Below are 72,089 nucleotides of genomic sequence, written 5' to 3'. Positions count from 1 at the left end.
GCACAACTTCTTTAATTTTATCATTTTTTAAACTGAAGTACAATTGATTTACAGTGTTGTGTCAGTTTCAGACATGGCATAAATTCTTTTGATTTTAGTACTACTTCAAGTGACCATCTAAACTGGAACATGTTTATATTTTGTTTAAATTAACAGTCAGAAGATACTGAATATAGTATTCAAAATTTTTTTTCATAGTTCTTTCAAATTCTTTCACTTCTCCTAACTTATTGAGGTAGAAATAGTTTGCAAAAATGTTACCAATTTCCAAAACTTTTCTCAGTAATGTGATATCAACTAAAAAAATAAATAAAAGCACAACCTAAAACTTAAAATTATGTTTTATTTGGCAGGCAAAACTGAGGATTCAATCCCAGGACCCAACCTCTCAGATAGCTCTAAGCAACAGTTCAGAATACGTAAGAGAGGATCCAGGATATATAGGAGTTCTTGCAATAATGACCAGATAGTTAGAACATCAAAAGACCACTGTCAATTAAATAAAACTAAATATCTTAAATTAGTGAATTTAGAGCTTTTCTGTGTGGGGGAAGATGAAAAAGTCAGAACTCACTGAAATAATTACTTTCATATGAATTTCAGCCATCTGGAGCGTGCATTCTGTGCTACAGTCCATGGGGTCACAAGTAGTCAGACACAACTGAGCATCTGAGCATGTATGTATATATAGAAAACTATCCCATTTAGATCAGTTCAGTTCAGTTCAGTTGCTCAGTCATGTCTGACTCTTTGTGAAGCCATGGACTGCAGCATGCCAGACCTCCCTGTCCATCACCCACTCCAGGAGTCTATTCAAACTCATGTCCATGGCATTGATTATGCCATCCAACCATCTCATCCTCTGTCATCCCCTTCTACACCCACCCTCAATCTTTCCCAGTATCAGGGTCTTTTCCAATGAGTCAGTACCATGCATCAGGTGGCCAAAATACTGGAGTTTCAGCTTCAGCATCAGTCCTTCCAATGAACACCCAGGACTGATTTCCTTTAAGATTGACTGGTTGGATCTTGTTGCAGTCCAAGGGACTCTCAAGAGTATTCTCCAATACCATAGCTCAAAAGCAGCAATTCTTCTGCACTCAGCTTTCTTTACAGTCCAACTCTCATGTCCATACATGACTACTGGAAAAACCATAGATTTGACTAGATGGACCTTTGTTGACAAAGTAATGTCTCTGCTTTTCAATATGCTGTTTAGGTTGGATATAACTTTCCTTCCAACGAGTAAGCATCTTTTAACTTCATGGCTGCAGTCACCATCAGCAGTGATTTTGGAGTCCAAAAGATAAAGTCCAACACTGTTTCCACTGTTTCTCCATATTTGCCATGAAGTGATGGGGTCAGGTGCCATGATCTTAGTTTTTGGAATGTTGAGCTTTAAGCCAGCTTTTTCACTCTCATCTTTCACATTCATCAAGAGGCTCTTTAGTTCTTCTTCAATTTCTTCCATAAGGGTGGTGTCATCTGCATATCTGAGGTTATTAACATTTCTCCTGAAAATCTTGATTCCAACTTGTGTTTCATCCAGCCCAGCACTTCACATAATGTACTCTGCATAGAAGTTAAAAAAGTAGGGTGAGTATATACAGCTTTGGCATACTCCTTTCCCTATTTGGAACCAGTCTGATGTTCCATGTCCAGTTTTAACTGTTGCTTCTTGACCTGTATATAGATTCCTCAAGAGGCAGGTCAGGGGTCTGGCATTCCCATCTCTTGAAGAATTTTTCACAGTTTGTTGTGATTCACACAGTCAAAGGCTTTGGTGTAATCAGCAAGCAAAAGTATATGTTTAGATATTTTTCTGGCATTCTCTTGTTTTTTAGATGATCCAGCAGATGTTGGCAATTTGATCTCTGGTTCCTCTGCCTTTTCTAAATCCAGCATGAACATCTGGAAGGCCATGGTTCACGTTTTGTTGAAGCCTGGCTTGGAGAATTTTGAGCATTACTTTGCTAGCGTGTGAAGTGAGTACAACTGTGTGGTGGTTTGAACATTCTTTGGCATTGCCTTTCTTTGGGATTAGAATGAAAACAGACCTTTTCCAGTCCTGTGGCCACTGCTGAGTTTTCCAAATTTGCTGGTATATTGAGTGCAGCACTTTCACATCATTGTCTTTTCGGATTTGAAATAGCTTCCCTGGCATTCCATCACCTCCATTAGCTTTGTTCATAGTGATGCTTCCTAAGGCCCACTTGACTTCACATCCAGGGTGTCTGGCTCTAAGTGAGTGATCACACCATCGTGGTTATCTGGGTCATGGAGATCTTTTTTGTTTAGTTCTTTTGTGTATCCTTGCCACCTCTTCTTAATATCTTTGCTTCTGTTAGGTACATACCATTTCTGTCCTCTATTGTGCTCATCTTTGCATGAAATATTCCCTCAATATCTCTAATTTTCTTAAAGAGATATTTAGTCCCTCATCTTATCAATTTTGCTAAATATACCTTTGGACAGTCTCAAGTCAATTTGCTTAATTTTATTTTTCTTAGCATATTTACTCAGGCTATCATCAGTTTTTACTTGAATATGCCCAGAAATATTATCAAAGACTTGAATATGTGTAAAAAAGAATACTGAGCCCCTTTCTGAGTGTTTTTCCAGAACCTCTGGGGCTAATTGATTCTACACGGTTTGATCTTCAGTTTTTGACTGACTTTGTTTTCACTAGTCTATTTTATAAATTCAATAAGGATGAAATTAACTTGCTGAAATAAATAACAATGAAAAAAATTCTTGACCGTCAAGTGAAGTTTTAGTCATGTCCAACTCTTAATCTTACATGTCTGCTTTTTGCCAAAGAACTAATTATCAGTTTTTATCTATTAGCAAATGAATTTTGGTGTGCATTATCCTAATGTAGGAAGAGAAATAGTACTCTCTGACGTGGGCCAAGGGCAGGACTAAGGTGATCATCCAACTAAATGGTTAAGAATGCCAAAATAGATTTGCTAGAATCAGTTATGGTATCTTATTGTTACCCTCGTGATTAATAAGTTAAAATTTGTTTGATATAGATTTATTTTATATTTTGTCAATGTATCTTGTTTTTACTATTTGAAAAAGTTTACTTCATTACTTACCATGTCAAAGTTATAATATTGCAAGTCATTTCTCTTTTAAAAATATAGATAGCTCATGTTTCCCTCAGAATAAACTCTAAACTTCTTCTCCTTTTATTTTTTTTCTATTTGGTCACACAACTTGTGGGATCTCAATTGTGTGACCAAGGATTAAACTCAGGCTATGGCATTGAAGCCTGAATTCCTAACCACTAGGCCACCAGGGAACTCTCTAAATCCTAAACTTCTTAAGCTAAATTTAAAAGCCCATTATAGATAGATACTTGGACATGCATGTTGATGATTGGCAGAAACCAAAAAAGTTCTGTAAAGCAATTATCCTTCATTTAGAAAAATTAGATTTAAAAAAAAGAAAAGGTATCTGGAAAGTCTTCTTTCAATTACCTTTTGAGTGAGTCATAGATTCCTATCATTTGGTACTGTTTCTGACCTGTATCATGCTCTGCTTCATCTTTTAATTTTACCTTCAACATACTAATATGCTCTTACCTCCCTTTCTGTTCTCCAGGCTAGCTCCTGATTGACGTTCAGGCTTCGTTTTAAATGTTCCTTCTTGAAATTCTTTCTTGGACATGCAACTCTGGAATGCCATTTCTCTGTATCCAGTAACATCCTGTACTAACATAGCATTAGCTAACTCCTCGTTTAACTGTAGATTCAAGTTACTTTTAACATACTGATTATTGTTTCTTCACCAACATACATATCCTTAATATGTAGCACAGTCTATTGTGTGTGTATGTTAAAAGATTTTTGATTGCTTAAATTGAAAGGTCCTCTGTTAACCCCTGCTAGCCTCTGCTATCTCTTATGCTGATTCTCTATTGCTTAAACTAAATTTACCTTAGAACTTCTTTACTTCCTATACTCAAGCCATTCACATTCAGCCTGCTTTCATGACCCAGTTGAAATTCACTATAAACTTATTCATTATTTTTATGAGTCGTATTTTGCTTTTCATAGGAAAAAAAAGGGTATATAAAGCAGGGTGAGTTTGGAGGTTAAGTACACACGTATGGATGTGACAGTTGGACTGTGAAGAAAACTGAGCACCGAAGAATTGATGCTTTTGAACTGTGGTGTTGGAGAAGACTCTTGAGAGTCCCTTGGACTGCAAGGAGATCCAACCAGTCCATTCTAAAGGAAATCAGTCCTGGGTGTTCTTTGGAAGGAACAATTCTAAAGCTGAAACTCCAGTATTTTGGCCACCTCATGCGAAGTGTTGACTCATTGGAAAAGACTCTGATGCTGGAAGGGAATGGGGACAGGAGGAGAAGGGGACGACAGACGATGAGATGGCTGGATGGCATCACTGACTCGATGGATGTGAGTCTGAGTGAACTCCGAGAGTTGGTGATGGACAGGGAGGCCTGGCATGCTGCAGTTCACTGGGTCACAAACAGTTGAAAACGACTGAGTGACTGAACTGAACTGAAATTCAGTAAATATTTAATATAGGTAGAAGAATATAGGTAGAAAAATTAATATAGGTAGAAGAATCATGAGACAAAGTATGTTAATAAGTAAATTCTAGAGTTTACTGAATTATGATTCCAAATTTCTGAAACAATACTTAAGTCAATTTTTTACCTAACTTTCAGTTCGGTTCACTTCAGGCTCTCCATTGTGTCCAACTCTTTGCGACCCCATGAACTGCAGCACGCCAGGCCTCCCTGTCCATCACCAGCTCCTGGAGTCTACCCAAACTCATGTCCATTGAGTCGGTGATGCCATCCAACAATCTCATCCTCTGTCGTCTCTTTCTCCTCCTGCCCTCAATATTTCCCAGCATCAGGGTCTTTTCAAATGAGTAAGCTCTTGGCATCAGGTGGCCAAAATATTGGGGTTTCAGCTTCAACATTAGTTCTTCCAATGAACAACCAGGACTAATCTCCTTCGGTATGGACTGGTTGGATCTCCTTGTAGTCCAAGGGACTCTCAACAGTCTTCTCCAACACTACAGTTTAAAAGCATCAGTTCTTTGGTACTCAGCTTTCTTTATCATCCAGCTCTCACATCCATACCTGATTACTGGAAAAACCATAGCCTTCACTAGACAGGCCTTTGTTGCCAAAGTAATGTCTCTGCTTTTTAATATGCTGTCTAAGTTGGTCATAACTTTCCTTCCAAGGAGCAAGCGTCTGTTAATTTCATGGCTACAGTCACCATCTGCAGTGATTTTGGAGCCCCCTAAAATAAAGTAGGCCACTGTTTCCACTGTTTTCCCATCTATTTGCCATGAAATGATGGGACTTTTTGCTATGATCTTAGTTTTCTGAATATTGAACTTCAAGCCAACTTTTTCACTCTCCTCTTTTACTTTCATCAAGAGGCTTTTTAGTTCCTCTTCACTTTCTGCCATAAGGGTGGTGTCATCTGCATATCTGAGGTTATTGCTGTTTCTCCTGGGAATCTTGATTCTAGCTTGTGCTTCCTCCAGCCCAGCATTTCTCATGATGTACTCTGCATAGAAGTTAAATAAGCATGGTGACAATATACAGCCTTGACATACTCCTTTTCCTATTTGGAACCAGTCTGTTGTTCCATGTCCAATTCTAACTGTTGCTTCCTGACCTACATAGAGATTTCTCTGGAGACAGGCCAGGTGATCTGGTATTCCCATCTCTTTCAAAATTTTCCACAGTTTACTGTGATTCACATAGTCAAAGTCTTTATCTTAGTCAATAAATTCGAGATAGATGTTTTTCTGGAACTCTTTTGCTTTTTCAAAGATCCAGCCGATGTTGGCAATTTATAAAACTTATATGTTTAAAATAAGTATTAAAGTATGATTTGAGAAATAAATTTTATTTTTTTAATATTTTTAAATATTCATATTATTAATACTTGCCTTTAATTATAAAATTTTAAAATTTTAAACTTCTATAAATGTACTATCACAAAAATTTCTTCTGTTCAAGTTGGAAGAAATACCTTGACTTAGAGACAAAATATTATACATATAATCTTTTTTCTCTCAATATTCATCATGATGCAGAAACAAATGAGTAGATATGCAAAAGTTTCCTTTTTCATTTGTCTGCTCCACTTATATTTAACTGGTTTAGAAAATCTAAACATTTTTCTGATTTTGTGCAGTTCTATTCTTCTGGTATCTAAAGAACTAATGAGAATAGAAGAACTACTTGAAGGGGGAAAAATTGCCATTTCCACTGATTTTATTTTTTGGTTTGTTTGTTTAGGGAATTAAACAGAATCTTTGACTTTAGTATAATCAAAAGAGAGATCTCTGTTGACAGCTTACAGTATTCTGACCAATGCTTCAGAAATTTACAGTCTGTAATTTTCAAAATTCTTTCAAATTTACTGTCCAGCTTTTCAGCCTCTGAAATTTTAAAGTATGATTCTTCTGATATAACATCTCATTATTTCTCCAACTTCACTCCCTTTAAAATAAATTCATATTAAAAATATTGATATAAGAAAGGATTATCCAAATTTCAAAGCAGTGAAATTTGCTCTTTATGTCAAAGAGGGGAAGAAAAAGGTAACTCAAGTGAAGAACTGGGCAGGATGAAATTTGATAAAATAGGTCTGGATAATCATTAAGCACAACCATACATTAAACCTCCTTTTTATAACCTATGGGGTAGAGGGGGTATAACTCCATAGAACAACAGCTCCTAGCAATGCACACAGTGTTCCTATAGATAGAGCCTCTCACCAAGGAAAAACATGTCCTGTTAAGAACTTCCCTTCCTATCAAAGGATGGATTACAAATATGTTCCACCCACCTCTGCCATAGCTCAAACTCTCACTTTGACTAAGTGACTGTCTATTGCAACAAAGGTGCACCATGTCCACTTGCATATCTCCAGAAATGCAGCTGTTACTAGATTCTGAAGAATATGTAGCTCCTATAAAGGCCCCCACCCCTATTCTTATGATGGTCTCTGCAGTGTCTGGACAGGGAGGGGGTAAAATTTTTGCTGATACCTAGTATACAGGTGGGTCTATTTCTGCTTTATTGACTATGCCAAAGCCTTTGACTGCGTGGATCACAATAAACTGGAAAATTCTGAAAGAGATGGGAATACCAGACCACCTAACCTACCTCTTGAGAAATCTGTATGCAGGTCACGAAGCAACAGTTAGAACTGGACATGGAACAACAGACTGGTTCCAAATAGGAAAAGGAGCACATCAAGGCTGTATATTGTCACCATGCTTATTTAACTTATATGCAGAGTACATCATGAGAAACGCTGGACTGGAAGAAACACAAGCTGGAATCAAGATTGCTGGGAGAAATATCCATAACCTCAGATATGCAGATGACACCATCCTTATGGCAGAAAGTGAAGAGGAGCTAAAAAGCCTCTTGATGAAAGTGAAAGAGGAGAGTGAAAAAGTTGGCTTAAAGCTCAACATTCAGAAAACGAAGATCATGGCATACGGTCCCATCACTTCATGGGAAATAGATGGAGAAACAGTGGAAACAGTGTCAACTTTATTTTTTGGGGCTCCAAAATCACTGCAAATGGTGACTGCAGCCATGAAATGAAAAGACGCTTACTCCTTGGAAGAAAAGTTATGACCAACCTAGATAGAATATTGAAAAGCAGAGACATTACTTTACCGATTAAGGTTCGTCTAGTCAAGGCTATGTATGGTTTTTCCTGTGGTCATGTATGGATGTGAGAGTTGGACTGTGAAGAAGGCTGAGCACCGAAGAATTGATGTTTTTGAAGTGTCGTGTTGGAGAAGACTCTTGAGAGTCCCTTGGACTGCAAGGAGATCCAACCAGTCCATTCTGAAGGAGATCAGCCCTGGGATTTCTTTGGAAGGAATGATGATAAAGCTGAAACTCCAGTACTTTGGCCACCTCATGCGAAGTGTTGACTCATTGGAAAAGACTCTGATGCTGGGAGGGATTGAGGGCAGGAGGAGAAGGGGACGACAGAGGATGAGATGGCTGGATGGCATCACGGACTTGATGGACGTGAGTCTGAGTGAACTCCGGGAGATGGTGATGAACATGGTGGCCTGGCATGTTGCGATTCATGGGGTCGCAAAGAGTCAGACACAACTGAGCGACTGAACTGAACTGAACTGAACTGAACCCACTTGAACTTGAGTTATTACTCAGCCCAACAGTGGCACCATCTGGATGGAAATAGGAATGACTCACAGCAGCCAGTGTCTGAACTCAGTGGTTTGATCCATCTTGAACCCAGACCATTAATCTTTTGCATTGACAGTTGGGCTATTCTATAATAGGGGTGGATGATCATGAATAAGCCTTTATCTGATCAAGATATATGGAAAGTTATTTGGGTTCATTTATAAGAACTTCAGGCAATTCTATCTTCCATTTCTTGGCTCACAAGGCTCTGACACTTCCAAGCAATCAGAAAGTTAATACTCTAGTCTGATACCAGGTACAAGTTCTAGCAACTGACTTTTTAGTAGACACAGCAGATTGGATGCATTAGAAGAGCAGCTACTGCAACAATTGAGTTGGATGGCATATAGCCAAGGATGCCAGATTGCCCTTGAAATAGAGTGATTTAGTTAATACAGTTACTGCATATCCCATATGTTTTAAATAATACCCAAGGCAACTTTCAGAAGAGTCTGGGTCCATCCACTTCCAAATTGATTGTATTGGCTCCCTTCTTGTGAATGTGGGCTCTAAAAATGCCTTCCTTGGTTTGTGTGGACATTCCAAACACTAGGCAAAGCTCATATTTCCTCTCTGCTAATATATTTCTTATAAGGATGGGTTGACTTAAAGCACAACATTATTTTTCTGCAAGAGATATGGGCATGGTCTCCTCCTTGGAATTTGCTTCTTTCTTTTTTATATTTTCCAGGAATAAGGTATTAGGACCAAAATTTTATCTTTTGTGATAAGAATCTGGATTATATTACATCTATATGAATTTTAGATTTTTTTTAATTTTTATTTTTACTTTATTTTACTTTACAGTACTGTATTTGTTTCGATATTAACACAAACCATACTATACTCCTTACCCCACCTAGTCCCCATTGACTTCTATCATCATTACTTTCTCAAAGTACAATTTGTGAACAGTTCAGTTCAGTTGCTTAGTCGTGTCTGACTCTTTGCCACCCCATGAACCACAGCATGCCAGGCCTCCCCGTCCATCACCAACTCCTGGAGTCCACCCAAACCCATTTCCATTGAGTCGGTGATGCCATCCAACCATCTCATCCTCTGTTATCCCCTTCTCTTCCTGCCCTCAATCTTTCCCAGCATCAGGGTCTTTTCCAATGAATCAGCTCTCTGCATCAAGTGGCCAAAGTATTGGGGTTTCAGCTTCAACATCAGTCCCTCCAATAAACAGGACTGATCTCCTTTAGAATGGACTGGCTATTCTCCTTGCAGTCCAAGGGATTCTCAAGAGTCTTCTCCAACACCACAGTTCAATTCTTTGCCACTCAGCTTTCTTTATAGTTCAACTCTCACATCCATAAATGACAACTGGAAAAATCATAGCCTTGACTAGATGGACTTTTGTTGGCAAAGTAATGTCTCTGTTTTTTAATATATATATATATATATATATATATATATATATATATATATGGTATATGTTTACCTATAAAGGTATATATTTAATATATATATTAAGTGTGTATAGACATTTAATATATATATTAAAGGTAGTGTACAAATAATATTTATTACTAAAATTAAATTTCCCTTTTACTTTGTACTGTTTTTAAATTAAAATATATGACGCACATTTTACTTCTGTTTAGTCACTTAGAAGTGGCTTTTAAAAAATTTAAAAAAAATTTAATGGCTTAAAACTATGAACATTTATTATCTCAAAATTTCCATGGGTCAGGATTCTGGACACATATTAGCTGTGTCCTCTGCTCAAGGTCTCATAGTAGAAGTGTCAGTCAAGCTACAGTATCATTTGGAGGCTGAGGGGGGAAAAATGTCCCCTTCCCAGTTCTATCTGGTTACTATCTGAATTCATTTCCTTATGGCTGTACAACTTGAATCTTCAGCTCCTATAGACAGCCCATGGTGCTTTGCCATGGAAACCTCACCATAGGCAATTCACAATGTGTCTGCTTGCTTCTTTAAGGCCAACAGAGAGAAAGAACAGCTTTACTGAGGTGGAGAATCATGTAGCATGATGACAGGAGTAACATTCTTTCACGTTTTCACCTTTGCTATAAAATGGAACCTAAATATGGCAGAGCCATCCCCTCACCATTGCCCCCTCACCTTTGCCCTCTCACCATCCCCTCATATTGTATGAGTCAGAAATAGGTCATAGAAGCCAATCACACTCACAAAGAGAGGATCAGACAAAATCATGAACACCAGGAAGCAGACATCTTTGCTGGTTAGTGTAGTCTATGCCATAGATCTGTTATATCACCTATCAAATTAGTGTCACTAGGAAACCACATTGTCAGTAGCATCTAAAATTCCCTTATTGCTGAGCTTTTGTGAGATTAATTGAATTTAACTTTCACAATCCTCTTGGAGCAACTTTGCATTACATATAATCATGGATGGAAATTAATGCTAAATATGTAGGAAAAGATAAAACTATTTCCAGCTACTTCACTTGATAGAGTGACAGTTACTGAAAAAGACCACAAAAATAAATATGAATATGTAAGAGATTCTGATCTTAAAATAATTCTGCTATTGAAAGAAAATTAAAGGCCACTTCTTTTAGGCAAACTAAGGTCTTCTCAAGCAATGCATATGTTTAAGTTGCTTTGCTACTCAATTTTAACTCACCCTTTAGTTACTGTGAATTCATTTTAACAGAATCTTAGGAAATTTGCATAGAATAATTTTTGTTATTAAGTAAAAAAATCCATCTTTGTCCTAATCTTCTTCTGCTGATGGGCATCTTGTTTTTTTTGTATTTTTTTAGTTTAATATTTTATATTGGTATCACTTTTACAAAGTCAAGATAAGACAGACTGAGCCTGAATATAGTTTTTTTTTTATTTGAATCAAAAACATGTTTTTTATTTTTCACATATATTTATATTTACTTTGTGAAAGTAGTATATATATATATATATATATACAACAGAAATGAAGAAACATTGTAGTGTTACATATAGGAATACATTATATGTAGGAATACATGAACATTGTCAAAAATTTAGAAAATACAGAGAAACTAGAAGAAAAATAAACCTATCATGAAAACAATAATCACTGACCATATTTTGGCATATAAATTCCCACTTTTTTTTTTTTTTCGCTATAGGAACACTTAGCATGAAATGTTTTATATATCTATATCTATATTTTTTTAATTGGAGGCTAATTACTTTACAATATTGTGGGTTTTTTTTTTTTTTTTTTTTTTGCCATATATTGACATGAATCAGCCACGGGTGTACATGTGTATCGCCATCCCAAACCTCCCTCACACCTCCCTCACCATCCTATCCCTCTGGCTTGTCCCAGTGCACTGGCTTTGAGTACTCTGTTTCATGCATCAAACTTGGACTAGTCGTCTATTTCATATATGGTAATATACATGTTTCAATGCTATTCTCTCAAATCATCCCACCCTTGCCTTCTCCGACAGAGTCCAAAAGTCTGTTCTTTATATCTGTCTCTTTTGCTGTCTTGCATACAGGCTCACTTTTACCATTCTTTTAAATTTCATATATATGCATTAATATACTGTATTGGTGTTTTTCTTTCTGACTTACTTCACTCTGTATAATAGGCTCCAGTTTCATCCACCTCATTAGAAGTGACTCAGATGTGTTCTTTTTTTTATATAGCTGAATAGTATTCCATTGGGCATATGTACCACAACTTTCCTAACAGTATAATTACATTATTTTTGAAGAATGGTGCATAATAAATAGAATAACTTTGCATGGAACAAAAGACCTGTGGCAAAAATGACACTTGGTCAAATATTTGAGGATCCCCTGAGATGATGTAGATTCCACAAGTTGGGGAGATAAATGAAATCACAGAAGGACTGGATCTTCTCCTAGAAAGCTAAGATTTCATAGAAAGATTTCAGCAATTTCAAATGTGTATTGTGACAGAAATTCTTGTCAGCTAAAGGAGGTATGGATCACTTCAGTGTGCTTACGAGAGATAGTATATTGTATTTCCAGTGTCAGATTTCATGAGTGCAGATGTGATGAAGCCTACTATAGTTTGGATGATTTCTGGGTAGAACTAGGCAGAACTGAGTGCAAATAAGAGGGACTGTCAAATAATTAAATTAAACTAATACAATTAATACCTATTCAAGTAAGATATTAACACAACATATTTTAATTGGAAAGTAGTATTCCTCTTATTGCATAATATTTCAGTTACAAATTTGTCTTAATTATATAAGTTCTCTAGTTAATTTCTTACTATTGATAATTTTGATCATAATTTGTTATTAATCTCTTATGAAGCTTTAATAATTATTTATAAATTGTATATTTATATCAACTAAATTAATTGGCCAATAGGTAATAGTATAAATTTAATAAGAACAGAGTTTAATAAAAATCATTATTAATGATTCAATATACATTTAACAAGTTACTTATCTCTGTCAATATGTCAACATTTACTAAGAATAAAATGTGTGTGTGTGTGCTCAGTAGTGTCCAACTCTTGTGATCTTATGGATCATGGAACAACAGTTACTGGTCTATAATTTTTTGCTTACAAATGAATTAACATGCTGCTGTAGCAAGTTGTAGTTGCTTAATAAATATTTATTGAATTTAGAGCATGACAAGAAAATATCTTGATAATTTAATGTCTGTGTTTGTGTGTGTGTGTGTGTGTTTTTTTTTTTTTGGTCTGCTTTCTGTGGCATATGAGATCTTAATTCCCCCACCAGGGATCAAATTCATGCTCCCTGTAGTGGAAGCAAGGAGTCCTAACCACTGAATCACCAGCAAATTCTCTTAATAATTTAATATTAAATGAAAAAGGGAAATAACAAAATTGAACTTGTGGAACGACATTATGTTTGTGTATGAGTGTGTGTGTTTGTGTGTATGAGTGTCCTTGTGTGTGGAGAAAGTCTGGAAGGAGATTCAATGGGACTTGGTACTATTGGCAAATTTATTTTATTTCTACTTTTCTGTTTTAGAACTCTACATGTTATATACTTACATAAAATGTGTTAAACAGTAGCAATATTACAAACAATTAAATTGAATTTTTCTAATTCAAATAATTTTTATAAGATTAGAATTTTTGTCTCATATTACTTTAATAGTTTTCATGTCTTGTGTGCAAGATGAGTCTGAATTCTAAATTATTTTGATTATTTTTGCTGAAACCTATTTTTCTACAGCATACAAGTAATTAATGCTATGGTTTTATGTAAATTAAGGCTAATTTTTAGGCTTGATCAATATATTAGTTTTCTTTGGGGGTGCATTCAAGTAATTGTATAAGCCATAGAGAAAATTAATACCCACATTACCCTTGGCGTTACACTTCCTGCTTCTGCTATTTAGTTAAAAATGGATCACATAAATGTTAAATTTGTGCTGTTCTGCTGACAGTGAAACTTAAAGAAAGCCTCCATGCTATTAGACTAAAGTTAAAAGAGTAAAGCTGAAGAAATTTCTCTATTGTAAGAGAAATGTGAGCTTTGCAGAAAGTAAATTGGCTAGGAGAAATTCAATGAGATGCCATCTAAAATGTGTAGCTAAAGTAAAGAGAGTGCTTTATAGCACCTGTAAGAAGGCAATTTAGATATTCCTGATGATAGCTCAGATGCCTGGATGCCTAGAAATAATCTAAATCTGAAGCTCTTGAAAGATATTGAACAGGAACACTGTCTTGGATCGTTTTTGTGTTTATCTTTGCTTGTTGATCTGCCATCACTGTTAACTTTTCATTATTTATTGAATCATTCCATTAAAAAGAGTAGAATAAAGAATTAAAACTTCAAAGTCCAAGCAACTCCCATGCACAGGAATTCTCTCTGTCTAGTATTCACGAGCACTGCTTAATTTGATATTCTATTCCAAATGCAACCGAATTATTTTAATGAAACTGATTACAAGCCCATATTCATTCATGTTGTGACAGTAGCTCTTTGTTATCCAAATAATTAAATTTCTGTATCTTAAGTAAATCTTTGGTAAATTATAGATGTTTTGATGTCTCTCTATATATAAATGATCTATACCTACAAACATTCTTTTTAAGTATGAATCCAGAAGACTTCTTTATCATCACTTATTATTTACTATCAGCAGAAATCTATTAAACCATTTGTATAAATTATCTAATTCAATCCTTGCAAGCACCTAATGAGCTAGATACTATCAACATTCTTTAAAAAATGAGGAGACCTAAAGATCCCTGAACTTGCCCAAACTTTGAATTAACAATGAGCAAAGCTAGTATGTGAACCCAGTTTTCCTTAGGCTGAAACCAAAAATGAGTTAATGACTTAAATGTTAAAATAAAATTGTAAGTATAACATATTTTAAAAAGAATTTTTTTCTTTTAAGTTTAAGATGGCTTTCAAAAGCACAAAATATGTTGCAAAGAAATTCAATAATGGATTTGACTACAAAATAATTTTAAATGGTTTAGTAAAAACTAAATCTTAAGCTACAAAAAAAAAATAGTGTCATATGTGATGAATAGCAACATATTAAACATAAAAGGAACCAAAGTAATCAATTTAAAAAAAAAGCACTCAATAGAAATAAGGCCAGAGATATGTATAAGACATTTACTAAAGAAGAAATACCAATAGAGCATTAATCTATATAATGGTGTTGAAATACCTAGTAATTAAAAATGTGTCATGCTGTGCTAAGTCACTTCAGTCACGTTCAACTCTTTGCAAGCCACAGCCCATCAGGCTTCTCTGTCCAGGGGATTTTCCAGATAAGAATCCTGGAGTGTGTTGCCATGCCCTCCTCCAGGGAATCTTCCAGACTCAGGGTTCCAAACTGCATATCTTATATGTTCTGTATTGCAGGCAGTTTCTTTATCACTAGTGCCACCTAGGAAGCCCAAATAAATATGTAAGCTGCTTTAAAATTTAAAAATAATTTTATAATCTATGGGAAGGACAAATATCTCTGAAAGAAAGAGAGACCAAAACATTTATAAAGTTTGCTTTCAAAGACTGGAAAAAATAATCCAGGCTTTTTTTTTTTTTAATTTTTATTTTTACTTTATTTTACTTTACAATACTGTATTGGTTTTGCCATACATTGACATGAATGCACCATGGGTGTGCATGCATTCCCAAACATGAAACCCCTCCCACCTCCCACCCCATATCATCCCTCTGGATCATCCCCGTGCACCAGCCCCAAGCATCCTGTATCCTGCATCAAACATAGACTCACAATTCGTTTCTTACATGATAGTATACATGTTTAAATGTCATTCTCCCAAATCATCCCACCCTCTTCCTCTTCCTCTGAGTCCAAAAGTCCACTCTACACATCTGTGTCTCTTTTGCTGTCTTGCATACAGGGTCATCATTGCCATCTTTCTAAATTCCATATATATGTGTTAGTATACTGTATTGGTGTTTTTCTTTCTGGCTTACTTCACCGTATACAATTGGCTCGAGTTTCAGTCATCTCATTAGAACTGATTCAAATGTATTCTTTTTAATGGCTGAGTAATACTCCATTGTGTATATATACCAAGGCTTTCTTATCCATTCATCTGCTGATGGACATCTAGGTTTTTTCCATGTCCTGGCTATTATAAACAGTGCTGCGATGAACATTGGGGTACATGTGTCTCTTTCCATTCTGGTTTGCTCGGTGTATATGCCCAGCAGTTGGATTGCTGGGTCATAAGGCAGTTCTATTTGCAATGTTTTAAGGAATCTCCACACTGTTCTCCATAGTGGCTGTACTAGTTTGCATTCCCACCAACAGTGTAAGAGGGTTCCCTTTTCTCCACACCCTCTCTAGCATTTATTGCTTGCAGACTTTTGGATCGTAGCCATTCTGACTGGTGTGAAGTGGTACCTCATTGTGGTTTTGATTAACATTTCTCTAATAATGAGTGATGTTGAGCATCTTTTCATGGGTTTGTTAGCCATCCGTATGTCTTCTTTGGAGCAATGTCTATTTAGTTCTTTGGCCCATTTTTTTATTGGGTCGTTTATTTTTCTGGAATTGAGCTGCATAATTTGCTTGCATATTTTTGAGATTAGTTGTTTGTCAGTTGCTTCATTTGCTATTATTTTCTCCCATTCAGAAGGCTGTCTTTTCACCTTGCTTATAGTTTCCTTTGTTGTGCAGAAGCTTTTAATTTTAATTAGATCCCATTTGTTTATTTTTGCTTTTATTTCCAGAATTCTGGGGGGTGGATCATAGAGGATCCTGCTGTGATTTATGTCACAGAGTATTTTGCCTATGTTCTCCTCTAGGAGTTTTATAGTTTCTGGTCTTACATTTAGATCTTTAATCCATTTTGAGTTTATTTTTGTGTGTGGTGTTAGAATGTGATCTAGTTTCATTCTTTTACAAGTGATTGACCAGTTTTCCCAGCACCACTTGTTAAAGAGATTGTCTTTACTCTACTGTATATTCTTGCCTCCTTTGTCAAAGATAAGGTGCCCATATGTGTGTGGATTTATCTCTGGGCTTTCTATTTTGTTCCATTGATCTATATTTCTGTCTTTGTGCCAGTACCATACTGTCTTGATGACTGTGGCTTTGTAGTAGAGCCTGAGGTCAGGCAAGCTGATTCCTCCAGTTCCACTCTTCTTTCTCAAGATTGCTTTGGCTATTCGAGATTTGTTGTATTTCCATACAAATCTTGAAATTATTTGTTCTAGTTCTGTGAAAAATACCGCTGGTAGCTTGATAGGGATTGCATTGAATTTGTAGATTGCTTTGCGTAGTATACTCATTTTAACTATATTGATTCTTTCAATCTATGACCATGGTATATGTCTCCATCTATTAGTGGCCTCTTTGATTTCTTTCATCAGTGTTTTATACTTTTCTATATATAGGTCTTTAGTTTCTTTAGGTAGATATATTCCTAAAAGCACTGGTCATCAAATTTAAAAAACAAAACCAAAACAGCTACTGAATTGTTTTCAAAACATAACAGAATTATGAAATATCTTTACTGGAAATTGACCAATAAATATAAGGAATTAATGAAGTTATTGAAACATGCTAATCACAATTTTGAAAATATTTATATCAGTATAGATATGAAAATCTATATGCCAAGTGATAACTATAGTTCAGTTCAGTTCAGTTGCTCAGTCGTGTCTGATTCTTTCTGACTCCATGAATCGCAGCACGCCAGGCCTCCCTGTCCATCACCAACTTCCGAGTTCACTCAGATTCACATCCATCGAGTCAGTGATGCCATCCAGCCATCTCATTCTCTGTTGTTCCCTCCTCCTCCTGCCCCCAATCCCTCCCAGCATCAGAGTCTTTTCCAATGAGTCAACTCTTTTCATGAGGTGGCCAAAGTACTGGAGTTACAGCTTTAGCATCATTCCTTCCAAAGAAATCCCAGGGCTGATCTCCTTTAGAATGGACTGGTTGGATCTCCTTGCAGTCCAAGGGACTCTCAAGAGCCTTCTTCAACAACACACTTCAAAAGCTCAGTTCTTCAGTGCTCAGCCTTCTTCACAGTCCAACTCTCATATCCATTCATGACCACTGGAAAAACCATAGCCTTGACTAGATGGACCTTAGTTGGCAAAGTAATGTCTCTGCTTTTGAATATGCTATCTAGATTGATCATAGCTTTCCTTCAAAGGAGTAAGCGTCTTTTAATTTCATGGCTGCACTCACCATCTGCAGTGATTTTGGAGCCCCTCAAAATAAAGTCTGACACTGTTTCCACTGTTTCTCCATTTATTTCCCATGAAATGATGGGACCAGATGCCATGATCTTCATTTTCGGAATGTTGAGCTTTAAGCCAACTTTGTCACTCTCCGCTTTCACTTTCATCAAGAGGCTCTTTAGCTCCTCTTCACTTTCTGCCATAAGGGTGGTGTCATCTGTATATCTGAGGTTATTGATATTTCTCCCAGCAATCTTCATTCCAGCTTGTGTTTCTTCCAGTCCAGCGTTTCTCATGGTGTACTCTGCATATAAGTTAAATAAGTAAGGTGACAATATATAGCCTTGGCATACTCCTTTTCCTATTTGGAACCAATCTGTTGTTCCATGTTCAGTTCTAACTGATGCTTACTGACCTGCATACAGATTTCTCAAGAGGCAGGTCAGGTGGTCTGGTATTCCCATCTCTTTCAGAATTTTCCACAGTTTATTGTGATCCACACAGTCAAAGGCTTTGTTATAGTCAATAAAGCAGAAATAGATGTGTTTCTGGAACTCTCTTGCTTTTTCCATGATCCAGCGGATGTTGGCAATTTGATCTCTGGTTCCTCTGCCTTTTCTAAAACCAACTTAAACATCAGGAAGTTCACAGTTCATGTATTGCTGAAGCCTGGCTCGAATAATTTTGAGCATTACTTTGCTAGCATGTGAGATGAGTGCAATTGTGCGGTAGTTTGAGCATTCTTTGGCATTGCCTTTCTTAATACTAGCTATTATTTTTTGACTTTTATATTGAACACTTGTTTCTTAAACATAAATAGAAGAAAAATATATTAAAATATCTGTTAGATGTTTGACAATAGATTTAGTTTAACACTAGATTCTCTAATCCTGCTAAAATTTAAGCTATAGTTTAATTTCCAAAAGTTTAAATAATGAAATCTGTATGTTCTGGTATTCTTTACTTTATTTAAATCACTGTTTGAATATTTCAGTCTGAATATTAAAGTATTCATTACTGGTTATGTAATCTTTACCAACATTACTTTCTTGTAAAAAAAATGTAAAAAACTTCAGATTATTTTATGTCCCATAAAAGATGCTATTTTAGTTCTTGCTAAGCTAATAATCGGCTCTTTTTTTAAAGCTTTAGTTTCCTTTTTATGCTTATAGTGAAAATAGTGAATAGGCATGCAAAAATTGTAGATTTTTGACAAACAATATCCTGCCTTTACCATTAGAAGTAGGAAACATGAAGCTCAAATGTCTAATAAGGACTTGATAGAAAAGTCTTTTATAATAGCAGAAACATCCTGTTTGAGATCACAAGGACAGGCTCTCCTCATAGCATCTCAAGAATAATCGCATGTTTTTACTCTGCTCTAACTCCGCAAACTTTTTCCTCTCCAGCTGTCCACATACCTTTTTTGTTACTTATCTTCATTTTACTTAATTGGGCAAATAAATATATTGTACCATAACATCAAAAATGGTGCACATCTTCTCTATAAAATATTAAAGTATATTTTGTCCTTGATTTTCCATATCATGTGCGTAAAATTGTACATACTTTCCAAAAAAGAGGTTAATTGTATTCCAGAACATTGTTAGTAATGTGTAGCTAAAATTAATATTTTGTGACTCATAATCCTACAAATCTGCTGTTTCTATTATCTTTTCTAAAATAGTCAATGTTGATATAATACATCTAGCTGTTCAAACTAGAAAGATTACAGTGACCCTTGACAAAAGTCTGACTCATTTCTCCAGAGGGCCAACAAAACCTTTACCACTGGGCTTCCTTCTGTTTCCACTGTCATGTCTGTAGTTGAGATGCTCCTCAATTTCATATTGAAATACTCTATTTCATGTATAGGTGTGTTATTTATATATATATATGCCCACCATTTATTTTTCAAGCATGTAAATCAATGTCTTCACCTCCCTATTAAAAAACAGTCTGTATTATTCCTAGTAGAAAATCAAATACACCTTTTTATCCTCCCTCAAACTCTGAAACCAATAGATCACCACCTTATAGTTGACACAGATAGAATCTTTTAACTACTACTCTAGTCTCCCTCTTTCCTGTATCCTGTTTGCCACACTCTTCAATCAGTGTTTTTCAAGGGAAGAAGGATCTGGGACATGCAGTGGGGTAAAAGTGTTTGCCCCCACAGGACATTTAACAGAGACTGGAGACATTTTTGGTTGTCAAAACTTGATTTGGAAATGATATTGATATCTAGCGCATCTAGTGAGTAGTAGCCATGGATACCTGGAGAGGGGCATGGCAACCCACTCCAGTATTCTTGTGAGAAGAATCCCATGGGCAGAGGACCCTGGCAGGCTACAGTCCATAGAGTCCCACAGAGTTGAACATTACTGAAGTGACTTAGCACACATGTACAGCCACAGATACTTCCAAACATCTGTCAATGCATAAGACACTCTCCATAGCAAAGGATTATCCAGTCCAGTTATCAAGAGTGCTGAGGTTGAGAAATTCTACTATAGATCAAGCCATCATGAACTGTCATCTAGATGACAGTAACAACCTGATAACTCATCTTTTTCCATCAATCATTTTTAATACTGCAACTAAAATGGCCTTTCTATAACTTAATATGAGCTTTGTATTTTGTACTAGCCTAATCTATTAGCTGTTTCCTGAGCATGAGGTATGAAAAGGCTTCTTCAAGATTTGGTTCCTGATTTATTCTAGTTTCTTCTGTCATCCTTTCCCTTTTTTCATACTAAGCTTTAGCCCCACTAAAGTTCAGGTATTTCCTGTTCCTTGAATATCCATCCTCCCTCTACATTGCCTGGTTCCATGCTGTTAACAGCCTTTAACAGGCTATTCCCTCAAACTTACACTATGACATTCAAGTGTCAAGCCTTGTTCACTTAGAAGTACCTGCTGCTGAGAAGTGGAATATAATCAAGAATAGGGACAATAACAATTGTATCACTAGAGTTTTTGAGAGAACAATTTGAGCTGTGTCGAGACCTAAAACTTAGTCTATTTTCTACTGTAAGTTTCAAGAGACGTTTGGTTTTCATTGTTTTTGCTACTGTACTGTTTTGTTTAACAGACTATAAGAACACTGAGTGCAGTCTTCTCCCCATCTGTTTTGGCACTGGAACCTGGAGTTATCCCACTGGGACTGGCTAAGGAAGAGATACTTCCCTTCATATGCAGGCTCCCTAGGAACCTGTGTGGGTGCCAAGATGCAAGCAAAAGTGGAGAGTCATGTGTGCATTGGACATAGTCCATCGATTTAATAGCCAGAAAGTCACAAAATAATAGAGAAAAAGATGACGGGTTTAGAGACACCAATAACTCCTCTTGCCAAACTTTGAGCTAGAAGGAATAACCAATAGGAAAAAAATATTGGGTGAGATTAACTGATAGTCCCTATGGGAATAGGAAAGATAGGGAATAATTTTTTTTTTTCCTTTATCTTCTTTGACTTCAAGATGTTGGTGTGAGAGACACATAACTTAAATATCAGTGCTTCTATTTTTAATCTTAAAATAAATTTTAAATTAATTTTAAAGTGTTTTATGATAAAAAAATCAATTATTTTGTCAATCTGAAGTATAGTGCTGTTAAGAATAAAAATATTCCACTAGCTGCAAAAGTAGAATCCACATTTTTCTTACATCATACTGCATGATTTTTGTTGACACTACTGCCTAATTTCTCAAATTTAGTTTTAAATCTTCTTATCCAGTCAATTCAAGTAACTACATAGCAAGTTGAACACCTCTTTATGATACTGTAATAAAAATCATGAAAATATATATCAGCAATTTTCATACAAATTTTTAGTAATTATTATTTCCTTTCAATTTCAAATAAAAAAAAAAGAAAACTCAAACATGTTATTCCTTAGAAAACTCTTCCCTCACAAAAAGTTTGAACTTCAAGGAATCTAATGTTTCTTTCAGTTATCCATGGTAAAAATAGTTGCTTTAAAGTGGATTAAAATAAAATAAGCTTTTATCTTATTGATGTATTGGAAAAAAGAAATGAAATTAGTTTAGTTTGATAAAAAGTAATTTTCAGAAAATGTATAAGTTCAATTTTTTTAAACACTAAAACCAAGCATCTCTAGATAATTGTATTTAACTCTTCTATGTTTTAAAATTATTCCCTTGATAAAAGTAGGCACCTCAAAAGCACTCTCAAAGCCTACAGGAGCATTTTTTCTCACTTATAATGCTACATACATTGTATATTTATCTTTTGTTTTATTGGGTATTAGAGAGGGCTGGAGATACCAGCTCTGAAAAAGAGGGAACCATTAGATATATTTTATTACATGTAGCACTAGTATTTGAAATCACATCACTGCCTGTCTTACAGATTCTAATTATAATGACATGAGAACTCCATTCTAGTTTTATGCTGTTGGAAAAGGAATTTATCCAAGGATATTCAGAAATTAACTTATCTAATTGTAGGTTAAATCATATTGGGTAAGAAATAGAATATAATATGGGGAAAAATCAGTGTTTTTTAAAGTTGTGTGCACTTAAAATGTGGAGTCATACAGAAAGAATGCATAACCAGGAACGTATTACTAAATAAAATATGAATGAGACAGTTTTGATATTAGATATTATACACAGTAAAGGAATTATTTGGAAGCTTTAAGTTTCCGAACATTCATTTCTTTTTTTATACACTAGATGTTGGGGATACAAAGAAATATAATTCTCATCATGAAGGAGTTCATATCATAGTGAAGAAAATGTCAGTTTGTAATAGCTGAGATAAATTTATATCTCTATAATATTTAGATAAACAATATTGCAATGAAAGTTTTGTAAAAGATGATGGAATGCAGATTAAAGAAGTATAATTAAAATTTCTATTAGATGGGGAAAGGAGTGCTAGTGTTGAAGAACCTCAGGTGAAATGGAATTCGCCTGGAGTTTAGAAGAGGCCAAGAAACTATGGGGCTGTATTGGCAGAGGTTAAGCATGAGCGGCTTCTCTGGTGGCTCAGTCAGTAAACAATCCACCTGCCAATGCAGGAGACCTTGGTTCAATCCCTGGGTTAGAAAGATCCCCTGGAGAAGGAAAAGGTAACCCACTCCAGTGTTCTTGCCTGGGAAATCTCATGGAGAGAGGAGCCTTGCAGGTTACAGTCCATGGGGTCACAGAGTTGGACATGACTGAGCAACTAAACCACCACCACCATGCTTTTGATTGTGGTGTTGGAAAAGATTCTTGAAAGTCCCCTGGAAGGCAAAGAGATCCAACCAGTCAATCCTAAAGGAAATCAGTCCTGAATATTCATTGAAAAGACTGAAGCTGAAACTCCAATACTTTGGCCACCTGATGTGGATAACTGACTCATTTGAAAAGACCCTGATGCTGGGAAAGATTGAAGGCAGGAGAACGGGATGACAGAGGATGAGACTGTGGGATGGCATCACCAACTGGATGGACATGAGTTTGAGCAAGCTCCAGGAGCTGGTGATGGACAGGGGAGTCTGGCATGCTGCAGTCCATGGAGTTGCAAAGAGTCAGGTATGACTGAGAGACTGAACTACACTGAATTGATCAAGCATAAGCAGGGTCAAAGAAACAGTATAACTATAGAGAAAGAAATCAAGAGATGCATAGGGTATAATATGTTGGTGGGACAGAGTTTGTTACTAAAGAGAAGTTGGAGATTTATTTGAGATCATGTTTGAATAGACTTTAGGAGTCATTCTGGAGTTCATTGCATGAATAATAGAGCTTAGTGTTGCTTTTTTTTTAAGTAACATGTGAAATGCTTATTTAAGAAATTAACTCTTGTGCGATAGGAGTGAGATACAATATTGGACAGAGAGCCTAATATCAAGCATAGCAGCTAGGAGTCAGTCATTGTTATTCAGGCCAAGGACATAGAAGGACTGATGGGAAGAAATGTCAGTAGTTAACAGAAGAAAATATTTGGAAAGCTGAATGAACAAATATGATGGCTTGTTGATGGTGAGGCTGATGGATGAAAGATGAGAAGGAATCAAAGATAGCACCAAAAGGTGGGTTTTTCTGACATCTGGTCCTGGAAAACTATGTATTCTGATAATCTCACATATGCTTATGAATACATTTGGATAACTTCACATGTTTGTTTGTTTGTTTGTTTGTTTTTACAATTTAATTTCTCCTTCTGTGCTGTGTCTACATTTTATAGATGCTTCTGTTGTGCTAATCACATTGGATTGCCCTTGTTTAGACCTCTCTCAGGAGAGATGCAGGTGAAAATAAGCAAATTACTGAAAAAAATCTACATGAAATTATTCAAATGATCAAATAAAAACTTACCATGGATGTTGTTAAATTAAAAATTAAATAAAGACTAACTTTACATATGATATTCAGTTTATAAATCAAGGAAGCATAGAGAGCAGAAAGAATTAGTGGTAGAAGTTTTATTATATAAAGTGTATTATAGCTATGAAAAAAATTTTGTATCTAAGGATATCAGTTGAATGTGCAGAGATTAAATTGTCATAAAACTATTCTATTTTTCCTCCATCCTCAGATATATTAATATTTTAATATTTAAGCACATAAACTCTTCTTATTTTATCATGAAATATCTTTTAAAGTAACACATATGTTATGATTTTAAAAGGAATATATGCTTACTAAAAAATTTGAAGCTGAGAAGTACATAAATGAAAATAGAATTAAATGTAATACTAACATAATACATAACCTTTATTCAGTTCAGTTCAGTTCAGTTCAGTCGCTTAGTCATGTCTGACTTATTGAGACCCTATCGACTGCAGCACGCCAGGACTCCCAGTCTATCACCAACATCTGGAGTTTACCCAAACTCATGTCCATCCAGTTGGTGATGCCATCCAACCATCTCATCCTCTGTCGTCCCCTTCTCCTCCTGCCTTGAATCTTTCCCAGCATCAGGGTCTTTTCAAATAAGTCAGCTCTTTGCATTAGGTGGCGAAAGTATTCGAGTTTCAGCTTCAACATCAGTCCTTCCAATGAACACCCAGGACTGATCTTCTCTAGAATGGACTGGTTGGATCTCCTTGCAGTCCAAGGGACTCTCAAGAGTCTTCTCCAACACCACAGTTCAAAAGCATCAATTCTTTGGCACTCAGCTTTCTTTACAGTGCAACTCTCACATGCATACACGACCACTGGAAAAGCCATAGCATTGACGACATGGACCTTTGTTGGCAAACGAATGTCTCTGCTTTTTAACATGCTGTCTAGGTTAGTCATAACTTTCCTTCCAAGGAGTAAGTGTCTTTTAATTTCATGGCTGCAGTCACCATCTGCAGTGCTTTTGGAGCCCCCCGAAATAAAGTCAGCCACTGTTTCCCGATCTATTTACCATGAAGTGATGGGACCAGATGTCATTATCTTACTTTTCTGAATGTTGAACTTTAAGCCAATTTTTTCACTCCTGTTTCACTTTCATCAAGAGGTTCTTTAGTTCTTCTCTCTCTGCCTTAAGGATGGTGTCATCTGCTTATCTGAGGTTATTGATATTTCTTCCAGCAATCTTGATTCCAGCTTGTACTTCATCCAGCCCAGCGTTTCTCATAATGTACTCTGCATATAAGTTAAATAAGTAGGATGAAAATATACAGCCTTGACATACTTCTTTTCCTATTTGGAACCAGTCTGTTGTTCCATGTCCAGTTCGAATTGTTGCTTCCTGACCTGCATACAAATTTCTCAAGAGACAGGTCAGGTGGTCTGGTATTCCCATCTCTCCCAGAATTTTCCACAGTTTATTGTGATCCACACAGTCAAAGGCTTTGGCATAGTCAATAAAGCAGATTTTTTTCTGGAACTCTCTTGCTTTTTTGATGATCCAGTAGATGTTGGCAATTTGATATCTGGTTCCTCTGCCTTTTCTAATTCCAGCCTGAATATCTGGAAGTTTATGGTTCATGTATTGCTGAAGCCTGGCTTGGAGAATTTTGAGCATTACTTTACTAGCATGTGAGATGAGTGCAATTGTGTGGTAGTCTGAGCATTCTTTTGCATTGCCTTTCTTTGAAATTGGAATGAAAACTGACCTTTTCCAGTCCTGTGGCCACTGCTGAGTTTTCCAAATTTGCTGGCACATAACATTTCATTAATGATTCTTATTGATCTCTGTTTATTTTCCTGTCTTGCATATGTGTGTGTGTGTATACCTCTTTACTGATAAATTATTAATAATTTGTTGATTATTGTGACTACATACCCCCAAAATATTGTCACTTTTCTTAAGATTCCACATTATGCTACAAAAGTACATTGTGAGTTAGAATTTTCTTAGGTATTTTTGTTTGTTTTAAATTATAGACAAAATTGCCACAAATGTCACAGTGACTGTTTGTGTAAGTCTTTATATCTGATTGTTTTTGTGGGTCATAGTTAAAAGATAAATAAGAAAAAGGGAATCAAACTAAAAGAAAATTTGGGTAATTGAAATATTCTAAAGCTTTAGTTTGAAAGTTAGTAGCATGTCAATTTAAAACACAAAATGGTTTTGATGTCTGATGATTGTGAAAAGTAAAAATGTCTAAAAAGGAATGTGAATAATGTTCAAATATTTCTGATAAGTGAGAAAATTGTCACTGAAATTTATAGTCAAGAATTGGTTCCCTGGAGAGAGGATCTTGTATTTGCATCTCTTTTCTCTATAACAAGTTGGGCGAAAATTAACCCTATTAGAACTTCATATTTTTATTATTATTGTTTCCATAATTGTGGAAAATGTAATAATATTTAACTTTGTGGCAATTTTGATTATTAAATAAGTAATCAGAAATATAACCTTTTTTCTTAGTTTATAAACAAAATGTAGGCTAATGTAACTATTTCTATCCCCTTATGCTTCTCTCCACAGTAAAGTTTCACTTAACTGAATTATGCAAACATGTTGAATGATATTATTATACTTAAAAATCTAAGTAAATTTAATTATACATTTATTTTTATTCTTATTGTTTTGAAACTTTTTGTTTCTGTTAGACAAATTTCAATATTACCAGCATTAGCAGTTAATTGTGAGAAATGTCAGGCATTAAAAAGCTGGTTTAGAAAAATGGTTTGGGGCAAAATGATGCCTTTACTATATAATTTCTTAATAGAACCTACCAGCTTATGCTTTAATTAAATTGAAAATTTCTTTTTTCTTTGAGTATTAAGTATTAACATGTGGTGAGTTGTTGAATTAGCAAAGCTGTATATGGGGGGAAGGGGGAGAAAAGGTAGCCATTTTTCCATAATGTTTTATTAAATTTTGATTCATTTAGGCCACAACACACATATACCATGTTCTCTTACATTCTTTTTTTTTTGAAAACAAGAATATTAGAGAGACATTTTGAAATTACCCAGAAATACATCTTATGTAGAAAATGGCCAATAGTTTGAAGGGCCTCCCTGAGGCTTTTATTAACACACTGCTAGATCTCTGTAACTGCATGGGGAGATGTTGCCAGTGGTCCAGCTGGCCAATTTATTGAAACCAGGACAAAACCCCAGTTTCTATTTAATTATCTGTGACATCGCTACAACCCTAAGAAATTGGGTTGCCTGGTAATTTTGCTGCATTGCTGAATCTGTTACAAAGTGAAAATGGTGAATTCAAGAAATTCATTGAGTTACAGGCCTGGAATGAAACTTTAATGGCTACTTCATTCATCTCCCTGCCTTAATCCTAGGTTGGCAGTAAAGTAATATCAAGAAGATAGACATCTTATTTTTATCTTTAAGGAATGAGAATCTGCAATCTTATTTGGAACCCAAGTCTCACATCTCTTCATCACCTCAGCCAGAAAGTTCTTCCAAGCATCTATGTAAGGTTTAGCCAAATTAATATTTATTACTTCTCATTGAAAATGGATTGAACTTTCACTCGTATAACATCCTGAAGATGTGATGTCTATTACCAGAATAAAAGTGAATGTGTCCATTCAATTTTTCTTAGAGTCTTGCTATTTAAACTATTTTTGTGATGTGGGGAAGTTCCAAATATCATTGACTGTCTCCTGAACCCTGTGTTTTAACCTTTATTATTGAGATGGAGAATTACATGAATAAACTAGGCTGCATCTCAGTGATAGTCTTGCTTTTTCTTGAAACACTACTAGACAATCCAGTTTTTGAAATAGCTACCTAAATTAAACACCATTCATGATCACATCTACTTTTTAAATTCATCAAACGCTATGAATTTTAATTGAATTTTCTTAGGGTACTGCTCTGCCCAATTTGAACTCAATTCATAAATATAGTTTACACATTTATTTATTTTGTCTATCTTAAAATTCTTTCCTGGTATGTTTTGCATTGAATTGATGAATTGAAATCTGATATCTGAACTAGAAAAATAGATTACTTAATAATAGCTACTACTTTTAGAAAGTAAAAATCATAAAAAGTATATTGCTGAGTGGCCACATAAAGAGTTCACAATTCTCTTACACTTACATCACAATAATATTTCCTACAATTTAGAAATGTAATGAAACATGCCATTCTAACTAAGGGGGTTTGTATTTCACTTTTGAAAATATTTGTGTCAAGACATAAAAAGAGAGATAACCAAGAGAAAAGTTGAATATACTCCCATTATTTTCCCTGAAAGTGCACACACAAGATGATACTCATAAAAAATTACCCCTTGAGGAACATATTTTGTAGCATCATTGCTTCTCTGCTGCTGCTGCTGCTAAGTCGCTTCAGTCATGTCCGACTATGTGTGACCCCATAGACGGCAGCCCACCAGGCTCCCCCATCCCTGGGATTCTCCAGGCAAGAACACTGGAGTGGGTTGCCACTGCCTTCTCCAATGCATGAAAGTGAAAAGTAAAAGTGAAGTCACTGAGTCGTGTCCAACTCTCAGCGACCCCATGGACTGCAGCCTACCAGGCTCTTCCATCCATGGGATTTTCCAGGCAAGAGTACTGGAGTGGGGTGCCATTGCCTTCTCCGTTGTTATCCCCTTCTCCTCTTATAATATTACACATGCTAAATAAGAATCTGTATAGATGTGGCACATGTTGCATATTAAGTCAATGATAGCATATTATAAAAAATATAAAATAGTTTAAACATAAGGAAATATGACCCAGCTATGTGTGTATCTGTGTGTGTGTGTGTGTGTGTGTACTTAAAATCCAGTGCCAAATGCACAATCATCTGATGTAATAAATTATACATGAAAGATTTTCAAACTCCTTGGAAGAACAAATTTCTTGTAATACAAGGAAGTTATTTTATAACATTATTCATTTTTCCTGTTGTTCAATGTACACTTTTAAATGTCCACTGGAATTTTTTGCCTGATTAGGTTATGCCTAGGTAATAGTGACAAAGTTAATAAATACTATAAAGGCAAAAGAGAGTCTTTTAGCTGTTATATTAAATGTTTTTTATGAAAGTGCAAACAATAATTCAAAATTATAATTGCCAGTATTTATGTTCCACTGCCGTAGATGGTTTAGCATCAGTTCACTCAATTCTAAGTATAACCTCATTAGATGAGGTCTTCAAGAGGATGTGACCGCCTGTTAACCCACAAGCGGGGCCCAGACAATGGGGCCTTTCACCCCCTTCCCTGTCCTTGGAATGTACAGTCCACCCACCATACTCACAGCTGTAGCCATTTTCAAGGATGCAGCCTTGAGAGAGTAATGAGTTATTGAGGGCATCTGGACTGAATATATGACTAGACCCAGCTAATACACTTTTAAGACTCTGGCATGTGACTGCCCAGATCTGCTCATCTTGAAGGTGCCCAAGATAAGCCTTCTATGTAAGTTCCCTTGCTTATTAAACCCACCATCTACTAACCTAAAGTGCTCTGTTTCTCCCTTTGCTTTCTCCTTGTCCTCATGCATTGGGGCCAATTTATGAATAAACAAACCCTATTATTACCTCCATTTCATAAACGAGGATACTTGCTCTGTGAGGTTAAGTAATTTTGTTCAGCAGTCAATAAATGTAGAGCTATTACCTACCAGCCTTCTTGGACTCTTTAATCAATAGAAATTGATAAAAGGCCAGACAAGAAATTCAGGCAAGGCTTTATTTGGACTCATGTTGCACCACAAGGGAGGGAAAACATGAAACAGATGACCTTGCTTGTTTGCTGAAGGAGGATAAGCTGGTGCCTTAAATGAGGTGAGGGCAGGAACCAATCAATGGGATGGGCTTAAAGGGGAGCTTAGGTGGTTGGCTCACCCCTTGTGGGTGCTGTGTGCATGAATCATTCGCCATACCCTGCTTTTGCCCTTCAGAATTGGCAGTTGGGGTTTTGGTCTTTTTGTATCTTGTCATTCATAACTTGACCCATCTGCATATGCATGCAGATGTTTTTAGTCACATACAGTTTCTTTTATTTTGTTGCTCGAGGAGATGTTTGTCCAGGTGCATCTTGGCAGAAAAGGTCCCAGGTCCCAGTCTGCCTTAGAGACAGCATAAAATTCTAGGCAGTTTGGCTACAATGTTTTTTTTTTTATTTTTTAACCACTGCAAGTAATTTGTCTCCATGGTGAAAAACATCATAAGGCTGCACAGATCATAGATACTGTAACTCTAATATGTAATCAAAATTGAGTATTGAAACCTGCCAGGAAAATCAGTATGGAACTGTTATGTTGAAAAGGAAAATACAAGAGAATGTAATGATAAAGTAACTTTTTTCCTCCTATAACTTTTCTTTTAGGCCTATTATGTCTCCCAAGTTACTCCCTATTCCTTGGACGATATTTGGGGCATATCATTTTTCTGCTCACTCTCTCAGATAGTAAAATGTTCTGTGATTAGTTTACTCACAATTAAATTTTATTTTTATATGACAGGGTTCAGGACATAATACTCCAAAATACAGCACCTGGACATATTGACTATTTTAATATTCAAGAAGAAATTTGAGAAACGGCAGGTGCAGGAGGGACTCTGACATTTTCCCCATCTCCCTAAAGCTGATAAAAAGACCCTCCTCTGAGAGGTGCCTGTCCCATACTAAGAGGAGAGTGCTTATTTCTGAAGACTAAGGAAGGCAGAAGTGGAAATGAACAAATCTTGCCGAGTTCCCCCAGTTTATCACTCTTAGCTAATTATCTTTTTCTCCCATCACATTTTCCACAACTTTGCACACTTCATCAAAACTAGTGTTAGAATATTCAGATTTAACAGCTTTTTCCAGTCTTCATTTTCTCAGCAAAGCTCCCACATAGCATAGTAAGTAAATCTGTATACTTCTTTTCTCAGTAATCTCTTTTGTTACAGACTCCCCAGAAAGGGTAGAAGAAAAGACTTTTTCCTCCCTATGGTTATTAGAATATCCATTATCATGTAATAGAATTATAAACGTTTAAAAAATTTATCCTACTATTTTGCCATATTTCAGTTAGAAACCTGAGTGATTGGAGACAGTGGTCACTGTCTTCTATATATGTTTTGTTGTCCATTTTTTTTGTTATGAAAACTTAAAACATGTACCAGAGTTAGCCCCTTGTGGCTCAGATGGTAAAGAATCTGCCAACAATGTGGGAGACACGGGTTTGATCCCTGGCTTGAGAAGATCCCCTGGAGTAGGAAATGGCAACCCACTCCAGTATTCTTGCCTGGAGAACTCCCTGGACAGAGGAGCCTGGCAGGCTACAGTCCATTGAGTAGCAAAGATTGGACATGACTGAGCAACTGACACCACCAAAACATGTATCAGGGTTGAAAAACTATAGTGAACACTCCCCTGGATTATACCACAAACTTCCTGATGTTCTTGCTTCATCATAAGTTTCATTCCCTTATGCATCCTCTGTTCAATCCATCCATCCATCTTATTTTTGGATGATTTTCAAACTAAGTCAGAGACTTCAGAACATTTCTAAATATTTGAGCATGCAAATGTTAAATAAAATTGAATATTTATATTAAGGTCTTTTTTTTTTTCTGATGTCGATGTCAAATTTACACGCAATTTGTGTATAACACATTTCAGAAATTTAGCTAAATGCTATCTAAGCTTTGACAAATTCATATGCCCTTGTAAACCAAATCAAGATACAGAATATCACTATCATCCTAGAAAGTTTGGTCATGCACTTCCCACTCAATTCATGCCTCTCACAAGAGGCAACTATTGTTCTGAAATTTTTAGACCACATATTACTTGTGTCTGTTTCACAACTTGAAATTGATTAAGTCAAATCATGTGATATCTTTTTATTGGTGAGTAGCATTGCTTTCTCCATACAAACAAAGCATCAATTAATTTAATACATTCACTTCTGGGTGGACTCAGCTCTTTTCCATTTTTTAATTATTATGTATAAAACTGCAACATTTTAATATACCATAAGTTTCTGTACATATATTTTTCTTTGGGGGTTAAAGACCTAGTAATCAAATTCAAGATTATGGAATAAATGATGTTTTGTTGTTGTTTGGTGGCTTAGTCACATCTGACTGTTTTGTGACCCCAAGGACTGTAGCCTGCCAGGCTCCTCCCTCCATGGGATTTCCCAGGCAAGAACAGAGGAACAGGCTGCCATGTCTTTTTCTAGAGGATCTTCCTGGCACAGGGATCAAACCTGCATCTCCTGCATTGGTAGGTACGTCCTTTATTACTGAGCCACCAGGTTTAGTTACATGTGATATTGCCAGAACTTTATCCACAGTAAGTCTACAAGTTGATAGTTATGGATAATCTACATTCTCATAAATTTTGGTGATATCAGTCAGTTTCATTTAATCATACAGGAGGGTATGTAGTGGTAGGTTGTTATAATTTCCCTGATGATTTGTGATGCTGAACACCTTTCCGTGGTTTCAGAGTGTATTTCACTTTTGTAGATTAGAATGTTCTATAAATGTTAATAGGGGCAAATTGCTAGCTTGTTTTTAATATATTCATATCAGAGTCTGGTTCTGATTATTACTTCTTGTCTTTTCAGAATCTGTTTTTCCTCACCCTTTTTGAATGTATCGTGATGTTTTATCAGAACCCTATTATATAGGAGAGCAGATATGAGTGAAGCGTTTTGTTTTGCTTGTAAATTCGAACTTCTGACAGGCCTGTGATATGTGGACTTCTAAAAATCTAGTTAGAAGTTGAGCTGGGTTCTAGGCTCCTTGTTGCTGTGGCTATTATTGTATTGTAGCCATCAGATTCCTCTGGGCAAGCTTTCTTTGAGATGTGAGTTAATTTGCAGAATCATTTTGTCATTTTCTTTGGTATCTGCTCCTTTCCTGGCCTTGTATTTTCCTTCTGCGCTGTGGGCTACAGAGACTCATGCTTTTGCAGTTCTCCCAGCTGTATTCCATCATTGCCTTTACACAGTGCATGTTAGCCTGGTGGCAGGTGAGAAGGGAGAGTTCTTTGTTCTGAGTTAACCTCAATCCTGGGCTGAACTGGGTCTCTGTATCTCCATAGCTGTAACTTCACTTATTCTTAGTTCAGTTGCTCAGTCGTGTCTGACTCTCTGTGACCCCATGGACTGCATCATGCCAAGGTGCTGTCCATCACCAACTCCCAGAGCCTACCCAAACTCATGTACATTGAGTCAGTGATGCCGTCCAATCCTCTCACCCTCAATTTTCCCTTTCTCCTCCAGCCTTCAATCTCTCCCAGCATCAGGGTCTTTTGCAATGAGTCAGGTCTTCACATTACGTGGCCAAAGTACTGGAGTTTCAGCTTCAGCATCAGTCCTTCCAATGAATATTCAGGATTGATTTCCTTTAGGATCCACTGTTGGACTTCCTTGCAGTCCAAGGGACTCTCAAGCATCTTCTCCAACACCACGGTTCAAAAGCATCAATTTTTTTTGTGCTCAGCTTTCTTTATAGTGCAACTCTCACATCCATACATGACTACTGGAAAAAACATAGCATTTATTAGATGGGACTTTTTTGGCAAAGTAACATATCTGCTTTTTAATATTCTGTCTAGGTTGATCAAAGCTTTTCTTCCAAGGGGCAAGCATCTTTTAATTTCATGTCTGCAGTCACCATCAGCAGTGATTTTGGAGCCCCCCCAAAAAAAGTCTTTCACTGTTTTCATTGTTTCCCCATCTATTTGTCATGAAGTGAAGGGACAAGATGCCATGATCTTAGTTTTCTGAATGTTGGGTTTTAAACCAACTTTTTCACTCTCCTTTTTCACTTTCATTAAGAGGCTCTTTAGTTCTTCATTTTCTGCCATAAGGGTGGTGTCATCTGCATGTCTGAGATTACCCCAGCTTGTGCTTCATCAAGTCTGGCATTTGGCATGATGTACTCTGCACATAAGTTAAATAAGCAGGGTGACAATATTCAGCCTTGACATACTCTGTTTCCTATTTGGAACCAGTCTGTTGTTCCATGTCCAGTTCTAACTGTTGCTTCTTGACTTGCATACATATTTATCAGGAGGCAAGTCAGGTGGTCTGGTACTCCCATCTCTTGAAGAATTTTCCAGAGTTTGATGTGGTCCACGTAGTCAAAGGTTTTGGCATAGTCAGTAAAGCAGATGTCGATGTTTTACTGGAACTCTTTTGTTTTTTTAATGATCCAATGGATGTTGGCAATTTGATCTGTGGTTCCTCTTCCTTTTCTAAATCCAGCTTGAACATCTGGAAGTTCACTGTTCACATACTGTTGAAGCCTGGCTTGGAGAATTTTGAGCACTACTTTGCTTAGCGTGTGAGATGAGTGCAGTTGTGTAGTAGTTTGAGCAGTATTTGGCATTGCCTGTCTTTGGGATTGGAATGAAAACTGACCTTTTCCTTTCCTGTGGCCAATGCTGAGTTTTCCAATTTGCTGGTAAATTGATTGCAGCACTTTCACAGCATCACCTTTTAGGATTTGAAAGAGCTCAACTGGCATTCCATCACCTCCACTAGCTTTGTTTGTAGTGATGTTTCCCAAGGCCCACTTGTCTTCTCACAACAGGATGTCTATCTCTAGGTGAGTGATTATACCATAGTGGTTGTCTGTGTCAAGAAGATCTTTTTTTGTATAGTTCTTCTGTGTATTATAGCCATCTCTTCTTAATATCTTCTGCTTCTGTTAGGTCCATACCAATTCTGTCCTTTATCACTTTTCCTATGCATGCTTTTGGGCCTAAAGTACTGGGCTAGTATATATTCCTGTGTCTTTTCCTAGTAACAGTGCTGTTCTTTGTTTTTTTTCTAAATCACACTTGATTTCCTCCAATCTAAAGCCCTCCTCCCCCCAAAAAAAGTCTTAATTGATTTTTACCTGCAGATTTTTATTATTATTTTTTTATCTGAAGGGAATACAGGGAAACCCTTCACAAATTTCCACAGTGGCTAGTTTTCCCCTCCAACACAACAAGAAATGATTCTTTAAATATTTCCTCAATCTTCTGTAAATACCCCATAGTGTTTGTGGAGGGAATGTCTCCAAAAGGTAAGACTTTGCTTCCTGGTATCACTTTTAAGGGTTTCATACTTTGATTATTTTCCTACACTTGACTTTTAGATAGTCTTTAAAATGTTATAACTGTAACTTTTTACCAATTGATTCTTCATTCTACTGCATTTTTTTTCAGGCAAACAATTGCTGGAGTATTTCTTTTTTACTTCAAGTGCTACTATTTCTAAAGATTTTGAGTCACTTATTTTGCAGTTTCTATTTTCTGGTGAGTTAAAGGGGAGTTGTTAATTTGAATTTTGTTCAGGTTTTGCCTTGTAATGGTGGGAGGAATATTTATGCATCACTCTACAACTTTGAACTGAACCAATTTTATTTTGAGTCATTATATCTTTCTCAGCCTGGTATATCTTTCTCCATCATTTTGCTTTTCATCTGCTTATGTCATATTTGAAGTAGATTTCTTTTATTTAATATAAATGTATTTATTTTAATTGGAGGATAATTACAATAGTGTGTTGGTTTTGCCATACATCAACATGCATGATTCAGGATGCTCGGGGCTGGTGCAGTGATGTAGATTTCTTATGTAGCATATAATTGGGTTTTGCCCTTAGTTTGTGGCAGTGTGGGTGTGTGTTTAGTTAAGTTGAACTATTTGTGTATAATGTGATTATTGATAGAGTTGTGCTTAAGTATACTGCCTTGTGAGTTATTTTTCATGTGTATCATCCACTTTTTGTTATTGTTCCATTTTCTTCTTTCTGCCATCTTTTGAATGAATTGAATACTATTTATGGTTCCATTTTGTCTCTATTTATTAGATACATGCCTTTAGGGTTATAATTCTTATGTTGACCTAAAGTTTATAATGTAACCTTTTTTTTTTTTTTATGTCTCCTTGATTTTTTTATTTTTTATTTTTTTAATTTTGTTTTTACTTTATTTTACTTTACAATACTGTATTGGTTTTGCCATACATTGACATGAATCCACCACGGGTGTATATGAGCTCCCCATCCTGAATCCCCCTCCCACCTCCCATCCCATATCATCCCTCTGGATCATCCCCATGCACCAGCCCCAAGCATCCTGTATCCTGTATTGAACATAGACCGGCACTTCGTTTCTTACATGATAGTATACATGTTTCAGTGTCATTCTCCCAAATCATCCCACCTTCTCCCTCTCCCTCAGAGTCCAAAAGTCCATTCTATACATCTGTGTCTCTTTTAAAATTGTCATGGTCTATCTTTAATATTTGACATGGAACAACAGACTGATTCCCAACAGGAAGAGGAGTACATCAAGGCTGTATATTGTCACCCTGATTATTTAGCTTATATGTAAAGTACATCATGAGAAATGTTGGGCTGGAAGAAGCACAAGTTGGAATCAAGATTGCCAGGATAAATATCAATAACCTCAGATATGCGGAAGACACCACCCTTATGGTAGAAAGTAAAGAAGAACTAAAGAGCCTCTTGATGAAAGTGAAAGATGTGAGTGAAAAAGTTGGCTTAAAGCTTAACATTCAGAAAACTAAGATCATGGCATCCAGTCCCATCACTTCATGGGAAATAGATGGGGAAACAGTGGAAACAGTGTCAGACTTTATTTTGGGGGACTCCAAAATCACTGTAGATGGTGACTGCAGCCATGAAATTAAAAGACGCTTACTCCTTGGAAGGAAAGTTATGACCAACCTAGATAGTATATTCAAAAGCAGAGACATTACTTTGCCAACAAAGGTCCATCTAGTTAAGGCTACGTTTTTTCCAGTGGTCATGTATGGATGTGAGAGTTGGACTATGGGGAAAGCTGAGCACCAAAGAATTGATACTTTTGAACTGTGGTGTTGGAGAAGACTCTTGAGAGTCCCTTGGACTGAAAAAAGATTCAACCAGTCCATCCTAACAAGTGGTTCTGGGAAAACTGGTCAACCACTCGTAAAAGAATGAAACTAGATCACTTTCTAACACCACACACAAAAATAAACTCAAAATGGATTAAAGATCTAAACATAAGACCAGAAACTATAAAACTCCTAGGGGAGAACATAGGCAAAATCCTCTCCGACATAAGTCACAGCAGGATCCTCTATGATCCACCTCCCAGAATACTGGAAATAAAAGCAAAAATAAACAAATGGGGTCTAATTAAAATTAAAATCTTCTGCACAACAAAGGAAACTATAAGCAAGGTGAAAAGACAGCTTTCAGAATGAGAGAAAATAATAGCAAATGAAGCAACTGACAAACAACTAATCTCAAAAATATACAAGCAACTCTTGCAGCTCAATTCCAGAAAAATAAACGATCCAATCAAAAAATGGGCCAAAGAACTAAATAGACATTTCTCCAAAGAAGACTTACGGATGGCTGGCTAACAAACCCATGAAAAGATGCTCAACATCACTCATTATTAGAGAAATGTTAATCAAGACCACAATGAGGTACCATTTCACACAAGTCAGAATGGCTGCAATCTAAAAGTCTGCAAGCAATAAATGCTAGAGAGTGTGTGGAGAAAAGGGAACCCTCTTACACTGTTGGTGGGAATGCAAACTAGTACAGCCACTATGGAGAACAGTGTGGAGATTCCTTAACAAATTGCAAATAGAACTGCCTTATGACCCAGCAATCCCACTGCTGGGCATACACACCGAGGAAACGAGAATTGGAAGAGACACATGTACTCCAATGTTCATCGCAGCACTGTTTATAATAGCCAGGACATGGAAACAACCTAGATGTCCATCAGCAGATGAATGGATAAAAAAGCTGTGGTACATATACATAATGGAGTATTACTGAGCCATTAAAAGGAATACATTTGAATCAGTTCTAATGAGATGGATGAAACTCGAGCCAATTATATAGAGTGAAGTAAGCCACAAAGAAAAACACCAATACAGTATACTAACACATATATATGGAATTTAGAAAGATGCTAATGATAACCCTGTATGCGAGACAGCAAAAGAGACACAGATGTATAGAACGGACTTTCGGACTCTGAGGAAGAGGGAGAGGGTGGGATGATTAGGGAGAATGGCACTGAAACATGTATACTATCATGTAAGAAAAGAATCACCAGTCTATGTTTGATGCAGGATACAGGATGCTTGGGCCTGGTGCACGGGGATGATCCAGAGGGATGATATGGGGTGGGAGGTGGGAGAGGGGTTCAAGATTGGGAACTCATTTAAACCCGTGGTGGAGTCATGTCAATGTATGGCAAAACCAATACAGTATTGCAAAGGAAAATAAAGTAAAAATTAAAATTAAAAAACAATAAAGTGGTGAGAAGTGGGTACAAAAAATAAAAAAAAAAATAAAGGAAATCAGTCCTGAGTGTTCATTGGAAGGACGGACGTTGAAGCTGAAACTCCAATACTTTGGCCACCTGATGAGAAGAGCTGATCCATTTGAAAAGACCCTGATGTTGGGAAAGATTGAAGGCAGGAGGAGAGGGGATGACAGAGGATGAGATGGTTAGATGGCATCATCAACTCAATGGACATGAGTTTGCAGGTGTTGGTGATGGACAGGGAAGCCTGGTGTGCTGTGGTTCATGGGGTCGCAAAGAGTCGGACACGACTGAGCAATGGAACTGAATTGATCTTTAATATTATGGTATCTCACATAAACTCTAAGGACAGTATATTTCCCTTCTCCCATCACTGATTTTATGCTGTTTTTCACAGATTTTACTGCTCTCTCTGTTATAAAACCTAGAATACATTGTTGTTTTTGTTTATACAATTATATTTTTTTGGAAAGTTTTAATGGTGTTTCTCCACATTCTTACAGCTTGCTTCAAAAAAAAAAAAAAACACACACACACACACGCAAAAACAACCCAGTAAATCTGCTGTCATATTTCTTTTTACTTTTTTTGTATGGATTGTGTTCCTTTGCTCTAATTGCTTTCAAGATTTTCTCTATCTTTTTTTCAAGACCCTTGAGGGCATGTAGCATATCTGTCTTGCTCCTTACTATTCACTCAGCATCATCATACTGTCTAACACATAGTAAGAGATTAGTAAATAATTATTTAATGGCTGCAACGCATATGGTACATACCATGGTAGGTTTGACAGGATAAGCCCATGAAAAAGAGTAGCCCAGATAAGAAGCCATGTAATAAAGATTGAGTTGTGTTGTGATTGGTAGAAAACATAAGGTAAAAGTTTATATCACTCTCGGATACAGTGAGTTCATCAATAAGCAGTCTTGGACTGGTAATATATCTCCATAATCAACAGGAAATCATTTTCTTCTACTTTTTTGCCTTGCCATCCTCAAAATGTATTTTCCACCTTGTATTCAACAGAGTTCTTTGAGCTTCAGCCATTACTTCTTCAATCCAATATGTGAGAAAGATGAAGAAGCAAGAAAGAAAGGGAAAGGGGTGAATGTCTGTTATTTCTCAGAGAAGCTTCCCAGGAATGATATATGGCACTTTCTCTTACATGTCATAGGTTAGAATTTAGTGACATAGCCACATTCAATTACAAGAGAGGTTGGAAATGTGGTCTTAATTCAGATAGCCATATGGCCAGATAAAAATCAGAGATATTATTACTCTGGTGTAACAGAAGGTTAGAACAAATGTTAGAGGACAACACCTACCTGTTTCTGCCACAGCCAACAGTGATAGGCATCTACCATTTTTAGGGCTGTAAAGAGGAGGCAAATGGGATGTATTTTTTTTTTTTTTCAAACTACTCCTGCAAAATAAACCACTTCAAAGCCCTGTGGCTTTAAAGAACAACTATTCTCTGTTATGCTTCTGTGGGTCAACTGATTTAAAAACTGAACTAGACTTGGCTGGACTCAGATTGGCTCCATATTATGCTTCCACCCAAGCAGAACAGTCAGCATCTACTTGCAGAAATGTCCCACTGAAATAAAAATTTCTTTTGTTGTTTTTGTCTAATTTTGAAATAATTACATGTTTCAGGAATTTTCAGAGATTGTACAGAGAGGTCCTGTGTAACTATTCGAGGAAAGTAGGTGAAAGCTACATATATAGTAGAACATCAAAAAGAATCTAAGATGGTCTAATCTGTGTTTATAGTTCTACGTCATTTTATCATATGCGTAAATTCATGTAACCACTACCATGATCAAGATAAAGAACTATTTCATCACAAAGATTTCTCTCCATACTTCTTTATGGTCACACTCATCCCCTACTCCCACCATTGCTCACCCTTGCCAATCACAGATCTGCTCTACACTTATTTAATTTTGTCATTTTAAGAGTATTATATGATGGAACCATACTGTATGTAACCCTCTGAGATACTTTGCTCACTTATCATAATGCCCTTTCAGTTCAGTTGCTCAGTCGTGTCTGACTCTTTGCGACCCCATGAATTGCAACACGCCAGGCCTCCCTGTCCATCACCAACTCCCGGAGTTCAAACAAACTCATGTCCATCGAGTCAGTGATGCCTTCCAGCCATCTCATCCTTTGTCGTCCCCTTCTCCTCCTGCCCCCAATCCCTTCCAGCATCAGAGGCTTTTCCAATGAGTTAACTCTTCACATGAAGTGGCCAAAGTACTGGAGCCTCAGCATTAGCATCATTCCTTCCAAATAACACACAGGACTGATCGCCTTTAGAATGGACTGGTTGGATCTCCTTGCAGTCCAAGGAACTCTCAAGAGTCTTCTCCAACACTGAAGTTCAAAAGCATCAATTCTTCGGCACTCAGCTTTCTTCACAGTCCAACTCTCACATCCATATATGACTACTGAAAAAACCATAACCTTGACTAGATGGACCTTTTTTTGGCAAAGTAATGTCTCTGCTTTAGAATTTGCTATTTAGGTTGGTCATAACTTTCCTTCCAAGGAGTAAGTGTCTTTTAATTTCATGGCTGCAATCACTGTCTGTAGTGATTTTGGAGCCCCCCCAAAATGAAGTCTGACACTGTTTCCACTGTTTCCCCATCTATTTCCCATGAAGTGATGGGACCAGATGCCATGATTTTCGTTTTCTGACTGTTGAGCTTTAAGCCAACTTTTTCACTCTCATCTTTTACTTTCATCAAGATACTTTTTAGTTCTTCTTCACTTTCTGCCATAAGGGTGGTGTCATCTGCATATCTGAGGTTACTGATATTTCTCTCAGCAATCTTGATTCCAGCATGTGCTTCTTCCAGCCCAGAGTTTCTTATGATGTACTCTGCATATAAGTTAAATAAGCAGAGTGACAACATACAGCCTTGACGTATTCCTTTTTCCTATTTGGAACCAGTCTGTTGTTCCATGTCCAGTTCTAACTGTTGCTTCCTGACCTGCATACAGGTTTCTCAAGAGACAGGTCAGATGGTCTGGTATTCCCATCTCTTTCAGAATTTTCCACAGTTTATTGTGATCCACACAGTCAAAGGCTTTGGCATAGTCAATAAAGCAGAAATAGATGTTTTTCTGGAACTCTCTTGCTTTTTCCATGATCCAGCAGATGTTGGCAATTTGATCTCCGGTTCCTCTGCCTTTTCTAAAACCAGCTTGAACATCTGCAAATTCACAGTTCACGTATTGCTGAAGAATTGCTTGAAGAATTTTGAGCATTACTTTACTAGCGTGTGATATGAGTGCAATTGTGTTGTCGTTTGAGCATTCTTTGGCATTGCCTTTCTTTGAGACTGGAATGAAAACTGACCTTTTCCAGTCCTGTGGCCACTGCTGAGTTTTCCAAATTTGCTGGCATATTGAGTGCAACAATTTCACAGCATCATCTTTCAGGATTTGAAATAGCTCTAAGTTTATATATATATCAATAATTCAATCCTGTTTATTGCTATATAATATCTATAGTATGGGTGTACAGCAATTGTTTTGACCTTTCCTTCACTGAGGGACATGATTGTTTCCAGTTTGGGGGCATTACATATAAAGCTGTGATACATAATTGTGTAGAGACTTTTGTGTTGATGTAAGTTTTTACTTCTCTGGAATAAATGTCTAAGGGTGCAATTGCTGATTTACATTATAAGTATAGGTTTAATTTTTAATGGCACTGCTAAACTATCTCCCAGAGTAACTGTGCCATGAGATATCCATTTTTATCTGCATTTGTGTCAGCATTTAATGTTGACTTTTATTTTAGCTGATGTAATAGGTATATTAAATTATAAATTATCTTTCTATTTGATTTTAAGCAATTTATTTGTGATATGCTTAGGCATAGTTTCTAAATATTTCTTATGCTTGAGGTTTTTTAACTTCTTATGTCTGTGTGTATATATACATATTTTTCATAAAGATTAGGAAAATTATTGCCTGTATTTAAATAGTTTTCATCACTCCTCAATTCATTGACTTCAATGCACATACCTTTAGATGCTTGATGTTGTCCCAGAGTTCAATGATGCTATTTTTACCCCAAACATTTTTCTGCTTTTTATTTTATTTCTATTGTTAAATCTTCATGTACAATAAAATTCTGCAATATCTGCATGTGAACTTCATCTAGTGTTTTCTGATGTTAGAAATTGTACTTTATTTCCTAAGCTTTCTTGTGGGTATTTATTTTCTATAATTTTGATGTCTCTACTTAACCTGCTAAATTATTCTATATACTTGAACAACCAGAATATAATTATTGCTTAAATTTATTTTTCTAATTTCTATAAGTTTAATTTTCCACTTCATTATAATAGGTTTGTTGAAGTATAATTATCACAAAATATATCAATTCAAATTATAGAGTTCTATGGTTTTAAATATATTCAGAGTTATATGATTTTTTAAATTTGAATAGTTATCAACACAGTCTAACTTTAGATATTTTTTTTTCTTTCTCTAAAAATAAACATTCATATATGTACAGTTGTTTACCAACCCCATCCTCCTCGGCCTTAGGAAACTGCTAACCTACATTGCTTCTTAGATTGACCTGTTCTGGACTTCATTTAACTGAAATCATAATATGCGATAGTTTACTAAGTTACTTCATCATTATAATGTTTTCAAGGCTTATCTTTGTTATAAATGTATCAGTAATTATTCATTGTTTGTACTCATTATTTCACTCTAGAGATACACATAATTTTCTTTGTTTCATCAGTAGAATGGATTTGGGTATTCAAATTTTGAGTTTATAAACAATGCTGCTATGAATATTTGGTTAAAGTTTTTATTGGACATGTGTTTTCATTTCTAGGTAGATAACAAGAAGCAGACTTGTTGGATAATATAATAACTCTATGTTTAACATTTGAGGAACTGCCAAACTGTTTTCAAAAGTGGCCAGCAGCATTTGACATTTTCATCAGCAGTGCTTAAGGATTCTAACTTTTCCGTATCCTTATCAACACTTGTTATTGTCTGTCTTTTTGATTTATGCAATCCTAGCAGATATAAAATGATATTTTATTATGGTTTTGATTTTTTATTTCCGTAATGAGAAACTCTGGGCTGGAAAAAGCACAAGCTGAAATCAAGATTGCTGGGAGAAATATCAATAACCTCAAATATGCAGATGACACCCTCCTTATGGTGGAAAATGAAGAAGAACAAAAGAGCCTATTGATGAAAGTGAAAGAGGAGAGTAAGAGAGTTGGCTTAAAGCTCAACATTCAGAAAACTAAGATCATGGAATCTGGTCCCGTCACTTCATGGAAAATAGATGGGGAAACAGTGGAAACAGTGACTGACTTTATTTTGGGGGGCTCCAAAATCACTGCAGATGGTGATTGCAGCCATGAAATTAAAAGACGCTTACTCTTTGGAAGGAAAGTTATGACCAACCTAGATAGCATATTGAAAAACAGAGACATTACTTTGCCAACAAAGGTCCATCTAGTTAAGGCTATGGTTTTTCCAGTGGTCATGTATGGATGTGAGTGTTGGACTGTGAAGAAAGCTGAGTGCTGAAGAATTGATGCTTTTGAATTGTAGTGTTGGAGAAGACTGTTGAGAGTTCCTTGGATTTCAAGGTGATCCAGCCAGTCCATTCTAAAGGAGATCAGTCCTGGGTGTTCAGTGGAAGGACTGAGTTGAAGCTTAAGCTCCAATACTTTGGATACTTGATGCAAAGAGCTAACTCATTTGAAAAGACCTTCATGCTGGGAAAGATTTGGGGCAGAGAAGAAGGGGATGACAGAAGATGAAAAGGTTGGATGGCATCACCGACTCAATGGACATGGCTTTGGGTGGACTCCAGGTATTGGTGATGGACAGGGAGGCCTGGTGTGCTGCAGTGCAATGGGGTTGCAGAGTTGGACACTACTGAGCGACTAAACTGAACTGAACTGAATGAATAATGATGTTGAATATCTTTTCATATGATATATTTCTCAAGGGAAAGATATTCCTCATTGCTTCCAAAATAATATTTCATTTTTTTTCATAGATGATTTTTTAGTTGTCAGGATGGAAGGGAAAACCCAGTTTTATTGTTATCTCCCCCAAAGTGAGAGTACTTTATTACAATTAAATAAAATGATTCTAATGATTCACAGAGGTCAGCTGAAATTATATTACCTTTTGTAATTGTTTCAAAATAAGCCTAAAAGTTGTATATGTGCATTGCAGCCCAGTCCATGGCAAAAGTATCATCTTAATTGAGAGTGGACTGAATTGCAGATTTAGTGCAAAGGATAAAATAGTCACCCCCACAAGGTTTGCTTGTAACTTCAAAATTATAAGTGCTTCCAGATGTTCCATTAACCAAAATAGGGTTACCATTTTGATCAGTATTTTTCTTTTCACATATGTTTAGCAAATTTTTTACTATAATTTTCCTGGCTAATTACTTAAACCGCTTACATAACCTGAATACTTTGGTTAGAGTGACCAGTTGAAACTATTAGGCTGAGGAATCTCTTGTTAAAATAACTATAAGTATTTCAGAGTCCTATGAACTGAGTTAATTCATATGTTGAATATGTAACCCCTGGTACCTCAAATTGTGACCTTATTTGGAGGAACAGTTTTTACAGAACTAGGTAATCTAAAGTGAGGTTGTTAGGGTAAGCTATCATACAATATGACTAATGTTCCCACTGAGGGGAAATTTGGACATAGAGAAAAGTATAGAGGGAAGAAAATAAGATGTTTGGAAAATATAAGGCAAAGTGAGAGGCCAGGAATGGATTCTTTGACAGCTTTAAGAAGGAACAAACCTTGCTGACACCTTGGTCTTGGACTCTAGAACTGTTAGACAATAATTTACTATTGTTTAGGCCACCCTAGTAGTCATACCAAATACACAAGGGAATTAATTTATTTCAGGAACCCAGCCTTCCTTTTGCCTTCATTACTTTGACCTTGGCTATCACTCTATTAGACTCACCTTTCCTTTTCATTAGTCTTGCAGTGAACCACAGAATAAATGTTGACTTTTTTCACATTGCTGACACCCTGTTAAGCCCCTGTCTGCTCCTGGCAGGTATTTTCTTCCCCAGACAAGAACATTTTCCCCAGAGACAGACCTAACACAAAGCACTAACCTGCCAGAAGCTTTAATATATCTATGGCAACAAGATTACAATGCCATTTACTGCTAAAGTTCAAGTCAACAATTCTTTGGAGGGAGGACAGGATGCTAACATCTGGAATAGCTCTTTTATCTAAAGCAAAATAAGCTACTTTTTTTGGGGGAGGGGGGGGAGAGGTTGGTTTGTTTTTCCTTTTTGTGATGATTTTTCTTCAAAGAAGTTTTGAAAAAATATATACCAAAGCCTGTATTATGATTCTTGTTCCGTGATTATAATATATGGCCAATCTACTTCTGCTTAACAGAAAGGAGAGACATAAATATAATAAATGAAATGAAAGTGTCAGTCACTCAGTCGTGCCCAACTCTTTGCAACCCCATGGACTGGGTCTCTCCAGGCTGCTCTATCCATGGAATTCTCCAGGCAAGAATATAGAAGTGGGCTGCCATTTCTTTCTCCAGGGTATCTTCCTGACCCAGGTATTGAACCTGGGTCTCCTGCATTATAGGCAGACTCTTAACCATCTGAGCCACCGGGTAAGCAGGGAACTTTAACAAAGGATAGATACCATTTCACGCCAGTCAGAATGGCTGCGATCCAAAAGTCTACAAGCAATAAATGCTGGAGAGGGTATGGAGAAAAGGGAACCCTCTTACACTGTTGGTGGGAATGCAAACTAGTACAGCCACTATGGAAAACAGTGTGGAAATTCCTTAAAAAACTGGAAATAGAACTGCCTTATGACCCAGAAATTTCACTGCTGGGCATACACACCAAGGAAACCAGAATTGAAAGAGATACGTGCACCCCAATGTTCATTACAGCACTGTTTATAATAGCCAGGACAAGGAAGCAACCTAGATGTCCATCAGCAGATGAATGAATAAGAAAGCTGTGGTACATATACCACATATAAAATGGAGTATTACTCAGCCATTAGAAAGAATACATTTGAATCAGTTCTAATGAGGTGGATGAAACTGGAGCCTATTATACAGAGTGAAGTAAGCCAGAAAGAAAAACATCAATACAGTATACTAACGCATATATAAGGAATTTAGAAAGATGATAACGATAACCCTGTATGCGAGAGAGCAAAAGAGACACAGAGGTATAGAACAGTCTTTTGGACTCTGTGGGAGAGGAAGAGGGTGGGATGATTTGGAAGAATGGCATTGAAACGTATAATATCATATATGAAATGAATTGTCAGTCCAGGTTCGATGTAGGATACAGGATGCTTGGGGCTGGTGCACTGGCATGACCCAGAGGGATGGTAAAGGGAGGGAGGTGGGAGGGGAGTTCAGGATGGAGAACACGTGTACACCCGTGGCAGATTCATGTTGATGTATGGCAAAACCAATACAATATTGTAAAGTAAATAATAATAATAATAATAAATAAATGATAAATGGTTAAAAAATAAAAACAAAATGAAAATAAAGGTAAAAAAAAAGAAAACACAGGATGCCCATTAGATTTGAAAAATAGCTCTAACTGTCAAATTTTGATAGTTTAATGAAAAAAATTGGATACTGACATTTAGGGTGTCCTGACAAAGTTACTGCAAGATCCCAGAACAGAAACATTACAATATAGGACATATCTTATATATATAGAATGCCTGCCTACACTACCAGGGCAGAATATGATTGACCCAATTTCTGTTCCTTGTCTGCATCCGTTGATCTCTTCTGTGTACGTCAGATGTATAGATGTGGGAAGGGAAATAAGAATTAAGTACTGGGAGATTTTTAAGACTGGCTAGAAACAAATTGTTCTTGATTTTAAAGGGAAAAAATATTTGCATTTACTGGTATTCTAAACAATTATAAAATGTAATAATGGTAATATAAAATTTATAACCTAAAAATATAAAACGATTTACCTATTTAAAAAAGGGAAAAACTATAAGTAGAGAAAAATTTACTTTCACATGTTTTAATATCTGCTTTCAGTCCATGTCTGTTTTCTCTTAAACAATGAAAAAATAATTAACTAAGGTGAGGAGTTTAATAGGCCTTCCCTGCTGGCTCAGATGGTAAAGAATCTGTAAGTAAATATAGGTGAAAATTAAACATTTTTCCTTAATCTTAAAAATTGTACTTTATTTTGTTTGCATGGTTTCTGATAAGTTCACTATAATTATTATTATTTTTTATTATTCTAAAGTTATCTCACTGTTTAAAAAAATTGTCTTCATATTCTGGTAGTCAATATCAATGTTATATGCTTGAGTGTGCCTTTTGGTATTTATCCTGACTGATGTTCTCTGAGCTTCCTTACCTCTAGTTTGTTTCCTGTCCTTAATTTTGGAAATATCTGGGCCATTATTTATACAAATATTTCTCTGTTCTTTCCTAATATTCCAATTACACATACTATACATTTGAAATTTGCATTGTAAATAGTAGTTCTTTCTGCCATAAGGGTGGTGTCATTTGCATATCTGAGGTGATTGATGTATCTCCTGGCAATCTTGAGTCCAGCTTGTGATTCTTCCAGTCCAGCGTTTCTCATGAGGTACTGTACATATCAGTTAAATAAGCAGGGTGACAATATACAGCCTTGATGTACTCCTTTTCCTATTTGGAAACAGTCTGTTGTTCCATGTCCAGTTCTACCTGTTGTTCCTGATCTGCATACAGGTTTCTCAAGAGGCAGGACAGGTCGTCTGGTATTCCCATTTCTCTTAGAAATTTCCACAGTTTATTGTGATCCACACAGTCAAAGGCTTTAGCATAGTCAATAAAGCAGAAATATATATTTTTCTGGAAGTCTCTTGCTCTTTCCATGATCCAGTGGATGTTGGCAATTTGATCTCTGGTTCCTCTGCCTTTTCTAAAACCAGCTTGAACATCAGGGAGTTCACGGTTCACGTATTGCTGAAGTCTGGCTTGGAGAATTATGAGCATTACTTTACTAGCGTGTGAGATGAGTGCAATTGTGTGGTAGTTTGAGCATTCTTTGGCAGTGCCTTTCTTTGGAATTGGAACGAAAACTGAACTTTTCCAGTCCTGTGGCCATTGCTGAGTTTTCCAAACTTGCTGGCATATTGAGTGCAACACTTTCACAGCATCATCTTTCGGGATCTGAAACAGCTCAACTGGAATTCCATCACCTCCACTAGATTTGTTCATAGTGATGCTTTCTAAGGCCCACTTGGCTTCACATTCTAAGAATTCTGGCTCTAGATAAGTGATCACATCAAGATGATTATCTGGGTTGTGAAGATCTTTTTTGTACAATTCTTCCGTGTATTCTTGCCACCTCTTCTTAATATCTTCTGCTTCTGTTAGGTCCATACCATTTCTGTCCTTCATTGAGCCCATCTTTGCATGAAATGTTCCCTTGCTATCTCTAATTTTCTTGAAGAGATCTCTAGTCTCTCCCATTCTGTTGTTTTCCTCTATTTCTTTGCATTGATCGCTGAAGAAGGCTTTCTTATCTCTTCTTGCTATTCTTTGGAACTCTGCATTCAGATGCTTATATCTTTCCTTATCTCCTTTGCTTTTTGCCTCTCTTCTTTTTACACCCTCTTTTTAAGACCTCTTTTTAAGGCCTCCCCAGACAGCCATTTTGCTTTTTTGCATTTCTTTTCCATGGGGATGGTCTTGATCCCTGTCTCCTGTACAATGTCACGAACCTCAGTCCATAGTTCATCAGGCACTCTATCTATCAGATATAGGTCCTTAAGTCTATTTCTCACTTCCACTGTATAATCATAAGGGATTTGATTTAGGTCATTCCTGAATGGTCTAGTGGTTTTTCCTACTTTCTTCAATTTAAGTCTGAATTTGGCAATAAGGAGTTCATGATCTGAGACACAGTCAACTCCTGGTCTTGTTTTTGTTGACTATATAGGGCTTCTCCATCTTTGGCTGCAAAGAATATAATGAATCTGATTTCGGTGTTGACCATCTGGTGATGTCCATGTGTAGAGTCTTCTCTTGTGTTGTTGGAAGAGGGTGTTTGCTATGGCCAGTGCATTTTGTTGGCAAAACTCTATTAGTCTTCACGCTGCTTCATTCTGCATTCCAAGGCCAAATATGCCTGTTACTCCAGGTGTTTCTTGACTTCCTACTTTTGCATTCCAGTCCCCTATAATGAAAAGGACATCTTTTTTTGGTGTTAGTTCTAAAAGGTCTTGTAGGTCTTCATAAAACCATTCATCTTCAGTTTCTTCAGCGTTACTGGTTGGGCATAGACTTGGATAACTGTGATATTGAATGGTTTGCCTTGGAGACGAACAGAGATCATTCTGTCGTTTTTGAGATTGCATCCAAGTACTGCATTTCGGACTCTTTTGTTGACCATGATGGCTACTCCATTTATTCTGAGGGATTCCTGCCCACAGTAGTAGATGTAATGGTCATCTGAATTAAATTCACCTATTCCAGTCCATTTTAGTTCGCTGATTTTTAGAATGTTGACATTCACCCTTGCCATCTCTTGTTTGACCACTTCCAATTTTCCTTGATTCATGGACCTGACATTCCATGTTCCTATGCAATATTGCCCTTTACAGCATTGGATCTTGCTTCTGTCACCAGTCACATCCACAACTGGGTATTGTTTTTGCTTTGGCTCCATCCCTTCATTTTCCACCGATCTCCAGTAGTATATTGGGCACCTAATGACCTGGGCAGTTCCTCTTTTGATATGCTATCATTTTGCCTTTTCCTACTGTTCATGGGGTTCTCAAGGCAAGAATACTGAAGTGGCTTGCCATTCCCTAAAAAGCCTCTTGATGAAAGTGAAAGAGGAGAGTGAAAAAGTTGGCTTAAAGCTTAACATTCAGAAAATAAAAGATCATGGCATCTGGTTCCTTCACTTCATGGGAAATAGATGGGAAAACAGTAGAAACAGTGTCAGACTTTATTTTTGGGGGCTCCAAAATCACTGCAGATGGTGACTGCAGCATGAAATTAAAAGACGCTTGCTCCTTGGAAGAAAAGTTATGACCAACCTAGATAGCATATTCAAAAGCAGAGACATTACTTTGCCAACTAAGGTCCGTCTAGTCAAGGCTATGTTTTTTCCTGCGATCATGTATGGATGTGAGAGTTGCACTGTGAAGAAGGCTGAGTGCCGAAGAATAGATGCTTTTGAACTGTGGTGTTGGAGAAGACTCTTGAGGGTCCCTTGGACTGCAAGGAGATCCAACCAGTCCATTCTGAAGGAGATCAGCCCTGGGATTTCTTTGGAAGGAATAATGCTAAAGCTGAAACTCCAGTACTTTGGACACCTCATGCGAAGAGTTAACTCATTGTAAAAAGACTGGTGCTGGGAGGGATTGGGGGCAGGAGGAGAAGGGGACGACCCAGGATGAGATGGCTGGATGGCATCACGTATTCGATGGACGTGAGTCTGAGTAAACTCCGGGAGATGGTGTTGGACTGGGTGGCCTGGCGTGCTGCGATTCATGGGGTCGCAAAGAGTCAGACACGACTGAGCGACTGAACTGAACTGAACTGAAATAGTAGTTCTTAGATGTTCCATCGTATTTCTTTCTTTTTCTTCCCCCTTTTCCTTCACTTTCTTCTTTATCATTCTTTTAGCACTTTGAACTTCATTGTAGTTTGGTAAATTTCTAGCAGTCTATATTCAAGTTCACTGATTATTTTCTGATTAGTGTCTAGTCAACTGATGAGCTCATCAAAAGCATTCTCTGGTTTCTGATACTCTTTCCTCTAAAATTCCCTTCAAATTCTTAGAATTTCCATCTTTCTCCCTTCAGCCCATATGTTCTTGTATGTTGTCTACTTTTTCCTTTAGAGCCCTCAATATGTTAGTTAAGTTTATTTTAAATTTCTTGTCTGAAAAGTCCACCATTTGTTTCATGAATCTGATTCTGATGCGTGCTAGGTCTCTTGAAACTGATTCTGCTTGTCTTTTATCATGCCTTGTAGTGTTTTGTTGAAAGATGGGCATAATATATAGGATGATAGCAACTTGGCTTTAGTGTAAAATTTAAAGTAGATCTGGCTAGCATTTGACCTTCATTTAATGTTTGCTATAGTTATATATACCAAAGGCTTCAAATTCCTGTAGGGTAGTTATCATTTGTCTCCCCTATTGACTTTGGATTTTTCTAAGTGCATTTTTTCCCCTAAAATTATGGTTCATAAAAGTTCTTTCAGCTGTGAACCACTATTATTATGCTAGAGCCTTGTTGATTTGATAGTGGAGAGGAGGGCAAGCATTCTATAATCACAATTAAATCCAGTTATTTCAGGGGACCTGGCATGTGACCATTTTTAAGACTTTTTTAGTCTCCTTTGTCCCTTTTTTAAGTCATTGGATGTAGTGGTGGGGGGGACAACCTTTTACCCAGGTGGGATAAGGCTCTAATAAAGCTTTTACCCTTGGAGAGAAGGACTTTTCATATGAAGCACTCTGGTTCTATTTCACAATGATTTTGTTCCTCTCTCCCACTGGAGACATAGGTGATCTTTCTCACCTCTCTAGCATAAAATCTGATGCAGTTTCTCAAGATTAAAATCTACAGAAGTGTTGGGTTCCCTGACTGTGGCCCCACGAGTTTTCCATTCATGTTAAAGCTACTCAGCCTAAAATGAAAATTGTAGTTTTTAAAAATTATAATATGCAAGCTAGTCAGTGTACATTAGGATTGTGATATGATATAGCATTTTATACTAAAAAAGTACAACTTAAAACATACATTAAAGTGGAGGGTTCCTTTATTAACTCTTCACTAGGTAAAATATTTGCTTACATGAAATACCAATGAACATAGTTCTAGAGAAAAAAAAACTATCTATTGTGGTTGGAAAAGTCAAGTTGAGGCTTAAAAATGTATTTTAACATTTCTAGCCACAGTTCTAACAAGCACAGTAACTTATCAAATGAAGTATTTAAAATGTGTATTTTAATATCAAAATTTTATTATAGATTATATGCCATAAATGTTGAAATTTTATATAATGATGCAAAGTTACTTAAAAATCTGAAATATCAATACAAGTTTTCTATGTAGATTACTATAAATGATCCAGTGCTTTTCTCATTTATTTCTCAATAGTTATTCCTTAGAATGTAGCAATGAACCTAGGTTTGTATGAGGAATTCATTCTATTCTTTGTACAACTAATAGTTTTACAAGTTGAAATTCAGATGAGTTTTGCATCTGAACATTCAACTGCCCAATTTCATTCTAGGCAGAAGTTCTTTAAAACCCTTTCTTGTGTCTGGTCTGCTGCTTATGTGGATATATGATAGTGAAATTGCTCCCTGTTGTTACTATTGTAGCTTTCTGCAGTTTTTGATTCTGTTGACCACAACCATTTGTCTCACAAATTAAGTGCTGTACCTGCATTGATTTATCTGCTGTAGCACTTGTTCTGGTTTAATTTAATTATTTCTTTTGTATGCAGCTTATTGCATTAGGTTTCATGTTATTATCTATCTAAAATATATTTTATCATGTACTGCTAGAGCATCTGGACACCCTAAAGTAAGTAAGAGTTAAACCAATTTATCAATTTATAAACCTATCAATTTAGTCAGAAACTTATTTCCACTCTAATAGCTGTAACAACATGCTAAATAAGATTATACTTTCACCTGACTCTTTGAATCAAAGAGCTCACAAAACAAAATTTATTCATATTGTTCCCAGTTCAGTTTACTTAAAATCCTAACTTTCCTAGTCATTACTTTATCAATACAATTGTAAACTATGCAAGTTTTTTAACTTTAAATGAAAATGTTTCTTGGAGTAATCTGCCAAATAGTGGTTTAATAAATGCCTTGTGCTGAATGACTTCTGTGTTTGGTACTTTTTACAATATGGAAATTAGTGGTGTGATGGCAAAGAAGTCAATGAATTGTTTAATCCTGATGGGCACTTTATGGTTTATTCTCAAGTACAGCTCTTGCTGGTTTGTTGTAGCATGATGATGAACATAATGATTTAGCATGAAGATTATGGCTTTTATATGGAGTCCTTGGGATAGGTAAATCTTTGTCCAACTCCCTCAGCCACTGGTAGGCCAAAGCCTTTTCTTTTCAAAACACAGAACAGCTTATCTTGGGGGCTCCATCTTAAGAGTTTGGAGAGGATCTATGTCCTGTATAATTTACATCCCAGAAGGACTGTATAGCACAGCACTCTTTACAGTGGAGATCTTTGCACAGTTTAGAGAAGTCTGCTTCTATGTTTGAACTGGGAAGCTGCATCATTCACATCCCATATTCTTAATAACAGAGGTGGAGGAAAATTGTGTAACATAATCTATGTGTTATTATTAATCTTTATGATAATCCCTAAATGTGACTTGTCTAACTGTGGCAAAGTTAATCACTGACAGAACCAGAATGCAACATGGGCCTTTGTGGCCTTAATAGTCAGGTCCTTTCTCCCTGATAACATGACCTCCAAGAAGGTAATTGCATTTTCAGGACAACTTCAAATGACTACAAAAAACTTACAAATATATTTTATTTGTGGTTATAATTCATAATCTCACACATCAATTTTCATTAATTTGTAAATATAATATTTTTGAGAATTTAATTTTGTCAAACGTTCCAGAAAGCTTATAGCTCAACATGGGAAATCTTAAAATGATGCTTATAAACTGTTCATTAGACTCTGACAATGACACACTCATTGCCTATTTTTTTTCAATATTTTATTTGGATTTGAGGTAGATGATTGGTACACAGGGTTAAGCTAAAAGATATGAGTTTTACCAATTAGTGGATACACTTTTAAGATATAAGTGAATTTTAAAATATAAATCTCTATGTCTCAGGTTTGAAGACTACATGGTAATAAATTGAGGTGCTAGGTTTTCTAAGCAGGATGAGAAAATAACATATTTAAAATCTGATTTGACAACTCCTACATCACACCCAGAGCATAACATAGCTGAAAATAGAAAGGATAATGGTAACAGCAAGGCAGGATTTATTTTGAGCTTCTACTGTATTCCATTCCCTCATCTTGAATGAAATACTTCTTTCCTCCTACCTTGCTCTAAAAAGAAGAAAATACTCAAAGACATATTTATCACTTGTAATTTTGGGAAACACTATATTGGTTTTAAATGGTTTACCATGAAAAAAGAGTCTCCAAAGTAGGTTGTAGTTTTATAGCTTGAGGGTTCATGGCTTTGATAATATTTGGGAAATCATTACATACCTCCATACACAGTAGCTTCCCTGGTGGCTCAGACAGTAAAGCATCTGCCTGCAAAGAGGGAGACCAGGGTTCCATCCCTGGGTTGGGAAAATCCCCTGGAGAAGAAAATGGAAACCTACTCTAGTACTCTTTCCTAGAAAATCCCATGGATGGAGAAACCTGGTAAGCTACAGTCCAAAGGGTCTTAAAGAGTCTGACACGACTGAATGACTTCACTTTCATTTTTCTTTCATACACTTACTCAAAGATGCTTGATTTTCAGGGACTAGTCCTGGAATCTATGGTTGGACTAGTAACTAAAGATTGTTTTTGAAAGACCTTAGTCAAGAAGCCTGTGCCAGAGGCAAAAGAAATCAGCAAAATAAATATGGATATGATATTTTAGGGGCTTCCCAGGTGTTGTGTGGTAAAGAACCCACCTGCCAATGAAGATAGATGTAAAAGTCAAGGGTTGGATCTCTGGGTTGGGAAGATTCCCTGGAGGAGGGTGCGGCAACACACTCCAGTATTCTTGCCTAGAGAATCCTGTGGACAGAGGAGTCTTTGGGCTGCCGTGCATAGGGTCAAATACAGTGTGACACAACTGAAGCGACTTAGCACGCATGTTGCGTCATCATTCAGATGCAGAAAACTTAACAAATGGCAGTAGTGATAGAGGTATTAAACAGTCATTGTAAAGATAAATACTAACATCATTAAGAGTTACAGTAGAAGGAATCTCTCAGGGAGCTCACTAAAGGAAGCAGGAGGAAAAGGATATGCCTTAAACAGGTGCCTGAATAAGAACTTTTGGCCTTCTTGTATTTGCCCTTGTCTGCAGTCTTAATGTTGGAGTGTATCAGAGGTTTCTTGGTATGTAACCATTCTACAACTTAGTGGGCTGAAACAGTAAACATTGACTTCTCATGACTTAAAATGTAAGCCTGGTGGTTTTTCTTGTGTGACCCAGCTTGGCTAATATTAGGGTTCATTTGGTAGCTTGGCTAGGACTGGATCATCTAGGTTGGCCAGTCTCACATGTTTGGCAGTTGACTTGAGGTCAGCCAACACAAACAAGACGACTTGGCCATATATCTCTCATAATCCAGCAGATTATTCCTGAGATATTCAGGTAAAGATGGTTACTGTGTTACCAAAAGAAGCCAGGAGAGGGTAAGCCTCAATGTACAACTCAAAGTACACAAAAATATACTTTTTACTCATTATTTGCATAGCATACTTTTCTATTGCCCAAAGCAGTTCACAAATAAGCCTATGATCTTGGAGGGTTAAGGAGACAAGAAGGAAAAATATTGTGGCAAAGTTTGAAAACATTATATCATGTAGATATTTTATAAGCTGTTTAGTTAATCAAGCCAAAATGAGAGGAGTGTACAAATACTCAACTTTACACAAAATATATTGTGTTGATTATTTTTGCAGGGACTAAAAAGGCTGTAGTGTTTTTACTCTCAGAGAATGACAGGGAAAGTTAAGACACAATTCTCAGATGTTATTCAAGTTTAGAGGAAGTCCTAACATCCTAAATGAATTTGAGCAGGTATGGAAAGGAAATAGTAATATTGCTTTATGGCTATATCCTTTGAGTTCTCCTTGTTCCATGAAATAAAGAAGCAATCTAAGTAGAACCTTGAAACTATTAGATTTGGCCCACAACTATGTTTCTTTTGGCTATTCAGTATTAATCAAATATATTAGTTATCCAGATGTAAAAACTGGATTTTACAATCACACACAAAAAATAAAAAACTGAAATTTTGGTAATATTAAAAAAAAATGAAAGGTCTGGCTTCATCACTCAGAGCAAATAGGTGCTAGCATTGAGCATCAGCTAAAGAAGATTCATCACTTCTTTTGAATCACCTTTTGGTTTACTTAAGGTCATACAATTAATGATATGTATGTATAAATATATAATACATGTACATATGTTTCTGTATGCTGCAAAACTCCTCCCTTCCGTTTCAATACCTAAACCATATATATTCTACCAACCAAAACTCATGATGTGCATGTTGTGTAGAATTCTATTGTATTATGGCTATAGTTTCTTTTTTAATTCTAGTTTTCTCTTTTGTAAATTTTCATTACTAAGGTTTTTTGTTTATTTTAATTTTAATGAGTTTTTATTAATGTATATTTAATTTACAATATTGTGTTAGTTTCTGCTGTACAGCAAAGTGAGTTAGTTATACAAATCCAGTCTTTTTAGATTCTTTTCCCATATGGATCATTACATAATATTGAGTAGAGTTGCCTGGGCTATACAGTAGGTTCTCATGGTTATCTATTGTATATGTAGTAGTCTGTATATGTCAGTCTCAATTTCCCAATTTATTCTGTCTCTCTTCCCTCTTCGGGCTTCCCTGGTAGCTCAGCTGGTAAAGAATCTGCCTGCAATATGGAAGACCTAGGTTTGGGAAGATAACCTGGAGAAGGGAATGGCTACCCACTCCAGTATTCTGGCATGAAGAATCCCATGGCCTGTGTAGTCCCTTTGGTATCCATAAATTTCTTCTTTACATCTTGTCTCTATTTGTGCTTTGCAGACAAGTTCATCTGTACCTTTTTTTCTAGATTACACATATTATAAGATACTTGTTTTTCTGACTTATACTTTACTCTGTATGACAGTCTCTAGGTCTATCCATGTCTCTGCTGATGACACTATTTCATTCTTTTTTATGGCTGAATAATATTCCTTTGTATAATGTATTACATCTTTAGCCATTCCTATGTTAATGGACATTTAAGTTGCTTCCATATCCTGGCTATTGTAAATTGTGCTGCAATGAAAACTGGGGAGCATGTATCCTTCTGAATTACGGTTTTCTCTAGGTATCGGCCTAAGAGTGGGATTGTTGGGTTGTATAGTGGTTCTATGTTTATTTTCTTAAGGATTCTCCATACTGTTTGACCATAGTAGCTGTACCAATTTATCAGTTCAGTTCAGTTCAGTTCAGTTCATTCACTCAGTCCTGTCCTACTCTTTGACCCCATGGACTGTAGCACGCCAGGCCCCCCTGTCCATCACCAACTTCCAGAAGTTACTCAAACTCATGTCCTTTGAGTCAGTGATGCCATCCAATTATCTCATTCTCTGTCATCCCCTTTTCTTCCTGCCTTCAGTCTTTCCCAGCATCATGGTCTTTTCGAATGAATCAGCTCTTCCCATTAGGTGGCCAAAATATTGGAGTTTCAGCTTCAGCATCAGTCCTTCCAATGAATTTTCAGGATTGATTTCCTTTAGGGTGGACTGGTTGGATCTCCTTGCAGTCCAAGGGACTCTCAAGGGTCTTCTCCAACACCGCGGTTCAAAAGCTATATTCCTACCAATAGTATAGGAGAGTTTTCTTTTCTCCATCCCTCTCCAGAATTTATTATTTGTAGGCTTTTGATGATGACCATTCTGAGTAATGTATGGTGATATCTAATTTTTTTTTTTTTGATTTGCATTTCTACTGATTAGTCATGTTGAGCATCTTTTTGTCTTTTTGTGAGCTTTTTTGTAAATTTGTATTTAACAACAAATATCCTGTTTATTTTTTGTTATTAAGAGAAAGACTTACAAGAGTATTTGACCAAACTTCCTTTATACTGTTTTTTTTTTTTTAATGGAATTTTTTTGGATTTGTTTCTTTTTGTATTAAAATTCTTAATTCAAAACAACTTTTTTTTTTTTTTTTTCTTTCCCAAGTGGGACTTCGGCACATATCCAGAAGTATGGTTCTGAGATCTTCTTTGTTGTTGATTCAGTTGAATACCCATAGATTTATATCTAATTTGAAAGTTCTTTATTGGCTAGTACTTTAAAAATAGCAACATATTGTGTTTTATCTAGGAGTATAATTGAGAAATTTAATGCCACCTGATCCTTATTTTTATTTTTTATTTTTTTGACACTAATTACTTTACAATATTGTATTGGTTTTGCCATACATCAACATGAATCTGCCATGGGTGTACATCTGGTCCCCATCCTGAACCCCCCTCCCAAATCCCTCCCCATCCCATACTTCTAAGTCATCCCAGTGCACCAGCCCCAAGCACCCTGTCTCATGCATCAAACCTGGACTGGCAATTCATTTCACATATGATAATATGCATGATTCAATGCCATTATCCAAACCATCCCACCCTCGCCCTCTCCCACAGAGTCCATAAGACTGTTCTATACATCTGTGTCTCTTTTCCTGTCTCACATATAGGGTCATCATTATCATCTTTCTAAATTCCACTTATATGCATTAGTATACTGTATCAGTGTTTTTCTTTCTGGCTTACTTTACTCCGTATAATAGGCTTCAGCTTCATCCACCTCATTAGAACTGATTCAAATGTATTCTTTTTAATAGCTGAGTAATATTCCATTGTGTATATGTACCACAGCTTTCTTATAAATTCTTCTGCTAATGGACATCAAGGTAGCTTCCATGTCCTGGTTATTATAAACAGTGCTGTGATGAATATTGAGGTACATGTGTCTCTTTCAATTCTGGTTTCCTCAGTGTGTATGTCCAGCAGTGGGAGTGCTGGGTCATATGGCAGTTCTATTTCCATTTTTTTAAGGAATCACTACACTGTCCTCCATAGTGGCTGTACTTGTTTGCATTCCCACCAACAGTGTAAGAGGATTCCCTTTTCTCCACACCCTCTCCAGCACTTATTGCTTGTAGACGTTTGGATATCAGTCATTCTGACTGTCGTGCAATGATGGTGGTTTTGATTTGTGGTGGTTTTCATTGTGGTTTTGATTTGCATTTCTCTAATAATGAGTGATGTTGAGCCTCTTTGCATGTGTTTGTTAGCCATTTGTATGTCTTTTTTGGAGAAATGTGTATTTAGTTCTTTGGCCCATTTTTTGATTGGGTCATTTATTTTTCTGGAATTGAGCTGCAGGGGTTGCTTGTATATTTTTGAGATTAATTCTTTGTCAGTTGCTTCATTAGCTATTATTTTCTCCCATTCTGAAGGGTGTCTTTTCACCTTGCTTATAGTTTCTTTCGTTGTGCAAAAGCTTTAAATTTTAATTAGGTCACATTTGTTTATTTTTGCTTTCATTTCCATTACTCTGGGCGGTGGGTCATGGAGGATCCTGCTGTGGTTTTTGTTGGATACTGTTTTGCCTATGTTTCCCTCTAGGAGTTTTAAAGTTTCCAGCCTTACTTTTATATCTTTAATCCATTTTGAGTTTCTTTTTGTGTATTTTGTTAGAAAGTGTTCTAATTTCATTTTTTAACAAGTCGTTGACAAGTTTTCCCAGCACCACTTGTTAAAGAGATTGTCTTTCCTCCATTGTATATTCTTGCTTCCTTTGTCAAAGATAAGTTGTCCATAGGTGTGTGGATTTATCTCTGGACTTTCTATTTTGTTCCATTGATCTATATTTCTGTCTTTGTGCCAGTACCATACTGTCTCGATGAATGTGGCTCTGTAGTAGAGCCTGAAGTCAGGCAGGTTGATTCCTCCAGTTCCATTCTTCTTGCTCAAGATTGCTTTGGCTATTCGAGGATTTTTTGTATTTCCAAACAAATTGAGAAATTATTTGTTCTAGCTCTGTGAAAAATACCATTGTTAGCTTGAAAGGGTTTGCACTGAGTCTATAGATTGCTTTGGGTAGTGTATTCATTTTCACTATATTGATTCTTCTTATCCTTGAACATGGTATATTTCTCCATCTATTTGTGTCATCTTTGATTTCTTTCACTAGTGTTTTATAGTTTTCTATACATAGGTTTTTGTTTCTTTGGATATATATATTCCTAAGTATTTTATTATTTTCATTGCAATGATGAATGGAATTGTTTCCTTAATTTCTCTTTCTGTTTTCTCATTGTTAGTGTATAGGAATGCAAGAGATTTCTGTGTGTTGATTTTATATCCTGCAACTTTACTGTATTCATTAATTAGCTCTAGTAATTTTCTGGTGGAGTCTTTAGGGTTTTCTGGGTAGAGGACCATGTCTTCTGCAAACAGTGAGAGTTTTATTCTTCTTTTCCAATCTGGATTCCTTTTATTTCTTTTTCTGCTCTGATTGCTGTGGCCAAAACTTCAAAAACTATATTGAATAGTAGTGGTGAGAATGGGCACCACTCTTGTTCCTGACTTTAGGGGAAATGCTTTCAATTTTTCACCATTGAAGATAATGTTTGCTGAAGGTTTGTCATATATAGCTTTTATTATGTTGAAGTATGTTCTTTCTATTCCTGCTTTCTAGATGGTTTTTATTACAAATGGATGTTGAATTTTGTCAAAGGCTTTCTCTGCATCTCATGAGATAATTATATGGTTTTTATTTTTCAATTTGTTAATGTGGTGTATTACATTGATTGATTTTTGGATGTTGTAGAATCATTGCATCCTTGAGATAAAGCCCTCTTGGTCATGATGTATAATCTTTTTAACATGTTGTTGGATTCTGTTTGCTAGAATTTTGTTAAGGATTTTTGCATCTATGTTCATCAGTGATATTGGCCTGTAGTTTTCCTTTTTGGCGGCATCTTTGTCAGGTTTGCTATTAGGGTGATGGTGGCCTCATAGAATGAGTTTGGAAGTTTACCTTCCTCTGCAAATTTCTGGAAGAATTTGAGTAGGATAGGTGTTAGCTCTTCTCTTAATTTTTGGTAGAATTCAGCTGTGAAGCCGTCTGGTTCTGGTCTTTTGTTTGCTGGAAGATTTCTGATTACAGTTTCAATTTTCATGCTTGTGATAGGTCTGTTAAGCTTTTCCATTTTTTCTTTGTTCAGTTTTGGAAAGTTGTACTTTTCTAAGAATTTGTCCATTTCTACCACGTTGTCCATTTTATTTGTATATAGTTGCTGATAGTAGTCTCTTATGATCCTTGTTGTCTGTTGGGATCTCTCCATTTTCATTTTTAATTTTGTTGATTTGATTTTTCTCCCTTTGTTTCTTGATGAGTCTGGCTAATGCTTTGTCAATTTTATTTAACTTCTTAAAGAACCAGCTTTTGGTTTTGTTGATATTTTCTGTGATCTCTTTTGCTTCTTTTGCATTTATTTCTGCCTTAATTTTTAAGATTTATTTCCTTGTACTAACCCTGGGGTTCTTGATTTCTTCCTTTTCTAGTTGCTTTAGGTGTAGAGTTAGGTTTTTTCTTTTTTTTTTTTTTTACTTTTTTCTTATTTCTTATGGTAAGCCTGTATTGTTATGAACCTTCCCCTTAGCACTGCTTTTACAGTGTCCCATAGGTTTTGGGTTGTTGTGTTTTCATTTTCATTCATTTCTATGTATATTTTGATTTCTTTTTTGATTTCTTCTGCGATTTGTTGGTTATTCAGTAGCGTGTTGTTCAGCCTCCATGTGTTGCAATTTTTAATAGTTTTTCTCCTGTAATTGAGATCTAATCTTACTGCATTGTGGTCAGAAAAGATGCTTGGAAAGATTTCAGTTTTTTATTTTTATTTTTATTTTTTTAATTTACCAAGGCTAGATTTATGGCCCAGGATGTGATCTATCTTGTAGAAGGGCCCATGTGCACTTGAGAAAAAGGTGAAATTCATTGTTTTGGGGTGAAATGTCCTATAGATATCAATTAGGTCTAATTGGTCTGTTGCATCATTAAAAGTTTGTGTTTCCTTGTTAATTTTCTGTTTAGTTGATCTATCCATAGGTGTGAGTGGGGTATTAAAGTCTCCTACACTTATTGTGTTATCATTAATTTCCCCTTTCATACTTGTTAGCATTTGTCTTACTTTATTGTGGTGTACTTACTGTATTGTGGTGCTCCTATATTGGGTGCATATATAATTGTTATATCTTCTTAGATTGATCCTTTGATGATTATGTAGTGTCCTTCTTTGTCTTTTTTGACAACCTTTGTTTTAAAGTCTATTTTATCTGATATGAGTATTGCTATTCCTGCTTTCTTTTGGTCTCTATTTGCATGGAATATATTTTTCCAGCGCTTCACTTTCAGTATGTATGTGTCCTTTGTTTTGAAGTGGGTCTCTTGTAGACCACATATATAGGGGTCTTGTTTTTGTATTATTTTTTAAATTTTCTATTATTCATTTCTGGAAATGTTCATAATTTTTTTGTTGTTGATATTTTTGCTTTAGACTACTATGTTTTGAGACATGAGGTTTTCTTAGTTTCATTTGTTTTTGGCAAGCTGAGGGTGATTTAAGTTTAATTCAGTTATGTATCCTTCGATCTTTGAAATCTATGCCCCCTTTTATAAAAGAGCTCAGCTTTCCTATTTTAGTTTTCCTTCTTACTATTCATACACTGATCCTAAATATATGTTTTATATATCTTATCTTTTATTTTTCTTTATTCTGGAAATTTTCTCAGTCTAGCTCTCCATTTGTGCTTCAGGCTATTACTTTCAGAGTTCACTGAATTTTGGGTAATTTCAGTGATAAAATGAAAAAAAGTGAAGAAATGTGTAAAATATTTACAAAGATTTGCTGTTTCCAGAGTAAAAACAAACTATTCATAAATAGGTAAAGGACCAACAATAAACACAGTTAAGCTTTTATTAATATGAAATATTAATAAAATCCATCTATAAAATGAGATGATATTCAAACTTAAATCAACCTGGGTATTATTAATGAGAATAATTCAAGCTATATTTTAAGAATTTAATGTGAACCACTACTGTAATTAGTATCTTTTACTGTTATTAAGTTTGGCAAGGCTAGTTTATACAATGGGGGAATGTTCAGGCTAAAATTTTAAATGAAGCTTGTTAGCATCATAATATATATTTGAAAGTCTCTGTTGCATGTTAAGAGAACTACTCCTTGAGATTAAGCCTCTTTTCATACCCCTTGAGCTTAAGCCTCATTTCTGTGTCTGGAATAGTTTCCTCTGTTTACCAAGGTATTCAGTTCTCTTCTTTTACCTAGTTTTCATTCATTAAGTGTTCTCTAGTCTGAAAAATCTAAATTAAACTGCCTACATATGTTTCTTTATTACATTATAATAGCCTGGTCATAGCATTTGCTAAAGATTACATTCTTATCCATTGATTTTTCTATGTACCAAAAGAATATACTCTCTATAGGGATAGGGTCATGAGTCTTGTTTGTTATTTTATTTTTAGGGCTTAGTTGGAAGAAAATTCAGTACATAATTTTAATAATAAATAAAAAGGAAGAAGAGAGAGAAAGGAAAGGAGTGGAGGAAGGAAAGATTAGATTACAAGAAGTTTTTATTTTCCTTATTGTGATTTTTTTTTTTTTTTTTTTTTTAATCTGTGCATTCTGGGTCTGGATTTTCTGAGTTGATTTCAATTTCTGTCCACTTTTTCTTTTGGTACTGTGAGAATAAATGGATAGTTAAAAATCCCATGGACTTCTTGATGTAGCTGATAAATAAATAAGACCTATATTAACTCTCATATTTTCCTAAGAAATGCTTTAAATTTTTATCTTACCCGTCCACAAAGAAGTGAAGTTATTGCTGTTTAATCATTTAAGAATTATTTCTGTTCTATTATTTTGTCTGTCATTGGCTGATTGTATCACATGGTATCAGTATATAGATTCATTCAGAGTACTAAACTAATTTTGTCTCTAAATAATTCATACATATTAATATTTCTTGGCCTGTTAACTTCTAGATTTATATATATTTAATACTACTATTAAATGATAATATTAAAAACATGAAAATCTACAGGAATATTGAAAGTTGACAGGAATTGACAAATTATGAAAGTGCTTAAAATATTTACATATATTAATATGTATAACATATAATAGAAAAATATGTAGAATATATATAGCATTTAAAACATTGGTTTGTAGGTAGAATATGTTTGCTTGTATTCCATCCATATATGCAAAAATGATAATGGTTTCATCAGTTTCAAATGGTAGTTGACCAGAGGCTTTATATAGGAAGTGAATTAATGGGCTCATTGTGCATGAAACCCCATTTTGTTAAATGAAACTAGCCCATTGGTCTTTATTGATCTTCTTGCTTCTAGATCTGTTATGCCTCTTGGTTTCCCTTTTCTTTAATCAATGCTACTGTGTGAAGGCAGAAAAATAGTCTTAAACTTGTGATGATCAATTGTCTTAAAATTAAATTCACACTATCTCCAAATATGCTACCATAAATATGTTCCCACTTAATATATATATATTAAAAACTATAGTAATTAGGAAGGAATGAAGTGAAGTAGTATCTGATTACATAAAATCATATAACTGAACTAAATTTTACAGGTTTGAATTTTCATATTAGGGAATCTACATGGAAGAACATTTAAGTTTTGATTGTATGAAATTTAATTACACATGCTCTCACATGAAAGCATGCATACCACACAGCCCTTATACATCTATTTAGGCCTTAACAGACTAAAATAAAACAGTATCATAATATTTACTGATTTTTTTCACCTTATACAAAACCTTTGGCTTGCTTATTGTTATATGCCTCTTCCAAATCTTGTAAACTTATGGGGATAATCATTAGGAGACTCTTGTCTGGATTCACTAGCTGACCAAATATAACATGAAAATATATGGTTTCTTCATAACTGTCTTTTTATAAATTTGCATAAATATATATTCATAATATATACACACATGTATATTCACCGTCTAAAGAATTATTTTATTGTATCAGAGCAGAAGAGTCACCATACTGATATTTTAAAATACATAGAAAGACAGTATTTATCCTCATTTCAAGGGAACTACACAATAGGAAATAGTACAACCAGAGTTTAGACCTTCCTTATAATAAATGTTCAGGAAGACAGACATCTATATTGTATTAGGTTATTATTATTCATTTTAAAGCTACTCCCTTATAGTAATTTTTTTATGTTGCTGTTAAACTAATTCAGTTGTATATTGAAACAATTTCGGTGAGATCAAAACTTTCCATAGCAAAATTCATGGTAAATTAAGAATGACAAATCTCATTTGGTCTTAATATAAATACAATGCCTTAATAACTAACTATTAACAAAAGTAAAATATTTTACTCCAATATTATACTTCTATAGTATTGAATAAAGTAGACCTTAACATATTTTGAAGAACACTTTAGCATATTTCATAAGTTCAGGTTTTACTTTTTAACTCTGAAATACTTGCTATGTAAATGTCAAGCATACTGTAGAAAACCTTATTTACCTTTAAAATTCAAATGTGTACTGTTATTTATTCATCAAATAAGAATAAACATAACATTGCTGCTGCTGCTACTAAGTCACTTCCGTTGTGTCCGACCATCAGTGACCCCATGGACGGCAGCCTTCCAGGCCCCTCCATCCATGGAATTTTCCAGGCAAGAATACTGGAGTGGGGTGCCATTGCCCTCTCTGAAACATGACATTAGGTAACAATAATATGAAAAATTCATTCTAAAAGTTAACTCCTTTTTCTAATCCACTTATAAAAATGCATACTTAACAGATATTTATTTTTTTGTTTGTTTCTGGTATTTTCATTTCATCAATAGTGCAGAATTTCCTTGGACAAAAAAATAAAATTAATTTCCACTTCATAAATTCATTTTCTACAAAAATATCCAACATATGTGACTTCAACAAATATACATCTATAGATCTTGAATAAACAAAAGTCCAAAGTACAGCAAATTTTTACTGGATTGAATAGCACTTTCATCTGTTTGCTGACAAAGAAGACAAGTGGAAAAAAGGAAAGACATAAGCATCTGAATGCAGAGTTCCAAAGAATAGCAAGAAGAGATAAGAAAGTGCTCCTCAGTGATCAATTCAAAGAAATAGAGGAAAAATACAGAATTGGAAAGACTAGAGATCTCTTCAAGAAAATTAGAGATACTAAGGGAATATTTCATGCAAAGATGGGCTCAATAAAGGACAGAAGAGGTATGGACCTAACAGAAGCAGAAGATACTAAGAAGAGGTGGCAAGAATACACGAAAGAACTGTACAGAAAAGATCTTCACGACCAAGATAATCATGATGGTATGATGACTCAGCTAGAGCCAGATATCCTGGAATGTGAAGTCAAGTGGGCCTTAGAAAACATCACTACGAACAAAGTTAGTGGAGGTGATGGAATTCCAGCTGAGCTATTTCAAATCCTGAAATATGATGCTGTGAAAGTGCCACACTCAATATGCCAGCAAATTTGGAAAACTCAGCAGTGGCCACAGGACTGGAAAAGGTCAGTTTTCGTTCCAATCCCAAAGAAAGACAATGCCAAAGAATGCTCAAACTACCACACAATTGCACTCATCTCACATGCTAATAAAGTAATACTTAAAATTCTCCAAGCTAGGCTTCAGCAATATGTGAACCATGATATTCCAGATGTACAAGATGAATTTAGAAAAGGCAGAGGAGCCAGAGGTCAAATTGCCAACATCCACTGGATCATGGAAAAAGCAAGAGACTTCCAGAAAAAACATCTATTTCTGCATTATTGACTATGCAAAAGCCTTTGACTGTGTGGATCACAATAAACTGTGGAAATTTCTGAAAGAGATGGGAATACCAGACCACCTAACTTGCCTCTTGAGAAACCTATATGCAGGTCAGGAAGCAACAGAACTAGAAGCAGAACAGACTGGTTCCAAATAGGAAAAGGAGTAGGTCAAGGCTGTATATTGTCACCCTGCTTATTTAACTTATATGCAGAGTACATCATGAGAAACGCTGGGCTGGAAGAAACACAAGTCGGAATCAAGATTGCTGGGAGAAATATCAATAACCTCAGATATGCAGATGACACCACCCTTTTGGAAGAAAGTGAAGAGGAACTCAAAAGCCTCTTGATAAAAGTGAAAGAGGATAGTGAAGAAGTTGGCTTAAAGCTCAACATTCAGAAAATGAGGATTATGGCATCTGGTCCCATCACTTCATGGGAAATAGATGTGGAAACAGTGGAAACAGTGTAAAACTTTATTTTGTTGGGCTCCAAAATCACTGCAGATGGTGACTGCAGCCTTGAAATTAAAAGATGCTTACTCCTTGGAAGAAAAGTTATGACCAACCTAGATCGCATATTGAAAAGCAGAGACATTACTTTGCCAACAAAGGTCTGTCTAGTCAAGGCTATGGTTTTTCTAGTGGTCATGTATGGATATGAGAGTTGGACTGTGAAGAAAGCTGAGTGCCGAAGAATAGATGCTTTTGAACTGTGGTGTTGGAGAAGACTCTTGAGGGTCCCTTGGACTGCAAGGAGATCCAACCAGTCCATCCTAAAGGAGATCATCCCTGGGTGTTCTTTAGAAGGAATGATGCTAAAGCTGAAACTCCAGTATTTTGGCCACCTCATTCAGAGTTGACTCACTGGAAAAGACTCTGATGCTGGGAGGGATTGGGGGCAGGAGAAAAAGGGGATGACAGAGGATGAGATGACTGGATGGCATCACCGCCTCGATGGATGTGAGTTTGAGTGAACTCTGGGAGTTGATGATGGACAGGGAAGCCTGGCGTGCTGCAATTCATGGGGTCACAAAAAGTCAGACACGACTGAGTGACTGAAGTGAACTAAACTGAAATGTGTTTTTCTAAAATCCTGGTCTTCATGAATATTGAAAACTCATCCTTTGTTTGCACCTTCTTTTTTGTTAGTTAGTTTCTCAGACATGTCCAACTCTTTGCGATCCCATGGCCTTAGCCCACCTAGTTCCTCTGGTCATGGAATTTTCCAGCCAAGAATTCCTGGAGGGGATTGCCATTTCCTTCTCCAAGCACCTTCTTTGATATGTATACATTAGTTGGGACTTGTTCTATTGCAAGGAAAGTGATTCCTTATCCAAACAACTATACACATAAAAAATAATTTACTGCCTCATAAAATAGTACTGGGGTGAATATAGTTTGAGGTATGTTTTTGTTTTTGTTTTTTCAAACTCAAATGGGTCACAAGACTCTTTCCGTAAGTTTTGCATTTTTTACCCAGAAGACCTGATTTAACTCATGACCACATCCAGTTCACAACATAAGGAAGAATCTGATGGCTCACGTAGAACCCTTCCTGCCTTGACTGCCCTGAATTAAGTACACATCAATAGCTGAGTCCATCTCTATAGCCCCAAGATAGAATGACTTGATTACCAACCCTCAAATATTATTTCCTTGACTCCTAGGGATTCAGTCAGATTTATATACAGAATATTGACTAAGAAAATAATTATCAGTGACATGGGATTCAGTTCAGTTCAGTTCAGTCGCTCAGTCGTGTCCAACTCTTTGTGACCCCATGTATTGCAGCACGCCAGGCCTCCCTGTCCATCACCAACACCCAGAGTTCACCCAGACTCACGTCCATCGAGTCAGTGATGTCATCCAGCCATCTCATCCTCTATTATCAGTGGTATGGAATTACCAACCCTCAAATATTATTTCCTTGACTCCTAGGGATTCCGTCAGATTTATATACAGAATATAGACTAAGAAAATAATTATCAGTGATATGGGAATTAGATGATAAGGAGGATGAAGCATTTTAGGAAGCAATGACAATAGATAGCTAACACTCTTTTTTTCTTAAATTTACTTTTAATAGGAGGATAACTGCTTCACAATGTTGTGCTGGTTTCTGCATAGTATAATAATGTGACTCAGCCATTAGGTATACATAGGTCCCCTCCCTCTGGAACCTCCTTCCAAGCACTGACCCTGCATCTCACTCCTCTAGGTCATCACAGAGCACCAGAGCACCATAATAACATCACAAAGTTATGCAGCATATTCCAACTAGCTATATATTTCACACATGGTAGTGTATATACGTCAATGCCACTCTCTCAATTTGTCCCACCCTCTCCTTCCTAACCTAGTTTGACAAGTCATTTCTGTAAGTCTGAATCTCTTGATTTCCATTTTTTATATGACTTCAGGAGATTAGGTTGCATATAAATGTTTGGTCATAAATCCGTGGGTATAACTTAAGTTCCTATTTATTGAAAGTATTCTTCACCTCCACTATATAATCATAAGTGATTAGATCTGACACCTGAATGGCCTAGTGGATTTCCACACATTCTTCAGTTTAAATTTGTAAGGTTCAGTTCAGCTCAGTTCAGTTCAGTCGCTCAGTCATGTCCGACTCTTTGCGACCCCATGAATCGCAGCACGCCAGGCCTCCCTGTCCATCACTATCTCCCAGAGTTCACTCAGACTCACATCCATTGAGTTGGTGATGCCATCCAGCCATCTCATCCTCTGTCATCCCCTTTTCCTCCTGCCCCAAATCCCTCCCAGCATTAGAGTCACTGAATGTCAAACCCATGAAAGTAAAACCAATGAGTCCATGCGTGATAAAACCCATGAAAGTGTCAGGGACTGCATCTGTAAGAAGTTTCTCACTCTCACACTCCATAGTCCATACTCAGATTCCATCAAGTTAATAAAATTACAATTTAAATCTTTTTTCATGGTTTATGGCTATAAGGCTTCTGTGTCAGGGAAGGAGATCTTTCCTGTGATTCTCTAGGTACTCCTTTCAGAATGTAGGGTGGTTATTGTGTTCTATGGGGCTTCCCTAGTGGCTCAGTGGTAAAGAATTTGCTTAGCAATGCAGGAGACACTGATTCAATCCCAGGGTTGGGAAAATCTGCAGTAGAAGGAAATGGCTACCCACTCCAGTATTCTTGCCTGGGAAATCACATGGACAGAGGAGCCCAGTGGGGTACACTACTTGTGGTTGCAGAGTTGGACATGACCTAGAGACTAAACAATAACAAGATTGTATTCTATCATCATAGCTTTCTTAAAAAAAATGTTTATTTTTTTATTGAGTGATAATTGCTTTACAGAATTTTGCTGTTTTTTGTCAAATCTCAATATGAATCAACCGTCAGTTCTGTTTCAGTCTTGTCTGACTCTTTGCGACCCCATGAATTGCAGCACACCAGGCCTCCCTGTCCATCACCAACTCCCGGGGTTCACTCAGACTCACGTCCATGGAGTCAGTGATGCCATCCAGCCATCTCATCCTCTGTCGTCCCCTCTCCTTCTGCCATGAATCCCTCCCAGCATCAGAGTCTCTTCCAATGAGTCAACTCTTCGCATGAGGTGGCCAAAATACTGGAGTTTCAGCTTTAACATCAGTCCTTCGAAAGAACATCCAGGACTGATCTCCTTTAGGATGGACTGGTTGGATCTCCTTGCAGTCCAAGAGACTCTCGAGAGTCTTCTCCAATGCCACAGTTTAAAAGCATCAATTCTTGGGCTCTCAGCTTTCTTCACAATCAACCGTAGGTATATATATAGTCCCTCCCTTTAGAACCTCCCTCCCATATCCCTCCCCATCCCACCCCTCTAGGTTGATACAGACACCCTGTTTGAGTTTCCTGAGCCATACAGAAAATTCCCATTGGCCATCTATTTTACATATGGTAATGTAAGTTTCCATGTTACTCTTTCCATACACCTTACCCTCTCCTCCCCTCTCCCCATATCCATAATTCTATTCTCTATGTCTGTTTCTCCACTGTTGCCCTGTAAATAAATTCTTCAGTACCATTTTTCCAGATTCCGTTTATATGCATTAGAATATGGTATTCATCTTTCTCTTTCTGACTCACTTCACTCTGTATAATAGGTTTTTGAAGAATCCTGTAAGTTGTTGAATTGCAGTTTAACTTGTCTTGTTGGAAGGCTAGTTTTGATAACTTCAGAGCTCTTTGCATATTACAGCTGAAATCAGAAATCTGGTTTTGAAAATTAATAAAAACAAACACCTGGTACACTTTGCATACTTTATTAAGAGAAAAGAAGCATTGCTGATATACAAAACATTTTATTAAAATATAATTTATACAAATTGTCAAAATGCCTTTTCATTCATGAGTTGGGTTAGGTTATCTACATTTGAAAACTAAAAGCTATTATCCATGTGGAATCATTACCTGTATGGTAACCTGTAAGGAGATCCAATCAGTCAATTCTAAAGGAAATCAGTCCTGAGTATTCACTGGAAGGACTGATGCTGAAGTTGAAACTCTAATACTCTGGCCACCTCATGTGAAGAACTGACTCATTGAAAAAGCTTCTGATGCCAGGAAAGATTGAAGGTGGGAAGAGAAGGGGGATGGCAGAGGATGAGATGGTTGAATGACATCACTGACTCAATGGACATGAGTTTGAGTAAGCTCTTGGAGTTGGTGATGGACAAGGAAGCCAGGAATGCTGTGGTCCATGGGATCACAAAGAGTCAAACATGACTGTTCGACTGAACTGAACTGAATCATTAATACGCTAAATATTGAAAAGTAGAGACATTAGTTTGTCAAC

This window comes from Capricornis sumatraensis, chromosome 7 (assembly GCF_032405125.1).
Source record: "Capricornis sumatraensis isolate serow.1 chromosome 7, serow.2, whole genome shotgun sequence".
Classification (NCBI taxonomy): Eukaryota; Metazoa; Chordata; class Mammalia; order Artiodactyla; family Bovidae; genus Capricornis; species Capricornis sumatraensis.
This window is presented reverse-complemented; position numbering follows the sequence as displayed.